Source organism: Argentina silus (assembly GCF_951799395.1).
Source record: "Argentina silus genome assembly, chromosome: 7".
NCBI lineage: Eukaryota > Metazoa > Chordata > Actinopteri > Argentiniformes > Argentinidae > Argentina > Argentina silus.
This window is the reverse complement of record NC_139661.1, coordinates 6,333,598-6,397,275: the sequence shown is the minus strand read 5'-3', so window position 1 is coordinate 6,397,275 and position 63,678 is coordinate 6,333,598. Positions and strand designations below refer to the sequence as shown.

Sequence of the window (63,678 nt, the reverse complement as noted above, 5' to 3'; positions counted from 1 at the left end):
TGCTTGGGACATATTTCTTTTTGGTGCTAATTCTTGCTAATTCTTGTTGCCTATGCTAATGTTTGCTAATGCCTTCCCCTGACAACTGACCCTAAACTTCACCACTCAAAGTTAATGCCTAATACTGCATAACCACCACGCAAGTCGTAATTCACGTAACTCTCAGTAACGTATCTTGCAATTCACGTAACTCTCACGCAACGTATCTTTAGTTTTTGACGTATCTTACAGCAACGCAGATATAGCCAGATAATACGTTCACACAGAATGTATTCTTTGGTCTGCAGAAACGATCCCCCAGAACATATTAATTTGGAGACTATGTCGCTATTTCCCTCTGTGTTTCCTACTGTCTGAATAAATGCACAAAATATGCCTCCCAAAAAGTTCAGTGTAGCACTCTCCTTAGAAAATAAATAAATTTAAATAAAGATGATATGGTGTGATAGAGACACATTGAAGTCTTTGTCTGAATGCCTTCTACTTCTACCTGGGATATGTTCAACAGCAGTTTGTATTCCGCTTTGTGTCCGCCAGCATATCCCCGGGAATCATTCAAATTGTCCGCCCTGCTGGCTTACAAAAGCCTCCCGGCGTTATTTATACATAACCAGGGAGACTTCCCAGACAGCTAACCTTTGCAAACAACCACTTCTAGGAGGGATGCCCACTTTCCACCCATAGCAGTGTTTCCAGAGACCAGGAACATTCAGATATAACCGACAGAGCTCAGTGTATTTAGACAAATGTTTATGCATACATTAAGCATTTGAAGACACACAGCATTATTCAGTCCTGCACAGGAAGACAGTGGAACTTCAAATTGGAGCCTATAAATAGGCTAACCAGCAAACTGGTGAGGTTGATGAGCTTTGCAGAGGAAGTTTAGTAGCTGGTAAAGTAGACAGTAGATTTCTCACTATTAATTATTGTTAATCTGCCTCAAATTTTAGAAAATGTTTCTTCAATTCTTAATTTTGTATCATTTTGTATCTAGCCTTATGTTGTGTATATGTTATGTCTGTATTGTCAGTCTAACTTTTCCAACCTAGAGTGACATTTTGCGTTTCATCCTGTAAATAGTGAGCTTATTGCTTTTTGCTATATTTGAGTTTAATTTTAACCTATTTTTGTTGTTGTAAAGTTTGTTATGACAATCTTGTAAAATGCATGTTTAAAATAAACTTTGAATTCATTTGTTGGCATGGTTTGTTATGTCTTGCCTGGATCTCCAAGATGTCCGCTGCCATTCCCACTGAGCCAACACACAATTACACCATCCTTTCAAGTGCTGCACAGTAAACAACTGAGCCTACCCATGCGTTGACCCTTACTTGAAGCATATCCAACTGTAAATTAATTACCACTTTTAAGGCTTAACAGATACATAACCCTTTATAAGGCCAACACAAATGCTTCACAGATCATTCACTATGCCAAATAACTTTGTGAAGGGTGTTATAACAGGTCCTTACATTGGCACTTTGCCAATCGTGCCAAACCTTGCCATCCTTATATCATTACGTTTGTGTTTAAATGATGTATGATTTGTCAATTTGGCATCATACAGCTTTAAAAGTAGTCATTTGTTTTAAGTGGGACAACATATGACAATAGTTATAGCACTTTATACTGCAGATCCAGGCATAGAGCATTGTGAATGTTCAATAAAGTGGGTAAGTGAAGCAACTGAATTTTTATGAGACAGAAGTCTCTACGAGATAAGAAGTCATGTGTTACCAACCCTGCTAGTCTTGGGTTGGATCCTGAATGAGGAAAGGATAGGAGAGGATAGGACTAGATTATGAGGTCTAATCAGGACACCAGTAGGGGGCATCCCACCATTCCCTGAGCTGACAGCCTGACAGCAGGAGGCATGGTATGTTGGCAGGAGGGAGAGGATAAAAGAGAAAGAGTGATTCTGACTCATTGAATGCCCTGAATCCTGGCAATGAGCATGGTGTATTAACCCCCGGCATCAGTTCCAAATCCCCAATATGACCCTCCCAATCTAGTCTCCACCTGTCCCTACTAATTGACTCCAAAAGATCTGGTCTTCCCAAACCGTTGTGACCCAAATAAGCACATTTCTCTGGTATTGTCAGTGCCTACCCATCATATTTCATGACTGTTCCCATACGCATGAAGAATAAAATAGCCTTAATGTAAGATTAAGATCAGACCCGGCTTTCCAAAGACGCAAAATTACCATCGATTTATACTACTGCCTATACTTTGCCTATATTGTCTTCGTGAGAGTCCATTGCCATGCCAGTAAACTGTAGATTCAATGTATTAGGTGGAAACTGAACATATAACGAATGATACATGGACAGTATGTAGAGCAGGACCATAGAGATAGAACACTGTTCCATTATTCCATCACGTCTGGAGGAATCCAGGCACCACTCATCACCTGAACAATACTATCCCTACGGTGAAGCATGATGGTGGCAGCATCAGACTGGGGCGAAGGTTCACCTTCCAACAGGACAACGACCCTAAGCACACAGTCAAGGCAATGCAGGAGAGGCTTCGGGACAAGTCTCTCAATGTCCTTGAGTGGCTCAGCCAGAGCCCAGACTTGAACCTGATCGAACATCTCTGGAGAGACCTGAAAATAGCTGTGCACCGACGCTCCCCATCCAACCTGACAGAGCTTGAGAGGATCTGTAGAGAAGAATGGGAGAAACTCCCCAAATACGGGTGTGCCAAGTTTGTAGCATCATACCCAAGAAAACTTGAGGCTGTAATTGCTGCCAAAGGTGCTTCAACAGTACTGAGGAAAGGGTCTGAATACTTTGTAAATGTGATATTTCAGTTTTTTATTTTTTATAAACTAGCAAACATTTCTAAAAATCTGTATTGGCTTTGTCATTATGGGGTATTGTGTGTAGATTGATGAGAGAAAAAAATAATTTAATCCACCTTAGAATAAGGCTGTAACATAACAAAATGTGGAAAAAGTGAAGGGGTCTGAATACTTTCCGAATGCACTGTATAGAGTGGATGAGGAGTGAATCAAAGAACCCACTGATGCTACCTTTATGAGATATCCTCAAAAAGAGCAAGAAACACAAGAACAACATACTGGCAGGCAAGATTGCATGCATTTGTAACAGTAATATGACGATTGTGTAAGCCCCAATTTGAGGTGGTACACAATGAATGTACAGTTGCTGAATCCTGTGAACAGCCCAATAGACAATGGTGCGCTTTAATGAGATTTAATGAGTCCCAAGATATCCCCCAGAAATACTTTAAGCCAAGGTCAATATACTTGCATTGGCATCTTATGGGATGGATGGATGGTCATTATGTAATACAGGGATTTAGTATGTATTAGTTTTCCTGCTATAGTGTAATACTGTGCTGCCACATTGTCAACTGCTTAGCAGGGCACTAGGCACTAGTAAAGATATCACAAAGGCCGCTCGCTTTTTAGTTTTCATAGTCATAACATACTGTATCGCCACTTAAATAACATGATAACATGACTATACAGTGGGCCAATGTTTAATACAAGGACACCAACATTGCAGCGGTTGTCAATTGTTGAGGTATGAGACTAGAAAGGCTTCATTACTTCCATTTTAAAATCCATTTTACCTAATGCTGGAAATGAAATGCCATGATGGCGCCAAATTCAATCGCTGAGTCTCCAAGTAATGTAGAACGGTTTAATTGTAACCTGTCACAACATTTCTTGTGTTTTTTTCATTTGCATCAACTAAATAAATATTCTCTTTTATCACAGAATTTGCCCTATGAATGTCACATTTGCTGCAACTTCCAGCCTGGTCTGTTTCAAGCGCAGAGAGGTGAACTTATTTTTATAAAATACTAAGCTAATAGTTAAGCCACCTGCCAAGCGACCTAATGTTAGTTAAAGTTGGCTAGCTTGCTGCTGTAAAGTGTATTGACAATTATATGGTTTCTTCAAATGTCTAGCCTAAGTTTATTAATGGTATTCTCAGGTAAATTTCTGATAAACTTTAGATAGTTTACTTAAAATGCACACTGTTGTACAGTGATGATGTCACAAATGCAGCTGATGGTGGTGTTGATCCTAGTACAACAAAAAAAATTATAACCCTTGGGCACTTTTTCAGAAATGATTGAATAACTATAATTTATTTGAAAATGATCAATTTGAATTTTTTCAAATTGCCTACAGACACTTAGTTTGTAGTCACCTCCATCTTAGTTTGCTTAAGCATGCGCCCATATGGAAACAGCTTTTTCCAAGGGTGATTATTGACTTGACACTCTCCTTTGTTCAGAGTATTAGCTCATGCCAGTCGAGAGCTAAAAATACCCAATTAGAACAAACCAGTGGTGGAAATGGTCACATACCCAAAAGTCAGCATCCTGTGATGGGTTGCAGCCATGATGGCGTGTGTACAGTTGGATTCGCTAAGGCATAAAACCGTTGCGCAAGAAGACTGGGCACTGGGAGATGTCCTCTTTCCCTAAGGAGTATGGGAAGGGGGCACTTTCACATCTCAAACATACGCCATCTCAGCAGCTCGCCACAGACTAGACAGAGCTGCTCACCCGCCACCATCCCCTATGTTGATGTTGGCACAGGGCGGTTGTCACGAAACCAGCTCCACAGGAAAGTCCAATATTTGAACTTTTCACTCTTACTTCACTGCAATGTGTTTTGCCTGAAAAGGGTCAGCTTTGTACAGGAGCTGACAACCAGACTGAGAAAATACTGGGATGAGCCTGTTGCTGCACAGCCCTGCCTTGCTGAGAGTGTGTGTGTAAAGTCCTATAAAATAAGTACTGAAAGAGTATTGCCCCACAAAGTTATGCAATACTCAGGTTCTTTCATTAAGTCAAGTTGAGTCAAGTTATTTAATGAATTCACAATTACATTGAAGTGTATAGGGTCTACTTTGGAGGCACAAGGACCTATGGAGTGACTAAAAGGTTCAGATTTTCTTGTTAAATTAACTAAAGTCATCAATACTGTGAAATAGACCTTACAATTATAATTATAATTTGAGTTTAATTTAGTCTTGGATCAATTCCTGTGGTGTGTCCAGATATTTCAAACTCAGATATATTTTGAGCTATGAGTCAAAGAAAGAGTAGAAATGCTTTGTGATTGCAAATCGTGTAAGTTCGTTTCATCATTCTGGGACTACCAGACATCTGATGCAACTGGTGTCGTTTTGGGTTGAAAGTAAGAATAATAGCAATGTCAGACAAGGGAAAGAGCTCTAACTTTACGGGAACATGAGTAAGAGCTATAGAATAGCTTCATCTTACACCATTAAACTAATAAATACAAGATTGTAATTCTATGTGGTTTCTCCGGCTTAGTGAGAAACTGAAAAATAAATAATAGAGAGAACCAGTTGTAACGCATCAGGGATGCTGTGTACTGGTATTTCATTCAAATTGTAAGTAATTCTCACTTACTGTAAGAGCCTCAGGGGAGAAGGCTAAATCAATTAGAAGAATAATTACAGTGCCATTACAGCTCATGTCAACACTCACACTGACATGGTATATGACTGACATGACATATGACACATTAAATGATCAGACAACAAAAAATGTACAGGCTTCATGCTCAATACAGTACATGTGTTATGTCCCTTGTCATACATTATAAGTGCATGTTTTGATCATCATGCCATTCTTATGAAATGATTATAGCAATACATTCAGCGTGCAAAGCTGTCAAGGGTAACATGACACAGCATAACCACATGACATTATAGCACTATGTTGTATGTTATAAACTTCAAGAGATGTATTTTAACTGCACAGTCTTAGTGCAAACGCAGGCACTGGCAGTGGCGCTGGCAAAGGCACTAGGGGGTGTGTCTGAAAAATATGTGGTATTTTCAAGGCCACAATTCTCAGCCTGATGGCACTTGACCTGCTCAATATTATCGCTTCTCCACCCACCTGAGCATGAGACAGCACTCCAGCATTGTGGTAATTTCACCCGTTACTGCTGACACAAATTGCCAATACACCTGCATTTGGTCATGCATCTGTTTTGTGCTGGCTGAGCCCTAAGACTGTTAGCATACTCTCTTGCGCCATAAAGACAGCTGTCAACTCTGAAATCCTTACAGAATAACAATGTAGGCATAATGCATGTTCTATGACCACTGGTGAACAAATTACCAGAGAGGATGAGAAATTCATATTTTCTGCTGCTAGGGAAGTGCTGTAGCAGAAAGTAAGTAATCAATGAATAATTGTGCGTTCACTCAGAGAAAGATATTCCCATCTGAGCATTTTCTTTTGTCATACAGCTGCTGCAGAAATGGCAGCAGGCTTTGTCACTTGATTGAGCATTTGACAATCTATGCCTTTTGATGGCAATCACAGACCTTCAATAGGATTGATAGATCCTTTGTTTCACATTCATACTGTATTGCAGCGCTTTCCTTCTCTGGGTCTATCGTAACAATATCATTAAATTGATGACTTAGACACGAAAGTTAACATGTTTGCAATAATGTTGAATAGATTTTCTTAAATGGTCTTGAGGCCAGCAAGCAATGCAAGCAATTGATTTGATTGTTTGGGACGTTGCCTGAGGATGGAGACACAGAAGTTAGAGGTGTCTCAGTTAACATGTGGATTCTGTTGTGCTAAGCTTCAGACGAGGAGCTGGGAGAAGAAATGAGGCCACATCTTCTGCACTGAATGAAATACCAAGTTATGTTCAACAAACATTTCCTGGGTTTGTATTGTTGGCCATTTGTTTCAAAGCGGGTAATTTTCAAGAAAATTAAAATAAAGAGAAAGTTAGTAACAAATTGTACTATTTCATTGAAGGACTGGTGTAGAGTACAAGACAACTCTGCATCTTTTCTCCACTGCTTATGACAAGGTGAACACAACCCATTTCCCATAGTGCCACAGCAACCAGCACCAGTCAATAGAAATAGTGTCAGCCTTTTCTTAACCTTGATGCCCCAGCTGAAGTCACCCTGACGTCATGGCCTTTCCTCCTCTGCAGCAGTAGATATTAGCTTGAGAAAGAAAAACAAACTGCCCCTTGAAAGGTAACCCTAATCCAAGGTTAAAAAATTAGACAACATAAAACAGTTTCCTCAATACTCTGGGTTCCATCCACAAGACATACCTTTCAGTGGCTGCCAGAGTAAATTTCCCCCCTTTTGAGTGTGCCGGCTCAAACCCAAACACCCCTGGAAGACAAGGAGCTCTCGCCCAGTGTGAGCATAATGTTGGCCATGCCCTACAGTACATATCCAGCAACTGCCCAAATGGCTAGCTAAAGCTAACCAGTGTGCTTGCTCGTCTGTTTTTAGCATTTGCTAGCTCTGTTGTCTCCGTAGGAGATTCATCTTAAACTGAAACAAACAAGCTAGAACGTAGTCATACTGGGTGTATTTCCACTCTGTTGAAGCATACTAAATGCTAACTCCACACTGTCCTAAAATGGATCTAGCCACTGATGATACAGCTGGAGTGTCATCCTTGCTGGGCTAAAACCATGTTATCTGGAGATCTACAGTACTGAAAGTGAATAATTTGTTTAAATTGCTGCGAGCAGAGGAGAGAGTCCTGAACAGGTCATCAACTTAAAGCTTCAGATTCTCCTCACAATATGACAAAGTTGAAATACAAGAGAATGTTTGTTCCCAATGCTTCTCCCAACCCCAAGTAACAGTCAGGAACTTATTACAGAGATCAGTATTTCCAGAACAATCTGGTCTTACCATATTGTTGAGACAAAACAAGGGGGGGAAGATATACAGTCATTCAACCATTGTAGCATAAATGGGCATGGAGCCAATCTCTAATTTCATGAGAGATGGTCACAAAGTGAACAAAACCACTTAATTTACTATTGTCTTGCTATTGTTACCATGATAATACTTCATCAATGGTGAGTATGAGATTTGTTTCCTGGAAAAAACATGTATGATTTGCATAGATTATTTGGAAGCATATGTATGCAAGAGAAGCTCTCATTGAGTATTCCCACATCTCATCTTTGATGACAAAATTAAAAGGGGCACATGTGTGGCACTGATCTCTGTTTATTGTTTTGTTGCCACAGCATAGAGCTCTCATTAGGCAAATAATTGCATCACTTCAAAGAGATTTGGTGCCAAATGAGCCCATGACAGTATCCTGGCAAATGCAAAACAATTCATTAGCTTTGCTGCACATTTTGCTTAAGGAATATTATTTGAATAGTTCACCTAACCCTAATTAAAAACAAACACATACGAGGGGGTGACATGTGTATCCTTTGACCTCTAATAGTGTGCACTATATCAGGGTTGTGCTAGCTGTTGAATCAGAATTGCCATATAGGGCAAATTCACTCTAAATATAGATCTAAAACACCTTACAAACAAGCCAATCAAATTCCTATCACAGTAGTATGCCTCTCTGACAGTTTTATTGTGCTGTAATCCACTTTTGAATTTGTATGTTCTGCTGTCAAAATCACTGAATGAAAAAAAGTTTCCCCCGATGACATACAGTATGTAGATACTGGTATGGTGCTGGAGATAATGAATATGAGGTTAAGAAGTGGTGAAGTGCCCCTTTAAGTTTTATTTTGAGAGTGCTTAGCCTAATTGTGAGATTGTGAACAAGTAATAGACAGTGATTCACAAAGCGAAAGCAATTTGTCATCTATGGGAATGAGACAGAGCAGCGTTATCAATTTCTGCTAGAGATGAACAATTATTGGGCATGCAGTTATAGTTACCTCGGCCTGAAGGGATATTCATAAATCAATTTGGATTTAATGTGAGTCTGGGCACAGCAGTCTCCATTTTTACACACTTTCACGGCTTCATAAAGAACGTTCAACAATCATTCCTTTGAGATTCTTGACTCAGGTGAGTCAAGGGAGATTGGCTGGGCAGTTCACTCATACTGGCAATACCTCTAGATCTTTATTTTACCATAAATACTGCAATATATGGCTCTTGAATATATCAAAGACAGTTATAGCTACTCCCTCACATTATTTAAGAATATGTTGTGTAACTTCATAAGTGTCAAAATGTACGTTTTTAAAGAGACAATCTGGGATTCAAACAACAACAAAGCGGTCTCCCCGCCACTTTTTTGGTAAACAGCTGATGGATGGGGCCAGAGAAATGTAACCACTTTCAATTTCATAGACAGAGCTACAGTATACACTCACTGAACACTTTATTAGGAACACCCGTACAGCTTCTCATGGTGGAGGTGGTATAATGGTGTGGGGAATGTTTTCTTGGCACACTTTGGGCCCGTTAATACCAATCAATCATCGCTTGAATGCCACAGCCTATTTGAGTATTGTTACTGACCATGTGCATCCCTTCATGGCCACAATTTATCCATCTTCTAATGGCTACTTCCAGCATGATAATGCACCATGTCACAAAGCAAAAGTCATCTCAAACTGGTTTCATGAACATGACAATAGTTCAGTGTTCTTCAGTGGCCTTCCCAGTCACCGGATCTGAATCCAATAGAACACCTTTGGGATGTGGTAGAATGAGAGATTCACAGCTTGAAAGTGCACCTGAAAAATCTGCAGGAATTGCTTGACGCAATCATGTCATCATGGACCAGAATCTCAAAGGAATGTTTCCAACATCTTGTGGAATCAATGGCACATAGAATTGAGGCTGTTTTGAGAGCAAAGGGAGGCCCTACCCAGTATTAGTATAGTGTTCCTAATAAAGTGTTCAGTGAGTATAGATGCAAGGACTGACCATCCATGAGATCAAAATTCGAGTTCTAACCAATATTTTGAAGCTATATAGTGTTTTGTTTACAGTTGCATTTTTTACAAACAATGGAGTAAAACAAGCTTATATTTTGGGTTGAACTAAAGCTCATGGGCATTTATAAGTTATATTATTCAGTAATCAATGACTATATATCATTAATTTATGATGGTACCTAATATTGGGCTTTTTGAAATTAGTTAAATGGTGTAGCCTGTAGGGTTTGTGTCCATATGAAAAGATGTAGACCTAATATTTTCTTTGCCATTCTCTCTGAGATGAGATTGGACACCTATGGCAGAGATTTTGGTAATGGGTACTGGGTACAACCCTTATTACCTGTTAATTGCATATGAATTATACTAGCTGTTTTTTTTTTATTCACAGACTCACCTCTATGCGCCATTTAGTAGCAGGTAGTTCCCAACTGTTTTTATTAAAATTGTCTTTAACCTTTATTTATGCAGGGGAGACTCTGAGACCAGGGTCTCTTTTTCAGGAGAGCCCTGCTTATAAAGGTGCAAGAAAAGCAAAACAAGAAACAAAACAAGTAACACATTTCAAACAATTTTCAAACAAAATTAAAGAAGAAATAAAAACTATACAATTTAAGCCATACAATGAACTAGGTAAAACACATGCAGCCCTCTTTGACAGCCCACTACCAGTTTTAATGATACTGTAGGCTACTTTTCTATCCAGTCTCAATCCCACTGAAACCCAAAATCCTTACTGTAATCAATACGTTGCATTATTAAAGCCAACTCGCGCTTATTCACGTCAGACTGCGCTACAAAATTTCCCTTTCTCTGCGCTGTGATAGAATGCGTGATGACAGTATGAAAGTAGATAGGATTTGGCCCCATTGCTTGGTCCTGGTTAAAATAACCTGATATTTAAACCATTTCCACTCTTCATTTCTGCAATCCATGAGCTGCTATAACAAACTTGATTTTGCCAATCGATCTGATAAGGCAAGATGATAAGGCAAACCATTCTCTTTTCAAACATCCTTCACAGCTCTTGTCACCACCATACACCTACACTGTATATCATAGAATGAGATTCTGACTCTGTATCGGATGTGTTATGTGTTTTCGAACCGGAAAACACCTGTCAAGCCAATTGTCCAATCACTTTGGGTATCCTGAAATTGGAGGACTATGCATAAAAAGTGTTGTAATTTCTGAATGTTGAAAACCATATGTACACAAATACCATGAAATAAAAGCTCAGTAATTGTAGTCATAGTTTGATTTAAAATCCAAAACCTTTGGAGTGTAGCCAAAGCAGACAAAATAGGGCTGATAGAAAGGTAGATGTTTTTTTTTACTTTTAACAACTGTGCTGAATTCAAAGGTGGAGAGGTAAGAACCAGAAAGCCTACCCCTTGTTACTATATAGTTTCTTAGTAAATACTGTCTAACTACCATCTGAAACAGGGCTGTAGAATAAATGGTTACTGAGATTTCTGTGAAACACTTTGAAAAGGAAATTCTGTCACTTACTGTAGATCTGTTAGCGCTCATTAGTTTCAGATCAAGAGGTTCTGTCATCAGTGGTTCTCTGGGCCATGTTTCTCAGAAACCCTGCTAGCTCATTAAGATACCATGAGTTTTTTCCTTTGAGAAAATAAACTTTTATGTAACTTTCCTGCGAGTGTACTTTCATTATGCCCCTAAATTAACCAATACACTCCTATGGTGACATGCCGGTACAGTATTCAAATGTTTTGTGTGTCATCAATCAGGACTGTGCACTGTTGTCTGAATAACCAAATTTGTACCCAACCTTTTAATGACACCATGTATCTTTCAAATACATGTGTAACAGTCAGGCTATTGAACCCAAATGCAGAACACAGAGAAGTAGGCAGACCCAAATGATGGGTGTGTTTATTGTCGAAGCAAGGTAGAGCTAGGGAGAGGATGAGGAGGCCAAGGCGGAGAGGGGCTGAGCAGAGTTCTGATACAGCAGTATAGAGTTGACGGGGTCTGGGCGAGGAAACCAACCGAGGGCTCCAGGACAAGCAGAGGGGGTTCCAGGACAAGAGACCAGGAGGGCGAAGGGCAAAGCAGGCAGGAAACTGGAGGCTGGAGTCAGAGGCAGGAGTCAGGCTGGAGTAGTGCAGGCAAAAGTAGTAAACAGGAATTAATTCACAAGGAGATACTGACGGGACAGTATCATGCAAAGGCTGGAAGCGCAACTTAACAGTAAAACTGAAGCTATGATCTGGCAGAGTGGTGGAGTCTGGACCGGGTCTTTATGGCAGGGCTAATGATGAGATGATGACAAACAGCTAGTTAGCCTGACTCCTGCACACCTGACTCCACTCCTGTAATCAGAGAGAGAGAGACAGAGCGAGAGCAGGAGAAAGAGAGAGCCAGAGAGAGAAGGGGAGGAAGGGTACTGCAGGCTAGATGGAAGTGGAGGCCATGACAACATGCAGTAATGTGAGATGAATAACAATTATGCTCAGGTCCCTGCAACACTTTCTGAAAAGCTAAATCTAATCTTGCTGTTGAGGATGGATATAATCCATTATATAGAATAATATTCTTTCAACAAGCTAAACCAAGCATAAAAAGAAGAAGTATAAACCTTCACACATTCTGATTGCTGCTTTTCTTTTTTTGATGTTTTGAATTGGCAGGCTGTCCTGGGCAAGGTTTTTGTCTTCAAACACTTCAGTCTAGCTGTCATTCCTGATTTGAGCCAACAGCTAAATAAAACATGACAGTTCACCTTCAATAACAGCCAAATCAATGCCCAGAGATGTTTTGAAGGGTGAACATTTAAAGATGACATACACATCGATTTCCCTGTGGCTAATGCCCCTTCCTTAAAAGGGGCAATTTGGGATTCAAACTATAGTTCTCCTCGGCACTTTTTTGGTAAACAGCTGAGGGATGCGGCTGGAGAAATGTAACCACTCTCAGATTCGTAGATGGATTCAAGGACTGACCATCCATGAGATAATAAATACAGTTTTAACCATGTTTTGAAGCTATAGAGTGTTTGTTCATTAAAACAAGCTTATACTGTATTTTGGCTTTTGATGGAGTAGGACAGTTGAACTAAGCTCCTGAAGTATTTTAATTTTTGATAATCAATGGCTATATATAATTGATTTAAAAGTCAAACAATGGATGTACCAATCCCAAATTGCCCCTTTAAAATTAATAGTGAATGAATGTTTCTTTTGGCTGTCAAATTCAATTCTCATATTCGCTTCCTGTCTGCAAAGGGACAAATTCACTTTCTGATAGTAACTTTTGCAGTCAACACTGTTAAAACTCCAACTCATTTCCCCTGTGGGTTTCAAGAATGTAAAAAAAGTAGTTGCAGACACACGTCTGACAAATGCACACCGTTTACATTCAGGGTTCAGGAGAGCAGGAGTAGGCATCCTACAAAAATACATCTGTAAGCAGTTACTTAATCTGTTGTAAAACCATTAAATGGCCCACTTAGCAATTGTACTTGTTGGAATTCACTTTAAACATCTTACCCTACAGGTAAGATAGAATGTGGATGTTTAAATGACATACAAATTCTTCTTGGTAAGTCAAATGGGTGTAAAACAAATAGTTCAGTGAGCACAGACAGAGTGTTTTCCAATCTTAACAGGTGTATCCAGTGAAAGAGGCGAACACATGACCTGACCCAGAAAACTCTGGGCCATCTAGTGTGATTGCGTATTGATCCATTTCACTGCCACATGTGCAGACTCGGGGCAGAAGGGAGAGTCATACATGTAGGTGCATGGGGAAGTAATGAACTTCAGAGACAAACAGCTAAATATAGAAAATGCATTTCCAACCGCTTGTTGTCTATGATCAAAGTATCAGTTCTGAAGAATTAATTTGGACATGGTTGCTTAATTCAATTAGTAATAATGAATTCAAATGAGTTGTATTGATCATCAACATGTCACTTGTCCCATGTACAACGCAGATGTTGACAAAATCAAAGTAATCGATCAGAGTTTGAAAATTTGTTTTATATTCATGTTTGTTTTGCCGCTATTGAATTGTTCTCAAAAACGCTTGTGTTGCTTTTTTTGCCCTGAGACTGTGTGCACATTGCACTTGTTTACCAACATCAAAGGATTCTTTTCCTGTCTGGGTCACGTGGTATATAAAAATTGCTGACATACCTATAATAGGCTACAACTAGTGTGTGTGTGTGTGTGTGTTGCTGTGTGTCGCACACATGTGGCATGCAAGGTTAACGGCCCATCATTTTGGAACATAAAGAATGTCTATGAGGCAGCTGTCAACAAAATGTTGTCAGAGGAGTCCTCGGTTCACAGAGGCCCACGGGGCTCAGATGGGCCTTTTCACAATACAGGCACCTGCTGGGCCCCGCGCCGCGCGCACTTTAATCCCAGTCCTCTTTCAGACTTAAATTCCTCCTGAGCACATCAGGCACAGAGAGGCAGCATGGATACAGACACAGGAGATGGGTGCTCTCCGCACGCCATGCCTTCTCGCCCCTTGCTCCCCCCTCCCCACTCCCCCCCTCCCCACACACACCTCCTTCCGACCTGCCAGTCAAACCGAACAGCCCCAGACACCCTCCCTCAACCACGACCCCTTCTCCCGTCTCTCAGATTGTGCCCTATTGTGCCCTGATCAACTATCAGGTGCTGATTTCTACTGAAATATGAGGAATCTGAGAGAGACAGGGGGCAATCCTAAATTCCATGTACGTAACTGTGACTTTCGCTTAGATCATGCATTCGTGTCAAAGGGAGATGTTCGGGAAACTTTATTTTACACACGCAAATTTCAAGTTAGGATCAGATAACCAACAGACTGTAGCCATGGCTAAGCGGTCCCACTTAGAATAGGTGTCCTAACACTTGGCAGTTATAGATACAGCAGACCTAATTAGAGTTTAGTCGGTAAAAACTGTTACATGGTACAATTGGCCGAAGTTTAGAATTGGGCCACCGGTGTGACGATGTTGCAGGAGTTCCACGACGGCTTCTGAGAGTTTTATTTCAGGTCATTCACCTCAGCAAAACAACCACCAGGAGGCATTTTTGAGCATAATGCATATGCTTACAGTGTGTTATAGTGTGTTTACAAACATTGCCGCCTGATTAATTATGTTGAGAGTAGCTTAAGAGTTGTTGTTTCAATTTGGAAAAGGACATGTTTGAACGAAAATCGAGATTTAGCCTACTGGTGACAGTTGTTCTCAACTGTAGCAAACAGACCTGTGTCAACAAATCTCACTTTTGGCGCGTCTCTATTCACAGACTTCAGTCAAATGGCTGATGTACTGTACAGTAGGAGGCTTTATGCATTGCAGCATGGTCCCTGCACGCCTCCTTTTCCCTCTACATATTTTGGAAAAAAATACATGGCTGTAGTTGGATGCACCATGTAGCCTATATTGGCTAGTAAGATACAGAGCAGCAGGAGTGTTGTTTAAGGTGGCAAAGGACTGGACATGAGGGTTGAGGACAATTGCAAGTTGTTGTCTTATTTTTCTACAGGGAGAGGCTATTTAAAGTGCCCAGAGTTCAACATTTTGAAAAATTACAAATAATAAATAAAGTATAAAAATGCTCAACTTCACTGAATGCTCAAAATAACAAAAGGGAAAACTGAACCCTTGCACTGAGATGGCTAGGTGGCAGCCCAGCCTGCTCTGAAGGCAGCCCAGCCTGCTCTGAAGGCAGCCACGCACTGACTGGCCATCCCTGGTCCGTCAGGCTCTTATACCATTTTCAATTGGAAAGCTCCACAACAATGAATCTACTTTACCAGTCATCTTCCATCAAAATGATATTAATCAATAAATCAATAAACATGTATACAAACATAACATTTGAAATCGGATGTCATTACTATTATCTGCACTGCATTTGTGTGGACCTGAGATTGGATAGGTGTATCTGGTATCTTGTGAATTTGTTCAAATTCCAGAGCGCTAGATGAAATGACTGCCATATGACTTACACCTATCCATTCTTCTCAGATCTATGCAAGTGGCTAGAGGGTAGGGGCTTGAGGTTGTTATCAGATCTGTGTCTGTGAGCAAGATCTCAACCTGTTGCGTGGTGTCATATTGAGTCTACCAACAACATTGATGGAAAGATGGATAGCTATATTCCTTTACTTGCCTGACAACATATGTACCTGGAGATGCAGAAGCCCCCCCTCCAGTTCCATCATCTACTCTGCAGACCCAAGTCAAATACTACAATGATCATAAGTCATAAGGTGTGGAATCACCGTGACTTGTGATGTTAGTATGATGATAGTGTGAAATAAAACTGTTAGACCCCTAGAACTGTTGCATTAATATAATAATAATTCAGCAAATTAATTTTGCATTACATTTCTGCTTTTTTCCCTGTCTCTGTTCATGTGGCTGCTGCAGTCATGAATAAGGATCCACAGTCAATCAGCAATGAGATGTTAGGCACTCTGCAGGGAGATCCGTTAATGATGGATACAAAAAGGCTGATTTATCATTCTGAAAGACATTCCTGAGATGACTCATGACTCTGTACATGTCAGAAATTGTGGAGGATTAATGTGTGATTAGATGTTAAAATTGGGTTGCAATAGAACTGTTGAAACAGCCTCAAAATGACCTCTTTTCTACAAATATGCCACTGAAATGAACATGGCATCAACATCGGACATAGATGTCTTTTCAACGTTGAATCAACCACAAATGGGATGCCATGCTTCACATAGATTGAAATGGATCCTCATCTGTTCAGTAATGAAGGAGAGATGTTAGAAGTTAACACTTGTTGCATCTGTATAATGTACAGCAGTCTGTTTTGCTGGCTGTGTCTCAAAGTGAGCTTTTGTGTTTTGGTTTTGTTTCAGAATTATTATTTTTTTATCATGGCATGTTAAAAAATAAAAACTTTAAACTTGTTTATTGGTGGTATTTATTGACTCCTTTTATACCCTTTTTTTACCCTGCCTTTTATAATCTCACGTCACATTCCCCTCAGCTTTTGGAAGTACTCATAGGTTTGAATTGTAGTAAATATATAGTAAAAGTCACTTTACTATGCAGTATCCAAAAACCTCTATAGATATGCTATGAATCATTCATGAGTATTGCTTGGCACATCACTTTACTATAGGGGTGATACATGCTTCATATATTTGTTATGAACAATAAATTAATAAGTTGGTGTAAATATTTTTGCCCTACTGATGATTGACCCTTATACAAATGTATTGTAATGGCCCTTAGCCAACAATCATATTTATAACAATGATTGTTCATCCAGCCACAGATTTTTCACCATCCCTCCCCCAGGCACACAAAACAAAGCTGTGATAAATAGTACTATTAACACGCTCAAAGAATATTAAACACGTCCCCCAGGTTCAAGGTTTGCTTGAAAGGCGGTGCCAATGAATAACAAGATATGTTAAGGTAATGCATCATCAATAGTGGTACAGTGTGTTATACAGAATTCAAGACGAGCCAGGGGGGGTTTATTTATCTCCACTCCATTCCAAAGACTTTGGACAGAAACTCTGTCAACAGGAACAGCCTGTGTTCAATACGTACAGTAATACAGTCGTCCTGGAATTCAGTTGAAATTCTATGTGTGTTCCTGATTATTTATATTCCCAATGGCTATTCCAAGCCCATTAATGTCAAATTTAGATAAGACTAACATGTGAATTTTGCTAATAGGACAAAATGAAGTCTGTGTAACCAGGTTTAGATGGTAAACTTATATAGTTCAAATACCTCCACCCTGCACCATTGAATTGCTAGCTTTTCAGTGGTGTAACTGGTTTCCATCGGATATTTAGTTGACATGTGTGTTGGCAATACATAGGACACAGATTCAAGACTCATTTAAACTTGGAGTGTGAGGAAGCAATACTGTTTTCAGCAACTTGATCTGTTTCATCTGCACTCTTACTAGAATCAGGCATGTTAGCAATAACCTTTTACTTGTAAAGTCTGAAGGGCCCCAATGGGCTCTGTGGTACATTCAGAATGCATAATGTTCTCAATGTTTGAAATGTTCTGCTACTTACCTTGGAGCCGTAGGCGAATTTAGTGGTTGAAAAGTCACAAGTTAGCAGCGGTCCATTGTGAAAACCCAAATCAAGGCATCAATATCTGGAAATGCACCCGATTGGTTCAATTAATTGATTGACCATTAGTCCCATTAGAGTTGGGGTCAATTCTGTCTAGATTCCTGTCTGTTAAATTGGACTGTCTCCCTTGGGGGTCAATTACATTCCTTCCTTGAGAGGAATGTTAATGTAATTGACCCCAGCCCTGTAAGGCAGGTAAAGCTGTCCGAAACCTTTTGAGATCTTTTAATTGGTTTACTTGAGTGGTTTGCAAGGAACACCAGTTCTGATAAGAGAAAAGTTAAGTGGCACAGTGCTGCTGTCGAAACAATTGCCGCAGAGCAGATGTACTGTTACTATCCCATCTACGGGCATATTTTAGAAATTTATTTCGCATTGAACTGGTTCTTGTTAGGTGCTGCAGTGGTGTCACTCTTCTCTTTGTCAATATAACCCTTCTGCAATCGGAACTGTACATTTTCAAGCGATTGCTTTCATTAGAAGATAGCGAACGTGAACCATGTGTCACAGGTTTACAGTAAATCCAACACTGATTAATTCAAAAGGCAACAATGAAAACAGCAGAGCGCTCAATGACCATATTTATCATGGGAACAATAATTGTTGCAACTAATTACAATAATTGTAAGTACAACTAAGTACACATGTGTTATATCTAAAAATGGCATAAGATTTTATAAATGTATCATCATCATTATTTTATATATATATATATATGGTAAGTGGTACAATGGTAAGGAAAGGGTCCACTCAAAAAAAGAAGAGGCAAGCCATATATTGTAGTTAAACATTGCATCCATCAGCACTGTTATGGTTCTAACCATTGTCAATTACTGTGGTCATATTTATTGTACAGAGATTCAGTCAAAGTGAAGGTTGTCACACAAACATGCTACATCCAAAACACTTATCTAACCAAATTAAACATTGCAAAAGGTGGTCACTGCAACTAGAAACACCGGTTTAGATGAAGAATGTTATGGAAATGTGTTCCATATATGTCCCATACTGTACAAATCCATTCCAAAATGTCAGAAACAGATTGAAAATGGTCATGTTACTTAAGACAAGCATTGCTATGAACCATCAATGTGATATTTAAGGCAAACAGTTTCACAAGAAAGGACGAGTTTCACAAATCATAAATTCATGCTTTGAATGATTTCTTCATAAAAACGACTTGATAGTGAAACCTTTCCTCTGTCAGTAGTCTGTTCCACGTTGCCTCAATCCTCTCCTCTCTCAGAGCAGATGCAGCAGTAGCAGCATTTATCTGTATACTGCCCGTCACATACACTTAGGCTCAATTAGGTGGTGGATGCATTCGAAACAAGCGAAAAGTGCATGGCCACATGATAGCCACATTCCCACTACTGGCTGCTTTCCTGTCTGTTTTGGTTTGGGTGGCATATGCTGTCAAAGACAATAAAGGGACTGGCCAATAATTGTTATGGTCGCACACAAACATTATCATTATGCCTAACAGTGCATGAATACCCATCCCCAAGTGATGTATTGTACACAACGTTTGTTGGCTCTCTTACAAAAACTGTCTCTCAAATCTTGTCAGCAGTCTCTGTTCGCTCCAAAGGAGTGGTACTGAGGAGGCGTCAGCGTGACAACTCACATAATAAAACTGCTGTTTTAATGTGACAGTCTGCTTTGACCTATTTTAAGGTGACAGTCGAATGCGTGGTGAGAATCTCTGAAGTGTGGTTTGAATTTTAGGAACAAATTAGGAAAGAATTCTCATTGAATTCAGAAGAAGTTGAATTATGTTTGACTTCTCAGCCAGGATTGCTGTCAGCACTAAATGGGGTCATGCCATGGGAATGCTGTTTTCAAAATCAAGTGTCAATTCCCCGCTGCTGCTCTGCAAACACTTCTGATAGCGCAGTGCAGAAAAAGCATTATCTGTAGCAATTGAACACTTCGTCGTCAAAAGTCACACAAAACCATTCTCTCATGCTTTGGACCATTATTGTTTTTGGCATTGCTTGGGAGCATGAGAGGGCTCAGTACAGTACGGAAATGTGAGCCTTTCTCAATCATGCGTTAAACCGATAGCGAACCCGGGAATCCAAAGAGGGACAATGCCTCTTCCCGCAAGTCCTTTTAAGTGGTGCAAGAGTCAGTATTCATAGGGCCGGTTGGCCCCTACTAAAGTTAACGCGATACAACACTAGATCACTAGGCTCTCTAATAATAGAGAGCACCTGGCCCTTTCATTTCATCATACATGACTCATTTCAACTAGGGTTCTGAGAGGAATTCCTTGAATCGGTGCGGGGTTGTGAGGGCCCACGCTATCGCCGCTCGTAGAATGTGATGATGGTGGGGCCTGTTGACAAAAGCTACAGAGGAATAGCAGAAATTGCACTGGCACCTGACTATTTCCAGCTGACATCTCTGGCTCTCAGACAAGGATTAACGTCCAATTTATCTCTTTCTTCTCAGGCTTAGCTCTATCTAAACAGCTCCGAACATCAAAGAGCTATACAAACAGGGCCCAATGGATGTGTGCTCTTCAATGGAATCGGCTTAGTTTAGCTCCGTTTAAAATGGCTGGAATACAAAAATGAAAGATGTTTTGATCTCCCATTCCAGCTGTTTCAGGGCCCCTCTACTGCCCTCAAGTGTTAGGAGTCAGGGTACTGCAGTCAGAGGAGGGGTTCCTCTAGTCTACAACCCACCTGGAGCTGAGGAGGATGACAAGTTAGGATACTGTGCTGAAGAGGATACACTGGATCATACCTAAGCGAAAAAAGTATATTAAAAATATAATTTAAGAAAGTAAGAAAAGTATGTTTCAAGTGTATTCATAATTACCTGTACTTCAAAGGTATTGTGGCTCAGTTGGTAGAGCATGGTGCTAGCAATGCTTAGGTTGGGGGTTTGATTCCCACTGGGACCATATATACTGAAAAATGTATGCACTCACTGTAATGTAAGTTGCTTTGGATAAAGGTGTCAACTAAATGGCACACATTATGACGGTCACACATGTTATTATATTATTGACTATGCACTTAAATATATTATTTAAAAGTATACTTCAAATGTATATGCCATTAAGTTGTATTTTAGTATACTTTAAATAAATGTACTCAAGCTCAATATACTTACAGTTGTATTCTAGTATATATAAGAAATGTATTTATTTATGTCATTGAATTTGTATTTTAGTATAAGTTATCCCTACAAAAAGAACACTTTATTTTCATCCCTGGAAAGGATATTAGTAAAGTATAATTTTAATTTCTTATCTTTTGAAGTGTACATTTATATACTTTTAGAAAGTATAGTTTATCTCCATTTAACAAAAAATGTATTTCAGTATACTTAGTAAAAGTACACTTTATTTTCCTCTTTTGAAGTGTATTAATCATACTTCACAAAAACACACTAAAATTACGGTCTTAAATGTGAATTAAAATAGTTTCAGAAAGTAACTTTACTTTACTTTCATGTTGATATCATTGCACTATATGTGTACTTTATGTACACTATATGTATACTTATAAAAAGTATAGTTTATTATCATATTTTTAGGTACATACATACAGTACCCATACCAATATGGCATGGAACCCATGACTTCTCATAGCCAGTACGATCATGTCACACTGTTTAACCATGGTGGAGTGTTATAACTCGGCTGGATGTTTTTGCATATGTGTGAAATCAACTGTCCTGCGCTGTTCGACTTAAAGTGCCCTGTCTAAACTAACGCAAGCTTTATATATCTACTTCAATATACTTATAAAATAGTATGCTTCAATAGTTGTAGTAATATAATAGTATACTATTTCAAAGATTTGAAATCCCATACTGAATTTTTCATTTCGACAAATATTCCTGTGAAATGGTACACAATATTAGGTAACCTGGTCCTTCAATGCAGTTGCACCTCTGATAGGATCTAATAGATTAATTAAAAACAATTAGAAACTCAGTTTTGGCAAGTGGACATCTTGGTCATCGTGGGCAGTGAGTAATCCATCTCAGCAACAGCTTTGAACAATAACATTTGTAGCTTTCTTTATGTTAGTTAAGCCACATTTTACAGGATTTTATAAACTAGGTATATCGCAGGATGTTTATTATTAGTGGGCCACATTTGCCCGCAGCAGGATAGTTTAAACACCCTGCATATAGGCCTTGAGTGAGAAGTCATCTGTACTTAAAACTAGCGAACAACGAAGAAAAACAGGACTTTTGGTGATCAAATTCCCAATCCAAGCCTTTTAATCTTGCAGACACTATAAAGTATCAACCCAACATGTGTGGAGTGTATGAGGTAGGAAAATCATTTTAGTTTGATGAATGCAGTGTTCTACACCACTGGATGTCTGGATTATGTGGGATATACTGCGCTCATCATTTGCTGGCTATGAATCTCCACTGCTGGAGAGATATGTTTAGATGGCTAGCTACACGCACTCTGTTACACGTTATTACATAGTTATTCGTTTTTAGACTAGCCAGCAGTATCTGGCAAGCTAACATTAAGCTTGTGTTGTGAAAGACAGAGGGTTATGCAAGATACTGTTGAAATAGACCATTAAACAGCAGAACAAATCCCAGATTGTGCCTTTAAGTAGCATGTTTTACTCGTGAACACTATATCCTTTGAGTAACTAAGTTAAAGAAGGACACAGGTAAATCAAGTGATTAAAAACTGTGCCGATTTTATTTGCCCTGGGCTATGAGATACAACCACAAAGACTGTGCAAAGAAAGCAAAGATTAAGTCACACTCAGGGTGAGTTGACGAGCACAGATCACACATACAAAAATATATGTCTGTAAAATGTCAACATCGATGCCAGATAAGGATGTGCCAAAAATAACATACTGTAAGAGCTCACTACCGATATCAAGGATCTAATAGTAATACTCTACATTGAGGTATACTTTATAAAGGGTTTGTAGAGTTTATAATTAGTTCATAGACAGTTCCCTATCAGTTATAAACTGTTAGAACTCAATGGTTAAAATTATGTGATCAGTTTTCTTTTTTTTTCTGTCTATAAAGAAATTACAAACGATTTACAAACCCCTAAAAAGTATACTGTTAAGTTTTACTGATCTAATGACTAAAAGTGCAGAAATAAAGCACAACACTTCAATCCATAAGCATGAAATCAATATACTGCATGGTAATAGCAAATAATACATTTCTCTTTTCAAAACATTTAAACAATTTAAAACATTGCATCTTTAAAAATCTGTTTTAAAATGTCCATAGCTGCAAGGCAGACATACTGCAGATCTGATTGGCAACACATACTGTAAGATGGCTGATATTTCAACAGACATGCTCTGAGATGTCTGTTTTGGCTTTGAGAAGGATCTCTTCTCAGAATCACTGTTCCTCCTTAGCCTCTTAAAGGGGCATTCCGCCAAAGTCAACAATTAAATATGTTCTTCTTTATCAGAATTGTTTGATCAAAACAAAGCCTCATGCCTTGGCAGCTGTGGACTAAGAGTAAAAAAACATACCGGTGGGTATTGTTGTTTGTGAATTATACAATTGAAGTAGTATTCAGAAATCAAGATTTTGAATAGATAGACATTTCAGGAAAATGTTTTCTCATCTTCATAAGTGGCTACTGCTCCGATTACAGTTGCTACAAAGGGAGGCGTAGGCATGTCAAAACAAACAAAACTCTTAATAGTGAACAACACACTAAATGTTAAAATGTTTGTGGAATGCCCCTTTAATCCAAGATTTCATTCAGGACTGTCCTAATCATAGCAGGATGAACTGTAGAACCTGTGATATCCTTGAACATTTTGTAATAGTGGGATAAAACTTGATTTAGACAGTACCCTTAAAATAATCTATAGATCTTAAACTAACTACAATGGCTGGTGATAGTGAAATAAGTTGTTCACTTGCCTACAAAGCAGAAGTTGACAAAAATCTAATTAACTTGGTGATCTAAAATCTACCACTCATCTATAGCGGGCTAAACAAATACATACTGTAAGCTAAGACTACTAACGGACAGACGAAGTATACTGCTAGTAAGTTTCAAAATCAAAATGAAATATACACTGTATTGGCGTGAAAGGCCCCACTTTGATAAGTATGGTGGGACTGGGTAATGTGAAATACAAGGACTTACTATATATGATTTGCTGTCTCTACATTGCAATTATATTATATAAACACTTTAAAAAAAAGCAATTACAAACTAAGCATTTGCAAGGATACATTTTCTTTAAACATTTTTTTTCAGTTTCAAATTGGTTTCAAATCTCTTTTTTTAGCAAACAGTTATAAAATGTACAAGCATAAAATATAGGTTCTCACTAATGTTTAATCTTAAAAATATGCAGGTAAACAAAGTATATTGCCATAGAAAACCCCTTGTTGTCGTTCTATTGCACGGGTTTTGCAGTACTAACAGGTTAAAAAAATCACACTTGACAAAGCTGATGGGGAAAGCATTGGGAGAAAACACCAATACATACTGCAGAAAGAAAAGAAAGGATATGGTTTTCTATCCATCAGCTCTCCTCTTCCTCACTCATCATCACTTCTGCTCCCCTCAGACTGCTCCTGTGACAGACGAGACACAACGCTGTGATGTCATCAGCGGGGGACCCAGCTGGGCAGACTAGTCACTACAGCAATCAATACCCCAAATAACCAAAACTAGGGGGGAAGTTATATGAAAGCTACAGTAGACTGTAGAATAGCTTATTATGGTCTTAGAGAAGCCCCAAAGGGCCAAGAAGCGCTTCAACAAACCCTTTGAAAATAGTAACAAAATCCTCAGGTGGGAGAAGAAGATGACTGCCTCGAGCGTCCTCAGAGGAGCGTAAAAATAGCAGTACTTACTTTTTCCTCTTGAACTGCAGCAGAGCAGACAACAAAACAGAGATAGAGACCATCAAAGCTGAAGAACCAAGAGTGAGTGCAACTTCACCCTAGCTATTCAAGAACAACCTTCACCCCCATGGCATCTGATGACACTATCTTTACTTCGTTGTTCTTCAATAATGGTCCTGAGCAGTCATGGGGTGTGCAGGCTTTTGTTCCTGCCCGGCACTACCACACCTGATTCCATGAGGCTTAAAGGTCCACTAAAGTGAAAATTGTCATTTTGGTTTGCATTTTGGCTTCACCAGATCAAATCACCAAAAGACAAATGAAATGAAAAATAAGGATTCTGTCATTATCCAGTACTCTTTTTGTAAACATCTAGTGCTAATGCTCTGGGTAGTAAAACTCAAATCAAATAAATCAATGATATCATTTGCTTACATTTTACATCCCTCCCATTTTACATTGTCAGTTCGGCAGGTACAAATAACTGAGATTCGATAAAACTGGCCATTTAGAATGTTGTGGTAAACGCAGCAAGACTGTTCAGAATACAAGGTGAGAAAATGATGTAGCTAATGTTAGATCCTGTTATTTGAGCTAGCACAGTGCTGTATTCTGCAAGCTAGAAAAAAATGACCTGTTCGCTAACTTATCTTAGTAAAGTTGCTAACAATTTTAAAAAGCTAGCTTCAAAGTAACTCTCCAAAAATGTAATAGCATGCAACTGCAAACAGAAATGCTGCATAAATCCACATGAGATACTGTAGACTCATGGTCAACATTACAGCCAGCTAAAAAAACATTGAACCTCGGTACAAAAGGCTCACAAGACGAACTGTCAATCAGAAATTTGAACATGCAATCAAAAATGCGAGCGTCAATCCCCAGTCAGTGTCTGAGTCTGATATCTTGATAAATTGTGATGAGCAAAAAAGCTACTTCTTGCTTCTTTTTGAGCATTTTAATTCTAAACAATTACACTATGTAACATTTACCCAGAAAAGAGCTGACATGGAAATAAAAGTCACTTTAGTGGGCATTTAACGATAAGTTGATCATTAGCTCATCGGCCGTCTTAGTGCGGAAGAGGACCAAAAGCTTGCCCATTCTGTGGCTCTCCAGGACCAGTGAAGAGAAGTGAATCAATGAAGGTTTAGGGAGAGAAATAGAAGGGAAGGGATTGAGAGTCAATCAGTGTATCAGTGACAGAGCTGACAAATGTGCCAGCTGTGTCATTGATCACACCTCTAGCGGACCTACATTGTCATCCGGGTCATCGTTGCTGTCGTCATCGCTGACGATGGGCTTAGCCTTCCCACGGCTCTGTCTCTTCTTGCCTTTGTCGTGGTGACTGCCGCGCTCCACCATCTTACCCAGCTTGATCTTCACTCGCACCGACTTGGCTGCACAATGGAAAAAAGGAGAGAGAGATGAGTTTTTTTTATCCACCTAATTAATTATTAAGGTTAGGATATGGGGAGCTGATCCTAGAACAAGGGCAACTTCTACGATAGAAACGTGTATCTGAATTCTTATTGAAAATTTCCTATGAGAATTTCTTTCAATGTATGAAAATAAAATCAATTTGTTAAATGGGCTGAGAGTGATACTGGACTGACTGTATCTGGTTATACACAACATAAAAACACTCAACACACAAGTGAAGTAGACACTCATAGAGATGTATATCTCATCTTACTCTCCACCTCGGACTCCTCCTCATCGTCATCTTCATCATCTTCATCATCATCATCACTGTCTTCCTCACTCTCCTCCTCTTTGGAGATCCTCTGTCTGGCACTCTTAAACACTGACTGGAGCACGATGGAGTCCTCGTAGATCTATGACAAATAGAAGCGAGCAATACAGTTGTGTCACTGTAATCACCTTGATAAGTTGAACCAGATGTGTTTGTGCAGCAAGAGAGGAGTGGAGGGGAGGGGAGAGGAGAGATGGGGAGGAGTGGAAAGAAGGGAAAGAGAGGGGAGGGGAGAAAGCAGGAGAGGTGCGAAGAGAAGAGAGTGGGGGTGGGGAGGAGAGGTCAGCTGACTGACCTGAGAGCCTTCCAGGTTGAAGGCCTGGGCATTGTGACAGAGGAGCATGACGTCCTTCTCCAGGTCCCCCACACTTCTGTACTTGTGGCTACGGACACGTTCCTGGCAAACAACATGACACACTCTCCAGTCAAACTCAATTCCTGCACTGCTAAAGTATTACTGCTGTGAAATTACCCAACAGTCATGGGGAAACAAGAGATTACTTTTTGGAATTGGTCCATTGGTGAGAGAGACTTATATGGCCACATGATAAATAAAACTCATGTTGCACTATCCTTGAATACATTCAGTACAATGACAAATACATCGTTTTGTCCAGAGACAACACATTAAAGGTGGATTACACGGGACTATCAATTGCTAATTACTATTGGCAATTCATTTCTAAAATATATTGCTTGAATACAGGTGTTCCGTTAACTGACCGTCATTTACATATTTTTAGAAGTTTTTTTCCTTATTTTTCTTAGACCGAAACAAGATTCTCTGATCTGAACAAGGAGTACAGTTGGGGGCTAAGCACACAGCCCTGGGGGGCCCCCATGTTGAGAGTCAGAGTGAGTGAAGTGACGCTGCCTACTTTCACCCCCTGGGGACTACTTGTCAGGAAGTCCAGGATCCAATTAAACAAGTGTTGAGACCCAGGTCCCTGAGCTTGGTGACAAGCATGGAGGGGACAATGGTGTTGAATGCTGAGCTGTAGTCGATATCACAGCAATATCACGTTGGTGTCCCTCTTGTCCAGATGGGATAGGGAGGTGTGCAGGGCATAGGCAATGGCATCGTGGATCTATTGGGGCGGTATGCAAACTGAATAGAGTCAGAGTGTCAGGTGATTGAGTTGATGTGTGACCCGCTTGTCCAAGCACTTCATGATGATTGGGGTGAGTGCAACAGGGTGGTAGTCGTTGAGGGGACCGGGATGATAGTGGTTGCTTTGAAACAGGTGGGGATTACAGACTGGGACAGGGATAGATTGAATATGTCTGTGAAAACATCTGAGGACACGGCCAGGGATGCCATCTGGTCCGGCAGCTTTGCGGATGTTGATGTGCTTAAAAGCCTTCCTCACGTCGCCCGTGTTGATTGCTAGCACATTGTCCTCGCGAGCAGCAAGAGCCTTGACGGGGAGCTCCGTGTTGTTGCCGTCGAACCGAGCATAGAAATGATTGAGCTCGTCAGGTAGTGCAGCATCGATACCCAAGCTGTCAGCTTTCTGTTTGTAGTCTATAATCATCTGTAGTCCGCGACACATACCTCTTGCATCAGCGCCCTGGTATAGTGTTTCAACCTTGCCTCTGTAATTCTTTTAGCGGTCTTGATGGCCTTACGCAGTTAAATGCGTTGGGCCATGCTTTTAACAGAGCACGGATGTCACCATTAACCCAAGGCTTCTGGTTAGGGTATGTCTGAACAATGACAATGGGAACGCAGTCACCGACGTATTTGCTAACGTATCTAGTATCAGCGTCTGCATAATCACTGATGTTGTTGTTGTCCTTGAACACATCCCAGTTCGTGCAGTCGAAGCAATCCTGTAGCATAGGATCCGATTGGCTACTCCAGCGCTGGACTGACCGTGACACAGGTGACGTTTGCTTCAGTCACTGTTTGTACACTGGTAACAACAGGATGAAGGCGTGGTCAGATTTACAGAATGGCGCTCGTCGGAGGGATTTATAGCCATCTTTGGAAGTGGAGTATAGTGTGTTATCCCCTCGCGTGGAGCAGGAAATGTGTTGGTGCTACCTCAGTAGGACTTTAAAGACCTCTTCATCCCCACTACCCCCCTGTACAGTTTCTCTACCATATAAAAACAAAAAATAATAATAATTCTCTTCGAGCATTGTCACTGCCAATTGCCCTTGGTCCTAGCATAGATTTGTTTTTCTTATGATGACTGATGTATAGATGATTCACTTACTTTAGAGAAATGTACTTGTTGTAAATCACTTTGGATAAAGGTGTCTGCTAAATGTCTAAAATATAATTGTAAATTAATCTGACTCAGTTCCTAGCAAACTTGGGTTGAAATAGTATTTATATTTTTTCGAATACTTTGAGTGTTTGCTTGAGCCTGCTTGGAGTATTTTTATATGACTTCAAATACTATTTGAACCCAGGTTCTTATTGATACTGTAAATTGGTGAAGCTCTACTGTACCTTGATCTTCTTGAAGTCCACAGGCTTCCTTATCAGCTCGTAGTATTCTGGTAGTTCCTTCCGCGATGGCAACTGGACAAAGACCTCGCTGAGTTGTCTGCTTGACCTTAAGACCAACCAGGTAAAAAAAGACAATTTTAAGTCTCCACATCGGACCAATTAACACTGATGCAAAGTCTTTATTTCAACATGAAGATATATTGGTTATGACTAGTGGTTGTACCTGACCAGGATAACTTCTGGCCCCAATCATAGCCGATGGATTACCACATTTCGTAAGAGCAATCTTAAGCATGGGTCAACCTGAAAATAATGTGCTTACACTATAATCTGCATAAAGTGCACTGAAAGTGCTCTCCTCCTATGCCAGATTTGTAAGGCTACTTACATATCTAATGACTTTGATATTGAGCAATCAATCACAATGCTTTTCCAATCTTTCTGAACGTGCCAGATCCACAAAACTCTCACCGAGCCCAGATGACAGGGGTAGAGTGAAATAATGGTTCTACTATGGAACGGACCATTGTCATGGCAACAGGACTGTGGTCGCCCATTGGGAATAGCTAGGGGCTCCCACGATGAGCAAAAGTAGTCGTGTGGTCAAGACGTATGGAAGGATTTATTTACTTACTCAACTTTTATTTCCAAAAAAAATGAAAACAAATGGCAATTTCCAAACTATCAGGCTTGTGCACGGACATGATGTGGTATGTCAATCCCATTTGCAGTGTTTGGGGATTAGGGCCTGACAAAAAAACGTGCCCAAGCTCTGTTTTACCTCCCAGTGAGTCCAGAGCTTGACTCAACTGCACTTTGGAGATTCATTTTGAGGCGATAAAGACCCAACAAAGGTCCTTCTTTCTGGAATGGAATTCTTCTATCAATCTAATTTGGGTCTCTCAATAATATTCCACTGTGTGACGGGAAGTGTTTTGCTCCTGGGAGAATCATGCATTTGAGGAGTGGAAAAATCAGGCAAATGTCGAGAGTGGAAGAGAGAGTTGAGCTGTGATTAAGATGCTCTGTGAAGAATTACAATCAGCAGAGACAGGAAGGAATTTGACTCATGGAAAGCAGGTATTGGATTTTTGGAAGGGGTCTTACCTAAGGGAGACAGGCAGGGCACATTTAAGTCATAGAGATAGACACATGTACACACGCACGCACGCACACACGCACGCACACGCACACGCACACACACACACACACACACACACACACACACACACACACACACACACACACACACACACACACACACACACACACACCAGCTTTGGGGAGAGGAGAGGAATGACCAGTGCAACTCCCTGACTGTTGGATTTTTCCGGGCACCATAAATGGATGTTTACCACAGCCTTGTGTTCCTTGGAGATTACTTCATTCCATGAAATCAGCATTTTTCACTAGTATTTCAGGTCAGCTGGGTTGGGAGCAATGAAAGATTTCTGTTTTCCATTCCATGTCTCATTTTAGAGAGGAGAAAGCATGAGGCATATATGGGAATGAGGAACACTTGAACAATACTGGCATAATGTCAGGTGGCATATCATGACATAACATGACAAGTTAATGGCAATCACTTTTTTTTTACTAAAATTGACTGATAACACTAATGATGCATTAATCAAAAACAAAGGCAAGTATCTGAAGCGTTCCCTTTATGCCTTTTTTTTATTCACATTTAGAAAAAAGTGCTAGTCAGTACCAAAAAAAGGGTTCTTAATTTGTCCCTGTAGGGGAACCCTTATTGGTGTTTTTTTTAATCCTTTTATAATGGTTTTATGTAGAACCCTCTACAAGCAGTTCTATCTAGAAGCCCTTGTAGAAGCCTCTCCATGAGATGTTTGCTAGGGGATTGTGGGTAATTGTGAATTTCCGTTCTTTATGTTGTAATATCTCACTAACAAATGTACCTGTGATGTTGGTTCTTGTTTAATTCTAACTGTATTGCATCTGTGCTCATGTTCATGTAACATCCCAACTTCAAACAGCGCCCTGTGCCTTGCGTGGAATGAGGTTCCAAATAGCACCTCTTTCAGGAAAGGCTTCCATAAATTACTGCGTTGAACCTCAACAGTGCCATAAAGAACCTCTAAGAACCATCTCCCAGCAAGGATGGTTCTTCAGAACCTTCACAGTACAAAAGACCAATCTCGGATGTACCAATAACCAGAAATAGTTATTTGTATGGAAATGGATCTACGTAGAGAATGTTGACATGGAAAGTTTCCACTCCAGGGATTAGTCAGGCCCATATGAACAATCAGAAACTTGCTATTTGTGTGTTAAGAAGCAATAGATGGATTGGTGCTTCAACAGGAAACTGCATCAAAGCTAGGATTCATGGAAATTGATAGTTGGAAATCCTCATCAATAGTCAATTTGAGGAGAGAAGCATGACGTTTTTTGCAAAGTGCAGCTGCTATCTAGCTAGCTAAAGTTAGCTAGGTATAAAGCTAGCAAGCATTGTGTTCACATGGATCTAGAAGTTATACCTACTTTGTTTTGGGTGGTTATTATGCAGAAGTCTAGCAGCAGAAGTCTAGCAGCAGTTGTTACTGCGATAGCCTATAGTGTGTTCAGTAATGTTATGTTCATGCTGAACATTAATTGAATACATTAATTATATTACCACGCCCAGGCAGTCATGCTCTGTTTTCCGGATAAATGTAGGCATAAGATGAAGCTTGTTATGCATTGTGACAAGAAATAATATCACATAACGGTTTGTTGTTACCTTGGGATAGTGTGCAGCCGAAATAGTGTGAAACAGAGCAATTGTAACTGAATTTCCTGGCCTTGGTGGCAGATTTCCAATAGACACCTTTAATAATTAACAATTAATAATAACGTTTAAATGACACTTTTCCTGCATCAAAATACATTGCCTTTGCTGTTCATTCTCTGAAGCAGATCTGGGAATAATGCAGAGGAAAATCTTGCTGGGGAACATTTTGATATGTAAAAACAACTTAAAGCTGAATGGCCAATGGCTAATACTTCACATTAAATAGCCGCAATACTGGTGTCGTAACACTGTACTCTTGTAACAACATTAACATATTTTTGCATAGTCATCTTGTTAACAAATGGTAGCTTAAATTGAGTATAGTGGAATAAGAAATAGCCCTTATTCCACTTGTGTAATAGCACAAACCACTCAAAACTATTACTATGCTATTACAAAAGCAGCATGTTAATACAATATTGTTACTGGAGTAGTTACAGTGTTACTACACAGATGGGGGGGCAACTTGCTGCCAAATGGGCAGGGCAGGGTTCCCAATAAAATGTTAGATTTTCCTTGAATTTGTTTAGAAAATGTGAGGTCTCTTACTCTTCGTCCAACTTAATCAAATAAACCAATATTATTTGTTTGTGTTTACTTCCCTCCTTTTGAATTTGGCCCTGTCTGCTACGCTATGTTGTTTGAACTAGCAGCACAGTGACAGCCCGGTATGGTTACAACTGCCGAGACAAGGTGAAACTGGACAGTTTTAGAATGCTGTGGTAAAACCGAACATAATAGTTTGGTAATACTTAACTAAATAACAAGAGCATACAATTACAATGTGTTCATAGTGCATGATAAGACTTGTTATAAATGACTGCATTATAATATCTTATATCATATACATAACACATTATAGACTCACTCATTATAGGCATGTATGATACCTTATAATGTCTTCATCATATATCATATTATGCTATGTCTGTCCATAAGTGCTTTTTTTCAACTGACTTGAAATGGCTGATATTAGCTAAGGATAATTATGAGATGATATACAGTAGACAAAATAATGCAGTCATATATGCTTATAACATGTCTTATAATGTGCAATGCACACATTATAATGGTTTGCCCTAAGTAAATGGTTACCAAGAGGTCCAATGAAGACTGTTTTAGAACTGGGTTCTTCAGGACAAAGTTGCTTCCCCCGATCTAGATAAAGACTACACTTTTATTTATTTATTTTTTATATCTCTTCATCTTACCCGTCTCTGTAGTTGATGACTGTGTCCACGATGGCGTTCATCTGCTTGGTGAGTTTGGGGGGGTTGGGGGAGAGTTTCTCAGCGGGGGGACGTCCACGTTTTTTCTTGGCCTTCTCGCCCCCCTCCTCCCTCCCTGAGTCCTTGTCCACGCGTCTCTTGCGCTTGCGCTTCTTAAGCCTGATCTCTTCCTCCATCTCCTCCAGGTTACCGTCCTCAATCGCCTGCAGGGGGCGGTGAGACACGTTTAGGATAACATGGGATGCACAGCATATTGATCGATAGCGCTTGACATAATTTTGCCACTAGTAAAGTGGACCAGTGCCAAGTTTCTGACATGGATGAGATAATCAATTTGAAGCGCAGCAAACCTGATTATACGACAACTTCCTGTTTCATTTAGGGCAGAACAAGTAGCCATAAAAAAAGCCCATTGTGAAACAGCATCCACACCCGGATAATTAAATAAACTTGTTGAAATAGGTTAATGCCAAATAAATTGCTTAGAAAATAAAGAGATTGTGGATCATCATTGTGAATGAAAAGGATGGTAGTGATACACTATGGAAGTTTAGTTGCTAATAATTGACCTCAAATGTTTTCTTAAATGTTGACTGTATGGTTATCATACTCATGTGATACAATATCAATTAATTTCTTGCCTCATTAAACCACACATTCCTTAGTTTTAGAATAACAACTTTGGCAAAATAAGCTTTTGCTCATGGTCATGGCCAAAGAGATAATTTCTGTACATTATTTCTGACTATTAAGGGGACCCCTTTTGGCATGAGTGCACTCCAGAGGCAAATCTTCCAAAATGTAATGGAAGTGACAATGTAAGCCTTCAGCACACTATCAATATCAGCCAACAATGGCTTAGAAACATGTACTATATTGGCCAATGTAATAATAATTTACGAGATTCTGTGCAGACATTAAGATGCATCAATACCATAATTGCTTAGGCCTATTACGAGCACTTGATAAATATGAATACAACTAAAATCCCATCCCACCTGCACGCACACACACACACACACACACACACACACACACACGCACACACACACACACACACACACACACACACACACACGCACACACACGCACACACACACACACACACACACACACACACACACACACACACGCAAAGTGCTACAGTACATTGGATCGTGACTGAGCTAATAAACAGCGGAGGATAGAGACAGTTGGAAATAATCTGCAGATCGTCCAGCCACAACAGAACTGAATCTGAGAGCAAACAGGCTTCAACACACCCCTAAAAATGCACAATATGCTTCAGAATACAAACACGCACACATGATAAGTAAAAAGTGGACCTTTTTTTTGGTGAAATTCTCCCAAAGTTACAGACAGACCGTCAAAAGTAGAGACAGTATTGTTGCTCTCTGAAAGTATGCGGCAACAAAGTCTGTGAAAGATTAACATTTGTAAACCTTGGCTTTGCTATTCCCCCTCGTTTTGGTCCGTGCACATTCATTGCTGGCACTGCACTAACTATTTTAAGCAACCAAGTCTAAGATGTGTGGCAAACAGCACCACAGTGTGTTTGTAGACTTTTGACACAGAAACCACCTCTGCATGGTTTCTGCATGGATCGTATACCCCAAAGATCACAAACCCCGTCTTTTCTTAACACCACCCCAAAATGTTGCAGATTATCCAGGAACACACTGGGAGTTACGTCTCCATAGAAACTAGTACCCGCCCCCAAGCCTTCAAATGAGAATAGATTGTTATATTAACATATGAAGACAAGCGCTATAAACAAGGGCCATAATCTTTTCTGAAAAGTTGTGCAGAAGGAAGTCTCATTGTTTCATTGGTGAGGCATTTTGGGTGACTTGAGCGAATTGGAAGTGTGTGTGTGATTAACTCCACACACATGCATTGTTTCCATGGTCTGGGTTTTTTAGAAACCGCAGCAATATCCCACCTGCAGGTCTCTGCGCAATTTACAAGACTCTGGCTCCCTCTAATTGTCCCTCCTGTTTGCAGTCAGTCACACCTTGAGCCCATTGTGCAAAACGGCTTGCAAAGTTCCACCGCTGTTTCAGTCTCTCACTCATCAAAGCCTCCCGCCTAACACTTTGCAGCTTCTGGATTATTCTTAGTAAAAATCCTTCGAGGGGACAGTGTCAATCTATTTGGAGTTGGCGCCGCGTCAGCATGAATTGGGAAGATTGTAACTTTCGTGGAGTACGGTGGTGGTGGCAGGTTTGTGAGGTGTAACTCCTAGTGTGGCAGTTCTGTACCCACAGTTTTCAATGGTTTTGGTTTATAGTGTTAATAAAGGGATTATACTGAAAGAGAAAGAAAAGATGGCTAATGAGGCACTGTGGATTTGTTTGCTTGTCCTGAGAATGGACCTAGTACTGAACTGGTGATGATGTCTGTTCTTCAATGACAACTGCAAAATTGGGGTCTTGTTAGTTTCTCTCTACTAAGGCTGGCTTGCCCCACCACCCACCTACCCTTTTGTCAGTTTCCACCCTGTGTCATCATACAGATACCGTACATCTCATAACATGTCTTTTTACATGCTATGTTCCCATATAAACCAAGTGTAATCCGAGACTCTGACTGCAACGTACCCGCAGCCACTGTTTCTCCGTCAGGGCGTCGCTGTAGTCCACGTCGCGGCGGCTGCGAGAGCCGCGCCCGAAGATTTTGTCTTCCTCGTCCTCGAAGGTGAGCCGCTCTACCTCGGCGTCGTCCTTGATAATCCAGGAGGGCAGCTCGTCCTCCTCCATCAGACGTGGCTTCCGCTTGGGGTTCCGCGCGTCCTCACGCCGGCGGTCCAGGTCCATTCGCTGGGGGGGGGGGGGCAGGGAATAACTTTCTATTTCATTCGATCTTTTATTCATCCTTAATTTAAGTGGTTCCAAACCTTTTTCAACCAGAGTCCCCCTATTTCACATCTGATGAATGTTGCACGGCACTTTGTACAGAGGGTACTGTAGGATTTCGATTTTGCAGGAGAAGTTAGTTAAGTCTGAAGTCTTATAGAGTTGAACTACAGCAAATTGGTATTTAGTCTAAGGCTGGAACTGGAACAGAATCTCTTATTCTGAAAATGATAAGAAGCTCTGTGTGTGAGGATGGAGGTATTTTTAAAAGTTTGGAACATCAAACTGAATCTCAGCCAGAGATGGCAGATTTCCAATAGGCTAACGCCCTGCACCTTTATTGTTAATGTACAGACACAGCATGCTATACTTACATTTCTGGACTGTATAGGCAACATACAATGCTGATGTTTATGTTACAAACAGGCCTCTCTTACCATGAAGAGCTCAAACTCATCCTCGTTTCGGGCGATCATCTGATTGAGGGTTTCATCATCAGGCACTTCATCTTCTTCCTAAATATTAAAGAAGAAAATATACGTTAGTGACAAAACAAACAGTACGGCTAGTGTTATAATCAAAATATACTTTATCAGTATTATATAATTTTATTATATAATATTATATAATTATTATATTATATAATTTTAATCAGCATTAGACTAAATGAGTTCTTGCCATAATATATTAGAAATATGCAGCTGCATGAGGGACTGATATAGCCAACATTATGACATTGTGATTTGATGGTGGAAATATGTCAGGGGTATGCACTATACAGTATCAAAGCTCTCACTTAATATGAACACTGATCTGCTCTGATCATGACTCAAATACTGGTAGTTTAAGTGTAGTTAAAAAACATATATTGCGCCGATTATGGCTTGGTCATACCTACCATTGAAAATGCCAAATCGTCTTCGCTAACTTCTCAGCTGTTTGACCACTGATTTGTGTGCCGTTTTGTATGTATGCTCACCGTACTAATGTCTACACATCCCCTGAATGCTAATGTCATTTTCACCAGGTAGATTAAAAATTAAGACATTTCTCTAGTTAGACCTACAGCAATTTCTACACAACTGATGAAGATGCGGCATTTGGGTGCCATCAGGTTATGTCCCAGAGCATTGCATCGCGACCAAGATAAGTTCGTAGGTAATACAGTTTTCATTCAGTTTACAAAATATCACATTCATATGCCCATAGACAATGTATGGTGAAGACCAAAATGTTAAGTGCTTTGATGAATGCTAGTCTAACGTGAACGTTCTAAGATGTTAGATATTAGATATAATATGGGGCTGTTAGCTACAGCAGCAGCAACAACAACAAGCAAACAAGCAACAATGAATGTGCTGCCCCGCCGTTAGTTTCAACACGTGGATGGATGGATGGATGGCCAGAGCTTGGCTATCTCTTATGTATTAGGCTGTTTGAGGGAAGCTTTGAATCCTAAGAAACCTGCCCAGTGGTGAGTACATGTTGTTTGAAGTACAGTAGACCAACATACAGCACTATAGCAGGTATCAAAGCTGTGTGCTATAAAACCTTGTTAGTGCATAGGTGAAGTTATGGGTGGTAGTGCTCATTTTGAATTTCCTGTCTTTTGCGGCTTTTGACAAGCCATAACTTCTAACTTAAAACTTTGACTTCAAATCCAAACTGTTGGAGTATATAGCTAAGAAGTTACTAATTAAAACAATTAATTGCATTAGAAGCTTTGATCCAAAAGTCAAATAAAGAAGTAGATCTTTAAAGTCTTAATTAACCCATTTTAATTTATGTTTGAAGTCCTAATCAACCGATTCCAACTGACTGACACACTAATTAGGAAACTGGAAAAAGGCCCTCAATAAAGCTTTCCTGAGTGATACACTGTAGAATATATCTTACTTGTGCCTGTCAACGTTATGTTGCTAAATCGAAGATGAAAAATACAACCAGTCATAAGATCAGATCCACTAAGCATTTGCACCACCTAAATACAGGAGTGAAGACTCTCTCTTGTTTTAAGTAGGTGCAAATTCTGCACTGTATAACTTGACTATTCATCTAGGCTTCAATCAGCCATGCAGTAGCTAGCCTTATTGGATAAGAGTTGCCCGTAGACAACCGATTTCCTAGCCTTAACCATTGGGACAAACAATTTAAAACTGACCGTAGGTGAGTGTCTAGGGTCAAGTTTGTCCTACTCCTAGCCAGGCTTCCAGCCACTGCATAGCACTGGCATTGAGTAGTGAACAGAAAATGTCGATGACAAGATTATATTTTTGAGGTGATATATTTACCAGAGGCATCTGACTTTTTTCTTCATCCTTCAGTAACATGAGAATAACAAAAACAGGAGACAAGCATTTGTAATGACATTTCTTTGATGAAAGAATTAAATTAATCAATTTAACAATGATTCATAAGCAGCACTGTCAATTTGCATACAATATGCATTCTGTGTGATTTTAAATTTACTTGATTACTGGTCAAAACTGCATAAGTCATGATTTTATGTCATTATGTCGACATCGTTTTATGTTGTTTTCCAAAAACAGTTTTTGCAACTTTGATGTTGGAAATGGAATGGAAAACTGTTCTACTTCTATATTCTATGTACAGTATACTACTGTCTCATAACATAAAAACCTTAGGAGCTCAAAGGCAAACTCTGATGAGCAGGGGTGGCTAACCCTACTCCTGGAGTTACAGGGTGTGCAGGCGTTCTAGTCCTCCACAAACAAACCTAATTCAGCGAAACAAGGTCCTGCTGAGTCCAGTGTGTTAGAGCATGGCGGGAACAAAAGCCTGCACACCCTGTAGCTCTCCACCCCTGCCATAGACAACCTCAGCAACTATCCTCAAGGAGAATGATCAAATGCTGGGAGTGGCTCACCTCGTTTTGCTCCTCGTGCTCCAGGATGGCCTGCAGGAAGGCACGACGCTCATGGCTGGAGGACTTTTGGTCGAACATGCCCGCCTGGATGACCTTCTGGTCCACGTTGAGCTTGTACTTGGCAGCGGCCAAGATCTTCTCCTCCACACTGTTGACAGTGCAGAGGCGCAGCACACGCACCTCGTTCTTCTGCCCAATACGGTGGGCGCGGTCCTGGGCCTGCAGGTCCTGGGATCAGCCAATGGCGAGCGGGAGAAGGGAGTGGGTCAGCCAATAGGAAGGGGAGAAATTAATGAATCAGCAAGTGAGAGGAGAGTAGTGTGAGGACATTGCGCTTGTTTGACATGTAAGTGAAAGTATTTAATTCCCCTGTGGGACAATAAAGGTTGACTGAACTTCTCCTGACCTGGTGGGGGTTCCAGTCGCTGTCGAAGATGACAACAGTGTCTGCGGCCTGCAGGTTGAGGCCTAGGCCTCCGGCTCTAGTACTGAGCAGGAAAATGAAGTATTGAGAGTTCTTCTCGTTGAACTTCTTCAACAGGAGCGCACGGTCCTCTGACTTGGTGGTCCCTGAAGCACAGCATGATTAGCATAAAATATTATGTCAGAGAAATATTTCGAAATTATTCTTTTTGATGTTTACATTGATTGAGGTACAGAATGTCTTATTGCCTTTAGAAAAACAAAGTTACTCTGCAAAGTGCAAAGTTACTCTGCCATAAGCGGTTTGTTTAATAGCTTGCACTTTTCATAACCTTTTTTGCTACTTATTTAATCCCGTACTGAGCACAAGATTACATCTCTAAATCTCTGCCTGAAGCGACTTAACATGCTTTTAGTGGGAGTTGAGCTGACACACTGCTGATCCAAAGTCAGTTTTAATCTATTTCCTCAGAGAGGTTGGGGTTATTAAAGATTATGAATGAATAAAGCCTGTACACTCAAATGCTTCACCACATATCTTTATTAAATCTTCAGTTCTCTCTTCGTTTTGAAGTCTTTTTGCCTAAAATATCATCAGGAAATTAAATGCATTTTCAATTGGATTTAAATCTGAAGATTGTCTTGGTCAGTCAAAACCTTTCCACTTTTTGGCTCTGAAAAACTCCCTAGTTGCTATATCAGTATGTTTCAGGGAATTGTTTTATAGTATGATTCCAATGAATTTGGAGGCATTTGCTTGCACTCGAGAAGACAAGATGTTTCTGTACACTTCAGAATACATTCTGCTGCTGCCGTCAGCAGTTACAATCATCAATTAAGACAAGTTAGTGGCAGCTATACATGCCCAAACCTAACACCCCCTGCACCATGTTTCACAGGTGAGGTGGTACGCTGTAAATCTTGGGCAGATCCTTTTTTCTCTAAACTTTCCTCTTGCAATCACTCTGATCTATGATAATATTAATATTATCTGTCCACAATAAATTTTTCCAGACATCTGCAGGCTTTTTAGGTACTTTTTAGCAAACTGTAACCTGACCATCCTTTTTGAGGATAACTACTGGTTTACACCTTGCAGTGAAGCGTTGTTTGGTTGGTGACGTATTCTGTGGATGGTAGTCTCTGACCCTGTCCCTATCACTCCCATCGGTTTTTTGTTAGGCGGGGATAAAGTTAGCTGAAGTTAGTAGTGACTAGTGTAATTCACAGGTGCATAATAAAGTATCAAGCAAATCTGGGTTAAAACAGTGTTTACATTTTTTTTAAATACTTTGACCATTTACTTGAGTCTGTCTGAGTATGTCTTGAGTATGGCCAGGGTTTGCAATTCTGAGACGATTCCATTTGCTTCTTTGCACTAGGCAAAATTCATCAAGCACAGAAAAATATCTGAAATGATTTGAACCCAGGTCTGGTATCAAGAGAGTTTTTAAAAGCAGTCAAATGACTAAATGACATGATATTTTCAATCAGGGCCCCCTTTGACAACATGTACCCCCTACTAGTATTACGTAGCTGTGTAACTGACAGATTTGGATTGGTTAGAAAGACCCCCTTCAGAAATATGTAGGCCTCTACTTGTGGTCCTTGCTCACCGTCCAGACGAAGGTAGAGGAAGTTGCGGTAGCCAAAGTAGTCCTCCAAGATGGTCATGAGTGAAGTCATCTGGCTGAAGAGCAGGACTCTGTGGTTGGTGGCGTGCAACTTGGGCAAAATGCGGTCAAGCAGCTCGAACTTCCCAGAGGCCCGGTACAGCTCGTGTCTGAGGAGGAAAAGGAGGTGAATGGAATTGTCTACCAATGTAGTGTGTCTCAAAGGTTCCAGAAGGAGTTCCACTGCAGTTTTACACCACATAACATTAGTAGGACTTACCGATGAGACACACTTTGAATAGCTTACCCACTGATGATGCCGTTGGGATAGCCTAAGTGCTCCGCAAATGATTCCTGAGAGAGAATATAAATTATTCTAAATGAGAAGTCAATATCAAAGCTGGAAGTTGGGTTAATTATTGAAATGTTTAAGTATTTTATAGAATGCTGTTAATTAAGAAAAACAAAGCAAAGACATTTGTATATATACTGGGACCAATTAAAATGTTGAAAACTTTTTGTAAACAATAGTTTGTTAAAAGGTTTTAGCACACACTGGAATTAACAGCCTGGGGATCATTCCCCGACACCCACGCACTCGGCAGTGCCCACCTCGATGTGCTGGAACATGTAGGGGTGGTTGCAGATCTTCTTCAGCTGCATGATTGTGTTCATCAGGGTCTTTGCCCCTCCTTTACCCTGGGGTGGCACAAAAGCAAAGCAAACTAAGGCTCAGGAGCACAAGTCATTTTGCATGCTCTTCAGCATGTTGACTCAATGTTTGCTTCCGCTAAAGAGCACTGCACAACACTAAAACCAGACTACACTAAAGTGGAAGGTAATTATGGTTATGACTAGTTGGTTGCCATGGTGCTGAAATGGCCCCGTGGTACACACCTGAGCTGTGTCAACTCAAATCTAGAGGACGTCAACTTGAGCGACTCTTCAAGAAAACCTGTCTCACTCTACATGCTGAGGCCGACAAACAACACCAGCAGCTGTACAGAGATGCTCTCCAACGTGCCCGCTCCTCCTACTACTCTGATGTCATTCAGTCAGGCTGTGGTAATCCCAGAATACTGTTCAGCACTATTAACAAACTCCTCAAACCAATGGACAATCTCTCTCACTCATTCACCACTGACAAATGCAACTTGTTTTTGTCATTCTTTCAAAATCAAGATCGACAAAATATATAACCAACTGGCCACCACCTCTGTTTCGTCTGAGCTAGACTCGGACAACTGTCTCACAAACAGCTCCTTCTCCAGTTTCTCTGAAATTACCACCTCAAAGATGGTTATAGAAGACCTCAACCTGTGCCCTGGACCCAATTCCATTCACCTTGGTAAAGGCCTGCCTCCCTACAATCAGTCCGCTCATCATCAAAGCTGTCAACTCCTCCCTCTCAACTGGTAATGTCCTAGCTTTTCTAAAGCTTGCTGCTGTCACCCCCATACTTAAAAAACTTGGATTGGACCCAGACAGCCCCAACAACTATAGACCCATCTCAGACCTCCCTTTCCTGTCCAAAATAAGGGAACGAGTTGTCACCTCCCAAATGAAAATCTACCTGGACTCCAACAACCTCTATGAGCCATTTCAGTCTGGCTTCAGATCCAAACACAGTACTGAAATAGCGCTCGTAAAGTCATTAATGATCTACTGCTCTCCGCTGAAGCCAGGTCCCTCAACATCCTCATCCTCCTTGACCTCAGTGCCGCTCTTGACACTATCGAGCACTCAATCCTCACCACTCACCTTGAGTCCTGCCTCGGCATTACCGGTACTGCTCTGAAGTGGTTTACCTCCTACTTCTCTGACAGAAGTCACTATAACTTCATCAACAACTGCAAGTCCAACATAGCCACTGTCACCCAAGGAGTGCCTCAAGGTATCCTCATCCTCCTTGACCTCAGTGGTCACTGGTCTTTTATAATATGCTGTAAGCTTCTTATATGTAGTCTGACTCGTGTTTTTTTTATTTTTACTTGACAATATTGTATGACATTACAATGTATATATGTTCCCACATACTGTATGAACAATGATTGAATAAACCTACATTTTGAGTCTGTCCCTGCCTCTTTACCTTTTTGTCTTTTTCTGATCCATCTGTAAGGAGGATGCCTTTCTGCATGTGGCGATACAGAACCTTCTGGATGGCAGACATATCACATTTGATGACATACTCCACCTGTGGAAAGAACAATGTGAAACTCAAACCTGTTATTAAAGTTACTGTGCTCTTAGCTGTATGCTATTGGCAAACTTTTGACACCCAGGTGAAATTCTGCAAATAATCAGTGAGCTTGGATTGGTTTAACATACAGTGCCCTGCGTAGTAATGGGACAGTGAAGCATTTTTTCTTCCTATGGCTCTACACTCCAAAAGTTGAAATCAAACAATTACTGTGAGGTTGAAGTAGAGCTTCTCTCGCTTTTATTTAATGGTGTTTGGTTTCACCACTCAAAAATGATTGCACTTTTTATGCATAGTCCCCCTATTTCAGGCTTGACAGGTGTTTCTGTTAAGTCAGGTGTTCACCAGCCGAACTACAGAGGCTTGACTGCAAGATGTAAACCACTAGTTATCCTCAAAAAGGATGGTCACTTACAGTCTGCTAAAAAGTACCCAAAAAGCCTGCAGAGGTCTGGAAAAAGATCTTGTGGACAGATAAGATGAATATTATGTCCCAGAGTGATTGCAAGTGGAAAAGTTTGGAGAAAAAAGGATCTGCCCAAGATTTACAGCATACCACCTCATCTGTGAAACATGGTGGAGGGGGTGTTAATGTTAGGGCATGTAAAGCTGCCACTAGAACTGGTAAACTTATCTTAATTTGATGAAGTAATTGCTGGCGGCAGCAGCAGAATGTATTTTGAAGTGTACAGAAACATTTTGTATGCTCAAGTACAAGCTAATGCCTCCAAATTCATTGAATGGTGCTTCATCATATAGTAAGACAATGAACCAAAACATACTGCCATCGCAACTAGTGAGTTTTTCAGGGCCAAAAAGTGGAAAGTTCTTGACTGGCAAAGTCAACCTTCAGATTTAAATCCAATTTAACAGACATTTCATTTCCTGATGATAACATTTCAGGCAAACAACTGAAGATGGCTGTAGTACAGGCCTGGCAGAGCATCACCAGAGAAGACACCCAGCATCTGTCGCAGACTTCATGGAGTTATTGCATGCAAAGGATTGTAGACCAATTATGAAACATGATTGCTTAATTTGGACATTTGATAAATCTACCCCATCACTTTTCGACACCCTGAAACAGGGGGACTATGCATAAAAAGTTTTAATTTATGAATGGTGAAACAAATATGTACACAATACCTCCAAATAAAAGCTGACAATTACGACTTTAACCTCATAGTAATTGTTTGATTTCAAATGCAAACATTTGGAGTATAGAGCCAAAAGAAGAAAAAACTGTTCACTGTCCCATTACTTACGCAGGGCACTGTATATACTGTAGTGTTAGGTGCAAGGGCGTATCGACAGATAATATGTAAATATGTAAAATACGAATATGTATATGAGGTGTGCTTGAGCAGAGCAAAAGTTTGTTGGAAATCTGCCACCTCTGGCCACTGCGGTGTAATTCAGTTTCCAAACAACAAATCCTCTCTAATAATAATACAACCCCCTAAAATAGACATAGCTGCTGTGTTTCTATATGCGCGCACGATTCGAAGAGGCAGCCACCAGAGACAGAAAGAGTCCACTCCCCTAGAACACTCCTGGCAGTAAGAACATGTTTATATGCAAACCGAGTGTGTGGGTAGGACACTGCACGTGGGTAGGACACTGCAGCGCTTTTTCCTCACCAAAACAGTGTTTGTAAATGAAATATTTAATTCCCTGATCGCTACAGAATAAACAGAGGCATTACAACCATTAGGAACCTTTTAGGAAGCTTGAATGTTACATACTGGACCTTTAAGCATGGGGTTTTTACAGTTTGGGACTATTGTATTGGTTACAGGCAAACCAAAGTATTTGAAAGTAGATTCTGACATATGTATTTGACCTGGGTCTGACAAGATGACCAATAATGGCAGAGAAACCCTGTCATGGCCCCACCCACCTTCTCTGGCAGCTGAGACTCCACTTCCTTCTTCAGTCGGCGCAGCAGGAAGGGGCGAAGCACCTTGTGCAAACGGCGAATGATCAGGATGGTCTCCTCTTCATTTAGGTCCACCTAGGGAGTCAACGAGGACACTTTGTATCATGTTCAGTATGTGCTATAACTATTGGTGCAATGCCTGGTGAGATTTCTGGAGCATGGCAAGAACATTGTGTATCGTCTCGTCCTGTTCCTTAGTTTATGTTCGTCTTTGTTTCGTGTTATTCATTTATTGTTCCCTGTTTATTTTTTGTGTCCCTCACCTTGTCTCTCGTTCCAGACACTTCACTACCTGCCCTTGTGTGTTTCCCGCCTGTGTGATCGTCTACCCCGCCCTGACTGGATTCACCTGTTCCTCATCATCATTCCCTGTGTATTTAGTCTGTGTGTTTCCCCTGTCTCGTTGCCAGTTTGTCTTTGTCCCTTGTGTCAAGCCTACCAGCGATTACTCCTAGTTTCTGTTTTCCCGTTTTTTTGATCTGCGCTTGTTTTTCTGACTTTCCCTGTTGCCATCTCCCTGACGGATTGTATGCCTACTATTCTGATTGATTACCTGTGTACCGAACCCTGCCTTGCTTACCCCTTACTGGATTATCTGTTTTACCTATTGACTGCCTACCCGTGTATCAAACCTTTTCTGGAAGTAAAGACTATTCTTTTGGATTTGAAGTTTTGGTCTCTGAGTTGTGCATTTGAGTCCTCTGCCTGCATACTATATGCACATTGGCTTTGGAAGAGCTTCATTAAAAAAACTAAGAAGAAAAACAATTTCAAGAATTTGTTTTGGATCTAAGTTAAAAATATCAATGTGGCATGTGTGCATGTATTATTTATCAAGTCTTGAGTAAATCATTATTAATGCAGTACCAGCACAATGATTTATGCTTTCAATAAGTGCAGTTCTATTTCAAAGTCTTTTGGGGGTATTAACATTCAAGTACAGGAATGTGGATAGGATATCTGCAAGATATTTAAAAAAGAAAAGGCTATGAAAGCCTACTTTGTGGCTGTTACCTTCTCTCCGGTCATGGCGAAGGGGGCGTTGAACCACTGCTCGAAGGTGTTGCAGCTCTTGAAGATGGTGGGCAGCAAGAAGTTGAGCAGGGCCCAGAGCTCAGGCAGCTTGTTCTGCAGTGGCGTACCCGTCAGGAGGAGGCGGCGTGGTGCCACATAGTGAGTGTTCAGCACCTGGGTCAGCTTACAATGGTGGTTCTTCATGCGGTGGCCCTCATCCACAATCATGTACTTCCAGCGGATCTGTGTGTGTTGGAGGGTAGGAGGGTTGAGTGTGTGTGGGGGGATGGTTGTGTGTATGTGTGTGTTGTGTTAAAAGGTGTATGTATGCATATGTGTGTATGTGTGTTTGTGTGTGTAAGTAGAATATATGAGAGAAAGTGTTTTGGCTTTAGTGGACCAGTGCCTGCCGGCTTAGCTCCTGACCCTCTCCCGTGGTGTCTAACACGTGCTGCTCTGGTTCCTCCCTCTTACCTTGGCGAGGATTTGCTTGTCCTTAATGATGTACTCGTAGGTGGTGAGAAGCACGTTGAACTTCCCACTGCGGAGCTGAGGCACTAGCGACCTTCGCATAGCAGGGGTGCCCTTTCAAGAAGAATGGACAGGACATGAAGAGGGACTGAGTGGGTTGGAAGAGAAAGTATTCTTCGAGAAATGAAAGGAAGTAAATTGATTGCTTCTCACCTTGTAGGCAATTCTCACAACAGATGGTGACCACTTATCAAGCTCATAGGCCCAGTTGGACAAGGTCCTAGAGGGAAAAACAGGACTTTTTTAATAATTATAATTTTCAATTTGATGCACAAAATTATGGGGGATTTTGTGCATCAGTGACAAACATATCGTTTAAATCTATTTCAAAGTCAGGATGTAACACAACAAAATGTGGAAAAATTTCAAGGGGGTGAATAGTTACTAAAGGCACTGTATGTGTAGGTTAAGGTTGAAAGTTTGCTAGATAGCTACCTAGCCAGCACCAATGTGCCCTTGACATCGCAGAATTGAACAATTTTGCCAAGCTAGCTACCTAAATAATATTTTTTCTAGCAAAAGTGTTAGCAAGCAAATTTAAACTATAGGTAGTTTGAGCTTGCTATCACTGTCTAGAATCACAAATCATAGGAAGAACATTTTTCAAATCTTTGCAACCTTTGTTTCAAACAATAAATATTGGCCTGAGTAACGAAAGCCTGTACACTCAGGGAACAATGTCCTAATACATCTAGAAATGAAGTTAATTTGCGCAAATGTTAGAGATACTGACGAGAGAGGGACAATGATTAGGTAGGGCCCGTTGAGCCTCTTGTGCTCCATCAGGTAGGTGATGAGGGCGATGGTCTGGATGGTCTTGCCCAAGCCCATCTCATCAGCAAGGATGCCGTTCAGGTTGTTGTTGTAGAGGGACACCATCCACTCCAGGCCTTGGACCTGACCACAGGAGAGAAACACACAGAAACAGCCCAAGTTGCAGACAATCGTCTCTGAAGTTCCTTGCTTTTCCCCATGCACTCCCCATGTCTCTCACTTTTGCCCCGAGTCTGCGCATGCAGCTCCTCTATGAAATGGATCAATATACAGTATATGGAGTCCGAGTTGGGGTATTCATTATTGTCTTATTCCCAGTTTCAATAAATCCACTGCAAAGTTACCATCAATATCTTCCTGCTTCCAACACTTTTGACTGTTAAAAAATGCTCTGTGCTTTTCAAAAACCTTGTGGCTCACCCTGCTGTGGTCAGGCAAATGCCTTCGCTGTCATGCAGCAAGAAAAGAGAGGCTAAGACTGAGTTTCTTCCCCCATGCCATCAGGATCATCAACGATGACCCCACCAGTGCCCCCCTCAAGTCACTCACACACTCACTGACATCATAACACATATGCACACACATAATAATCCATTGCAGACTCATCTTCCACTGTAATTATCTGTACTGTCAACCTGTCATTGCCATTGTATATAGCCATGCCATTGTGTACATTGCTTCACCGCTGTTTATACTGCTTATACTGCTTATACTGCTTATTCTGTTTATATTTTTTTTATTATTTCTATTTTATTTTATTTTATTTTAAAACTTATTGTTGCACTACTCTGTGGCACTGTCACTTTTGCATTTCACTGTATACTTGTATGTATGTGACAAATAAAGAATCTTGAATCTTGAATCTTGAATCTGATCTTTGTAGGGCCTAATCCCAAAAGTCTAATTTCATCCTTACGTCCTCTATCCTCACCTGCTTCTCATTGATAATCCTCAACATTTATTGGAAGAGCTGTGAGGATACAAAAGACTTGGGTTTAGGCCCTTGACTGAGTGGCTACAATGATCACGGGGGTAGGGTGATGTGAAGTGTCTCACAGAGCTCAAAAGGATTTTTTGACAGTCAAAGTGTTTGAAGCAGGAAGGTATTGATGATATCTTTATCAAAACCGGGACAACAATAACCTTAACAATAACCATTGTAACTAGAACTGTGTAAAAAAAAAAAAAAAAAACTTTATTTTCAAGTCGTATTTTAAGTAGTATTCAAGTAGTATTTAACCAATAGCAGTAAAGATACTGAACTGTTTTGCTATCTATCAAACTGTCTCCATCTCCTCCCTCTAACACTCTCCCTTAAAATGCACACCCTTCTGATCCTTCCTTAAATATAGATGTAAGCTCCAATTAAATGATTAATTGAACAAAGCGATTAATGTCTACAGGCAACTCATGGTCTTTGCTTCCCTCTTCTGGCCACTTGGTGATAGTACTGACATACCACCAGTAGTCAATACAGTTCTTCAGAGGAATGTCCTTTATGCCCATGACAACTTTCAGGTAAATTGGAGAAAGTGACTTGGATTTAGAACTGTTTTAATACAGCTATATGAAATGTGAATTTTGATTTGCTTCTATTTTGGTCATTTTTGGGTGGGATATGGCTTTGTGTGGGATGACGGAGATACAGCATTATTTATATTTGGACTATCAATGGGAATTTTTCACTGAAATATTTATACAAGCTCCATTCAATGGTGCCGGGGTGCTGCACACTACACGCCTGCTTTGTCGATCTATCATTGTCTTATCTTCAGGTGAATCTCGACAAAACAACTTTTGTTATATTGTGATAAATAAGACGTATGTTTTATTCGTATGTCCTCTCTGGACTTCCGTACTTTGCTGAGGTTTGATTTGTGCATTATTAATGTATTAATGTAATTAAATCACGCGCACACATTATTGTCAAGGTTTTCAAGACCCCTCCAGCTACAACGCATAAGTAAACAAACTGTTCCCAGTAGGTGAAACGTCAAGGTTAACAGTCTGTTAGATGGTTGCCATCTCTAAGCAATGTTGTATACCTTTTTGTATCATGAAACAGTTAATCACTGTTAACTGGATCTAATGTTTGTGCAAACATTATACAACTGGAAATGTCTGTTAGGGGAGGGGGGAGGGGTGGGGGGCACTGATGTACCTGGTAATGTTTGAGCATTCCGTTGATGAGCAGCGAGGACTGCTTCTCCACTCTCTCAATGACAGCATGAGCCACTCCGTAGTAGGACTGTGAGCTCGGCTCTCCGGCCGGAACGCTATACTCGTCATCCACGTCCTGCTTGGCCTCCCTTGGAGAGGTTGAATAAGTAGAGGGGTAAAGGGTAAGAAGAGGGTTGGAGGTGAGAGGAACAGGAGATTCGTTAGCAAACACTAGACATGTTTACCTCCTTTTAAGTTACCAGGATTTAACAATGGAGATGACCTGGACAGTGATCTCCTGTCCAGACTGACTGACAATCGATGGAGGCTAGGCTTCCCAAAAAATACAGAAACAGCCTCAAGGAGAACCACAATTTATTTAAATAATCAAGGATGACATGTAGCCCTATATTGATTGAAATATGTTTTTTTCTTTCCAATTTGAGAGACACAATCTAGCCATAGGGGTGAGACATACAGGATTAGCTGCTCGGTAGCCATCTCAGTCACTTTGCCAATGTTCAGGTCAATGATCTTCTTCTCCTCAGATTCCGCCCTGGAGACCACTTCTTCTTCATCCTTTAAAAGGCAGGGTGGTGATAACACATAATGAGGCTCGCTCATCTTGTCAGAGTGCATACTTAGGCTGAAGGAAAATCACAGGAAAGCTTTTTCGCCATAATGAAGATAACAGCAGACAAACGTCGAAGAGAGTCAATGGCCCAAAAAGCACAAGCCCCGTAGTGTAGGCTTAGAGCCTGGAGTGGTTCTGACTCATTTAAACTCACTGGGTTAACAGTTTTCATTTTAATGAGCAGTCAAGACGAGGGCACTCACCTCTTCCTCAAACTCTGAGCTGCTCTCTTCGCTGTCGGACCGTGGGGCAACTTCATATCTGTGTTTAATAAGGAAAACGCTTGGTAAGAGCCGAACAAAGAAATACCGAAATAGGATTTTCAATTAACTAGTCTAATCTAACAAAAGTAACCATGGGATGTAGGTGTCCCTACATAATGAAACACAGCATTAGTTCAGTCAGGGCACTCTAAGCCAACGTTGCAGATGTGAGTGAGGTGACAGGACAGCTGGTTCACACGTATGCAAAAACATTCACATGTTCATCACATGTTCAAGGGACAGAGGCTGAAAAGCAGACAGTTTACGTTTCCGTCATAGCATCCAACAGTTGTGACTTGATCGTCCCACCCACCACTCCCAGCCCCCACCCGCTTGGTCGCTCTGTATGTAGCCTACCTACAGAGGGTTTGATAAGTCATGGGCTCCCTGATATATTGTATATTTGTATGTTTTGGTCATTTTATTCCAGGCAGGGAGGTATACAGAGTAGAGCCATCCAATTACGCCAAGCTAAAATGTATTTTATGTAATGTATACCATTTTCATGCAATAACATATTCCTTTCAAAGTTCTTAATCAAATCTCATCCATCACTGCATCTATTCCAGACAAAATTAAATAGGGATAATAAAACCAAAACCTTCTGTTCCTTTCAAAAGTTAAACTGCAGTACAACTGCAATTTCTTTTTACTTCAGTTATTTTGCATTAGGGTATCATGCTGATTACATGAATACACTGTTATTCACTAAACATCCCTTTGAATTGACCAAATATATATATATATATATCAAGGTGTCGACTTTCACTTTGTATTCAAACAAATTGTCGTTCAAGAAGCACCACATTGAACCAAACTGCGTGATCTTCGATACTTGGTAACAGATTGCAGAAGGAGAATATGCACATGGACACAGACTTACCCAGGGTTCATCTCTAGCCAGGCCTCCAGTTGGCTGGATTTGGGAGCGTCTGTTCCTTGGAGAACTTTCCCAGTCTCCGTCTGAATGACTTTCACTGGGAGTTCACTCATTTGGCTGCTCTCATCCATAGGCTAGAGCACAAATGAAGGCTTTTAGAACAGACAGTTCATATGGAATGTGTCTCAGCCAGTGGCTGCAGAGTAAAGGTTTCAGACCAGCAATATTCAGACACAATTTTACACAATTTTCAATCTTGCTTCTAGAATGTGTTGTTCAGCCCACTTACCTCGCCATCAGGTCCAATGGCAGCCATTCCTTCAGCATCCCCATCTACCTTCTGTGGATCAAACAAAACAATGTGCATAGCTACAATAATGGGATACAGTACAACAATCTTCACAGCAATATCTTTAGAGATGCAAGGCCTAAGAACAAAGCCTGCAGCTCTGTTCAAATTGCCAGCGGTTTACAGGCTGTCCAAATCAACAGTGGACCATTGCCAAAACAATTCCACAATAGCAAACCCGGGAGGGTTGGCATTATCTCACCTTCTTCTTCTTTCTCTTCTTCTTCTTTTTCTCCTTGGCAGCCTGGGCAGCCTTATGTTCGTACACCAGATTAGTCAGATTGGCTACATACTCGTCTGTCTGCTGGAGCAGGTAGGCCAAACGCTTGTCTTTCTTCTGGTCGATCAGTTTACGGTAGCCCTCCTCATCTTCAGCCTGGAAGAGGCAACAATGAGTGAGTCAATGTCGAAAATTCTGTGGTTGAATATAGGTTTGATCCTTGGCTTTTATCTACATTCAAACAAATTAAACTATTTGTTTTAAGAATAGAATACAGAGTTGAGCACATACCACCCTAGTTCATCACACTCTGCAGAAAGCCTGACAAAGACGTTTACGTTTTTTATTTAAAACACTAAAGCTACAGAAGTATTTAATGTTTATGGAAGCTCTGCGCCGCTCTTCAAGCTGGATCGGACTAACAGGCACCTACCATGAGTCGTCTCATTCTCTCCTTCTCGATTCTCTCCGTCTCCTTCTTCTGCTCTCGCTCAGTGTTGGTGTGCCAGGTGACGATAGCTTTGGTGAGTTTCAGGATCTTGCCGGAAATGGACCTGTGGTATTCCTTGAAATCCTTGGCATGCTGGAGTATGCTGTTCAGGTACTCCTGAAGGATAAGGACAATAGGATGCATTTCCAACCAATGACCGGATTGGCGTATACTGTTGACTAACACGTCTCTAACCTAAATCTGAGATAGGGTTATGGGTTATGCTAGGCACCTAAGTTAGAAAAACTGTGTATTTTCAACTAAATTATTGAAAAGATTCCTCAAAAATTTCGCCAAAAGGGCAACGAGTCTGCATTCCTGGTCTACATGAGCCTACCTGGTGTTTCTGCCGGCGTTTCCTCTCCTGCTCGATCTTCTGCTGCTTCTCCAGTTTTTCCGTCATGCGGGCCTCTCTCAGGGTCTGCCGCTTGCTACGCTTGTAGGCCTTGGAGTTGAGCGCCGTCTCCAAGGTGGTATCTCTGCGCATGCAGGCCACCACGTCCTGCCTCAGCTGTAGGGGGAGACAACCACCTGGTTAACTGCTGGTTAAGGCTAATCGACAATGCATGGTCAACCAGACTGCTCCAGAAGACCTCTGGCCAAGATGGAGATCTGTAGATGTCTAGAAGAGGATAGTTCCTCCACTAGCATTGTTTATGAGTTCAAATAGGTAATTGATTGAAATGGAAATATAGTGCCCCACATAAGTAATTGGACAGTGAAGCATTTTTTTATTCTTTTGGCTCTACTTTACAAAAGTTTGGATTAGGTTTAAGAGAGATTCTCAACTTGTATTAGATGGTATTTGTGTACATATTGGTGTCACTATTCAGAAATTACAACACTTTTATGCATAATTCCCCCTATTTCAGGGAACACAAAAGTGATGGGACAATTGGCTTGACAGGTGTTTCTGGTAAGTCAGGTGTGTCATGCCTCCAAACTCATTGGCTGGCGCTTCATCATATAGCAGGACAATGCCCAAAACATACTGCCATAGCAACTGAGGGCCAAAAAGTGGAAAGTTGTTGACTGGCTAAATCAATCTCCAGATTTAAATCCTATTGAACATGTATTTAATTTGCTGAAGGGGAGACTTAAGGCAAAACGTTCTCGTACAGACAACAACGGAAGTACAGTCCTGACAGAGCATCAGCAGTGAAGATACCCCTCATCTGGTGGGGTCAATGGTTCACAGACTTCAGACAGTTATTGCATGCAAAGGATTGTTGACCAAAACTAAACATGAGTGCTTAATTTGGACATTTGATGAATCTATCCCATTACTTTTGGTGGCCTAAAATATGGGGACTATACCTAAAAAGTGTTGTAATTTCTGAATGGTGAAACCAATATGTACACAAATAGCACCAAATAAAAGATGAGAATCTCTACGTTAACCTCTACTAATTAACTGCTTGATTTCAAATCCACACTTTTGGAGTGTAGAGCCAAAAGAAGAAAAAATGCTTCACTGTCCCATTACTTACGCAGGTCACTGTATATAGTTTCCAATGACAAAAGTCCTATTAATAGAAGTAAGACATTAAGAGAAAGCTGATATGAAAAGGATGTTCTGCTGTCTTTAGATCGGGTGATGATGAATTAATTTGTGTCTGGGTAAATGCAGCCGCTTGTGGGGACATTGTTGTGTTTTTCTGTACCTGGCGCTGGAAGTTGAGCAGTCGCAAGGCCTTCAGTTCCACGGTGGCTTTAGTCCTCAGGTCAGGAGGAAGAGAGCCAGGCAGACTCTCAAGCTCTGTGATCCGATGGGCAATCCTAGCCTGCAACCTTTGGAGAAGGAACATTTTGAGTTCTCAATTAACAAAGTTGCATATAAAGGCAAACCGCATTCAAGTTTACAAAGAATGTTAACTATGTAGGGCTGCAACAATTAGTCGATGTAATCGATGACATTGATTATGTAAATCAGTAGATTTGCATATTCTTGACCAACCCGTTGCTTTGTTTTGAAGATGGCGGAGACAAACCCTGTTGTCTGTGCTGAGGAATGTTCCTCCAAAAAGTGTGGGAATACTTTAAGCAGATACCAAATAATATAGTGCTTTGTTCACTGTGCAAAGCCCAAAGGCAATACCAGCTATGCAGCTAGGCAGCTATTGCTATGTTTTAAAAATGGCAAATTGCTCTGACATGTTGAAAGGGCTGAATTCAATGACAGTGTATGCTTGCGTGACTAGTGAAGTTATCCTATAAAACGATAGCTGTTTATTCCCCCCATGCATTTCTGAAATCTAGCTACGTAACGTAGCTATGTCGGGAGGTCTCATACTGTGTATAGTAAACAGTAAACAATAGCCATGTGCAGTACAGTTCATCCTACACACATCCTTGTAATCTGCATTTTTCAATGCTATCTGAAAGTGCAGCACCTCCAACTAATCATCAATTTGATTCTTTCAGCATTTCGTTGGGCATAGATAAAATTCATGTCATAATAAACGCTTTGTTATATCAAAAAACGCAAAAGCTGCCAACTGATGTGGTGTTGTATTCTTATAAGACAATACAGTACAATAAGTAAGGGTGCATGTACTCACCCTTACCTGTATAGGAGGCATCCACACTTCACATAATTTACAGGCATTAATCAAATGAATGTGTCATGCTGAACTGTCATTATCAATGATACAAGGTACAATTTCAATATAAAATAAAGTATGTGACCACTGAATGATGGCATTCATATAAAATAATATACAGATTAATCGCTAAAAGAATTATTGTTAGTTGCAGCCCTATAACTACGTGTACCGCATTCAAACTAACACATCCTACAATCAGTTTCTATTGAGGGCATTTTCATTCTGAGTGAATCTGCATTGGATTTGAAACCAAAAAATTACTACAGTATGAGATTAAAGTAGAGATTCTGAGCTTTTATTTTCAGGGTATTTGTGTCCATATTAGTGTCACCATTTAGAAATGAAACTGTTACACGCTAATGGAATCTGTACCCAATGTGCAGTTATAATGCTTCAAGAAGTTACTTCAAACTAACTTTTGTCTGGTACAGAGGGCAGATGGAGTGGGAGAATTACCTGTACTCTCTTTCCTGCAGAATCTCTACTGGGTCCAGCCCCTGGGGCTTCTGAATAGGCGTGACACGGTTCTGTTTTTGCTGCAGCTGGATGATAGGCGACGGCTGCCCTGGAGGCTGCTGGGTAATGGAGGGACCAGGCATGGGTCCTGGTGGCACAGCCGGGGCCTGGGGGGGTGCCGGGGACGGTCGCCCACTGTTGAGTGGAGCCAGGTGCTTCTGGGGGTTGCTGGGAGCTTCCCCACTCTGGCCTGGAAATGACATAATGAAGATGTCTGTTTTTTTATTACATTTTCAAACAGACAAGGTCAGATGAAGATGTCTGTTTTGACTACACTGGAGGAATTATACTAATAATACTGGAATATTCCAAGGCTGACAACTGCTTTATACAGGAGGTGTCACATCAAACACCCACACTATACTGAACAGTACCAAGTAATAGGTAGACTAATACAAGGAGGAGAGAATAGAAGTGTTTTCTTAAAAAGTTAACGTAATAACACACACACACGCACACGCACACGCACACACACACACACACACACACACACACACACACACACACACACACACACACACACACACACTGACCATCAGGCCAAGGTTTGGGTCCAGTACTCTGAACTTGTCCTTGCATAGCTGGGGAAGGACAAGGGCCTGATTGAGGACCACCCAGGGGAGGCATGGGCATACCTGCAAACACATCAAAATGTTTTTTGATCAACATTTTAGATGTATCCATTCTGATGAAGCATCATGCTTTTCATAATCAAACAGCCTGTAATTAACTGAATGCCAACAAACTCGTCTTTACATTGCCCCAACTCCCCAATTACGCAGTCGGGTGTCTCCCATATTCAAGCCATGATTTGGCTCCGTTCTGTCTATCCGCTCAATACATACACTGCCCGTACACACCCGCTAAGTGCAATTTAACTTAACCACAAAAACTGACAATATTATCATATATTGTGATATTGTAATATCGTGAATAAGTTATGTTTATATCACCCAACCCTACTGATCTGTACCTTTGCTTTGGCTAAGCTCTTGTACTCATTGTTGTACAGTCAAATGAGGGTTAGGGTCTAGACCTCAGAAACAAGTTCCTCAGAAACAAGCCTTTGCTTTGCCTTTATCTTGACAAAGGTGTATGTGGCCAACACGTTGCACCTTTTAATATCATTTGTATTATTTGGATATAAATGGTGACGATCTGCAGAAAGTCCTGTTCACTTTCCTACTTCAGTTTGTGTTTCTCCTACGCACCACTGACCCAAGATCGTACCTCAGATGTGCCATCTTGGGTACATTTTTTGTTCACCTCAGTAACTTACCCGGAGGCCTGTTGAAGGGACTACCGCTGACCGACTGCTGTTGCTGATGTTGTTGCATGGTGGGCAGGCTCCTCTTGCCCTGCACAGCCAGCTGGAGGTTCTCTGGTAGAGGTTGCCCACGACCCAGGATCTTATAGGCCAGGATCTGGGCCCGAAGCTGCTGTAGCTGGACCGGACTGAAGGAGGAAGGGCCACGCTGCTGACCCATGGGGATGGACGTCTGAGGGTCCATGGGCATCATGGGGCCCGACTGGGCAGGGGGCATCTGGGGTGGCGTCGGACCACCCCCAGACATCGGGCTGGAGGCATGTTCAGGGACGCCCATGGGGGAAGGGTGGGGGGACATATATCCTACAGGAGAAAGAATATATTCTTAGAATGTGTGCTATATACACACCAGAAAATCTAGCAGTGATATCAATGTGTTGAAACCAGTACCAGAAATGTGCATGCATGACAAATAATAGTGTGGTACCACATTTCAATTCAATTAATTTGTAAAATGAAAAGATGCAAAAGGTCGGAAACCAACCGTCAAGACGCATCCACATAATAAACTTCTTATTGCATAAACTGTGTATGCCATGATGTGATAGGTATCAAATGCATTCTTATGCATTTTACTCTGTCAGCTTCCATGTATTAACGATAATTTGGACAATGTTTTAGCGCATGATAATATAAGAGGGGGTATGATTTTGGCCACACGACATAGGGCATAAATTGCGGATAATCTACAGTTAGCCTGCCCCAGAGCAGGTAAGAGCTTCAGGATATGTTGCTATAGTAATTTACTTGGCTAAAGGATGAGCCACCTTCGTGACATGGGTAATCCTGAGTTGGAGCTAAATATCGTCAAAGTTAGCTCACTTAGCTCACTTCGTAGTATAGCCCTCAGATGTGCATTCTTTAGTAACATTCTACTGAAAATGTAAAAAGCTTGGTTATTGTCAATTGAATTTAAAAACATCAGGAATTGATGGAATTTAAATTAAATTGACCCCAGCCCCTAATCAAACAAAGTGGCCATAGAGCCCTGTGTGTTGGTGGTGCCAGGCTGAGATGGGTGGGATTTGAAAAGACCCTTTCTACCTTGACTGTGCTGGTCCATAGGACTCTGTGGAGGACCCATGCCACTGTGGAGAGATCTCATCCCAACGCCAACACCCTTCATCTGACCATAGTGCATGTCTTCACCCATGGCCTTCTCATGCATCCCTTCCATGGGCTGAAAACAGAGTTCAAAATGTACAACAAATGTTTCGTAATTCGTAATGCAGTTTTATAAACTATAAATCCTCAAATAATCTCATATAACTAAACCAAGGCCTAAACAGTCATCTGATATTTAACCTCTTCATGCTTGTGTACTGTGCAACAACAGTACCTAATGTATCTCATGGACCTAATTAGACTACTCCTTGTAGAGGCGATATTAGGCCTACAGTACATAGCTCAATAAATTAAATATGTTAATTATTGACAACATTTTGTAGCCTAAACAGCTAACATACAGTAGCAGTGCATGATAAGGTGGGTGTGCTGGTACCTTGTGCATGGGATGCATGTTGTCCTGGGGGTAATCTCCTCCCCCCTGGCCCTGCATACTGTGGGACCCGCTCGGAGGGCCAGGGCTGGGGCCCATCATACTGTGCACGGAGCCTGGGGATGGGCCTGGGCCAGGACTGGGCCCGAGGATGGGGCCTGGAGATAGCCCGGGCCCCGGAGAAGGACCAGAATGGGACATACCACCTGTCGGGTCTGTAGGGTTGGACATCTAGCCTGCTAGTTGATTTCAGTGAGCTGGAAAGCTTTAGAGAATGAGGAGATGATGACATTAATCAGTCATACTTATATTTGACAATTGGGCTACACTGCTGTTACTGACAACAAATGTAATCATTTTCATCCAGCTCACATTTTTAATTAAAGGAGCAAGGTGTAAGTTTGTTGGAAATCTGCCACCTCTGGCCACCACAGCAAAATTCTGTTTGAAGTTTTAAACAACAACATCATCCCTAACTAGACAAGGAAGCTCCTGGAGAAACTTTGTGGGCTTGCAAAGTCTTATTTTGGTAGTTGATAAAGTTCAAATATGGCTATAGATAGTCCAATAGATGGATGATAGAGAGAGAGTGTAGAGAGTTTTGTCAAATTTGGGCCAATCGGTCATTTTGTAAATACCACATCTGTATGGCAAGATGCATAATTCACCCGAGTTTCGTCAAAATTATCCCAGTGGTGTCGGAGATAAAGGGTGTGACATACGAACTTAGAGCCAAAAGAAGAAAAAATGCTTCACTGTCCCATTACTTATGCAGGGCACTGTATCTGTATCGCCACATACTGTATTCCTCCGATAATGCACCTATACAGCACCAAAGATGTGAGTCAGCCTCATTCAACAGTTTATTGGTGTTGGCTATTACCGGAGTGCCTACTGAAAAGGCTGAATTTAGCTCTTTGGACTGCAGTCAATTAGCATCGTTTCTAACAAAAAGGATGTTGATTGAACAAGGGACGGGGAGGGATAGAATAAACCATTAGTGGAAATGACAGAATGTGCAGAGGGTATTCTAACAGTATATTTTAAGAATGCTTTTTTACAGTGCGTTTTTATGTTTTGTAATTGAAATATAACTGAGTATAACAGCAAGTTAGATTGAACAGCAAATCACTGATATCAATATGCAGTGCACTGAACATTTGACATTCTTATTTGGCATAGTACAAGTAACATGCACATCAAATAAATAAATGTTGCTCTATTATCAATGGAGATCATTTCAGGTCATTATTGAGATATGGATCAATTTTGCCTAACCAGCATTAAAAGCATCTTGTTGCCATTGTTTTCTTATGAAAACTGTGCTAAAAAATAATTCAGTGGAAACAAAATATAGATCTAATCGGCAGATATATCGTTTACTGGTATCAGACCCAAAAATCCAGTATTGGTCAGACTCTAGTCATTACAACCATTAGGAAGCTTTTAGAACGATTGAATGTTACCTACTGGACCTTTAAGAGTTAGAACCAGTTTCTGTGGCCCACATTCAGCCTATTCCTGGACTAAAAACTAGGCCTGTGTTCAAAGGAAGATCTAGGATTGGGAAACCAGCCGAGCCCTAAGTGTTTAGTCAGTCCAAATATACAGGGTACTAAATGAAAACGTTTTAATGTTTGAAAAACGAATAGCTTCTGACCACTTGCTGAAATATCTTAAGATATTCCAATCCAACCACATTCCTTAAAGATAAAACAGGAAGGAAAGGTACATTACATGTTACAATACTTTCTAACGCTACCATAAAACAAAAGCAAAAACTTGAAGGGCTTTTCAACAACCTACAAAGCAGAGTGAAGCGTGTCAACTTTGCATAACAAAAGGTGTGTGCGACACGCCTCCCAGCTGACCATTCTGTATCAACACATGCATGACTGAGACCAGCATCCATGCTGATGTGTCACATGCATAAGAAATTGCACATGTGCAATGACATAATTCAGTTTCAGCAGCGCAAAATATCAAACTGAACAGCACTTGAGCATGTGACTTAACATGGCATGTTTTCGTAGGCCTACTAGGCTGAATATTTTGGGAACGGTTATTTCCTGAGCAAAAATAAATAGCTACCAGCGGGCCTATTGCAGTCTCTCAACACTGATTTGTTACAACATGTCCAATAACTAACTCCAGTAACTTAAAATGTATCTGCAGTACGGGGAAGCTTCACACAATTATGAAAATAATTAGCATTCTAGCTACAATGTGTCAGATCACAAAGATGTAGGGCATCATTTTGGGAAGAGCAACACTGATTTGGCTTCCCTAACTGTTGTCTTGCGAGCTTACTGCTAACCAGCTACTCACTGAACTTGTCTCAACATGGTGACAAAGGTGTTATATTCGGGAAATCGAAGTTAACCTGTGAAATGTGATCACCTAAATACATTTGCATTTATTAAAATTCAAGAAAATGATATTCTTAAACCACTAGAGAGTCTGGAAACTGGCAATCAACATTCACCAACTTCTATGCAGGCAGCTAGTTAGCTTAACATGCAACCTTACAGTTACAGTACAGCACAGCTAATGTTAGCCAGCTAGCGGTAGCTAACTGTCCACCTTATGACAATGACACCAAAGCCAAAGCGATCTTTTAGATGTCCATAATCACTATATGTCAAAAGCAATTAATTTAAACTCAGTTTACCTTTATGGTACAGTTTAAACGGAATTTATGGTCTAGAAATCATATTACTGCTTCAAAATATGACTGCCATCTGCACTCCCTCCCCTTCTGTTTCGTTGACATCCTCAAGTTCATTATTTTTTTGTGTTAGAAAATCTCTGATTTGTCGAGACACAGGAAACACGGGCAATTTGACGAAATGATTGGTTTAACAACACGTCCGTTTTCACTTTCTCCGTTCTAGGGCGGGTCTCTTAGCCTAGAGACAACTGGAAAAAGTGAAAGGGATTTCAAGTGCGTGGGCAATATTCGACATTGCAACAGATTTCTTCATATTTACCATGTATTGAATGTTACGTGTGTCATTATGGTGATTTAACATATGTTATGTTAAAGGAAATTTGTTCCAGCGGTAGCGATGTGTTAGGCAACTTTCCCCCTGGCCCCATCTGTGACCAGACGTATTACTTTTTTACATGTGGATGTTGTAGACGTTTAGTTACACATTGGTAGGCACAGGGGATGCGGTGACTTAGCTTCAAGGTAGCAGAAGGCTAAACAACGGCTAACATCGCGGATTGGAAGACACATCTACGAGTAAAATCGCCTCGCATTAGCGTATGCTCTTCTTTTTTTTTGGATTGGGGTACAGTAAACTGGAAAGAATGATCTTGTTTCTTCCCAATTTCAGTCAGCATCCGAAAGTTGGCCACCGGGGGGAAAAACACTCGCATCCACGTGACCCGCACATAATGTACCTACCTGTGCTGTGGTTGTGACATTTCTGACATTTATTAAATTGTATTTTTGAAAGGGTAAATAAATAAGGATAAAGGATAAATCATTTGAGTTTGAGAAAATAATGCTAATGACAGCGAAGCTGGTGTGAATGCGGGATCACTTGAATGCTAGTGGGGTTTTTTCGGTGGGCATCTTTCAGAATGCTGACTGAAACCGGGAAATGCCTGAGGCAAGGTCATTCTTTCCTTCCAGTTGACTGTATCTATATAAAAACAAAAGGAGCAGATGCTTGTAGACATGTTTTCAAATCTGCCATGTGAGTTATCATTTAGCCGTCTGCTGCCTTTGAAGCTAAGTCACTGCATCCCCTGTGCCTACCAATGTGTTACAAGACTTCTACAACATCCAAATGTAACAAGTAGTAAGTCTAGTCACAAATGGGGCTACTTCTCTTATTTTGGAACAATCAAAGCAAAGAGAATAGCCACCTCTCTGACCAAAATAGCCCAACTTCAATGGGAGAGCCTGCATAGCTACATCTAAAATGGTAGGCCTATGCAGGTACACTAGCTTTATTACATTAAATACATATTACATACAGTTGACTGATCTAAGCTACACTGGGCCCAAATGTAATTACAAATGTTTTGACACAGGGACACTTCAATGTTGCACAATCAGCACAATATGCATTTTTTGTGTCATTAATTAAACATATTATATAACATATGCTTCTGCCACCTTGGATCCAGTCTCTCTTGTAAAATAGATGTTATGATAGCCAGATAAATAGAGGTTAGATAAAGATAAAATAGAATCTTGGCTGCTTAGAGGAGCAATGAAGACATTATAGGGAAATGCTAAAAAGACTGAAGGCTTTTTACTTACAGTCTTTTCACTTATTTCTCTAGACAACTGTTATATCTTAAAGGGAAAATCGAAATGAAATTCATGAAATTCTTGATGCAATAGCATACCGCTGGCTCAGCTATGAACCATTATCTGAAACAAAAATGGAAAGCCTTGGCGCTTGCTGGAAACATACAACTTACAACCACAGGGGGGCAGCAGTGACTAACATAATCATGGTTGATACTGCTAGCCTCATTCAAGGGAATTCCCCAATGTTGCCACCATTGACTGTAGCACCTGCCAAAGACCTGCGAGCTCAAAACAAACATGTCATGTTTCGAGTGATCGAGCCAACCGCGATTGACATTGCGCTAGCCCTAATAATAATCTAATAATGTTTTAGGCCGGACATATATATACACAGGTTCAGTTACATTTGCATTCCCTGATAACAAAACTTGTTTATGTCATACAAAGACACAGCTGTTTTCACAGGTTATTTATTTGTTTAAACTTGAATGCATAAAAGCAGTTTAAACTGGATTTACTGCAATTGCATTTCTCATACATGGTTTAAAATAGTCTCAGACTTTCCTTAGTATATATTTAAAAAGTCTGATTTCCAGAAGTTAGATTAGAGTTAATCTAGTGAAGTCTTAAATTAGACCTAGCCAGAAGCAGGTTTAACAGATTAGTGCAGTTTATCAATGACAATGTTGGAAAATGACCCTTGACCACAACAGAGGATAACCATTTTAAACATGCAATCTAGTCAGGATTAAAAGGCTTCATCTGCTTATTCATTTGTGTTGAATTCATACAAACTGTAGTTCAGTTTTTTTTACTTGGCTTCTGTTGCAGGATTATGCAGATTTTTCTCAATAATGGAATTTGTATACACAGTTAGCTTTAATGTTTGTTTATTTCAAATTAATTTTGCATTTTTAGTTTTATTTTCATCTCCCTCCATTGTTTGGCCTAGTCCTGATTTAATTTAAGATCTGCTTGTGAGACCGTCCCAATGTGTCGTATGACAGGTTGTTCCGGTGCTCTCCATGACAAACAATTGTAATTTGTGTTCCATTCAATGTTTTTGAAGAAACCTCACAGACCATTTGAATAATCTTTAGATATTTTAGTCAGCAACTCCATAGTCCAGCAGTAAGTAATCAGAAGTGTTTCAGGAAAATATTTCTGGGTATCTTTCCAGGAAACCACCCCTTAGTGTACCACACTCAAATAAAAGTGTACTAGTCTATTTGCCACTGAATTAATTGTAAATACATAGAGGGGCAGTTTCAAGGACTGAAGTTAAA

At 40.6% G+C, this 63,678-nt stretch overlaps 1 protein-coding gene across 2 annotated transcripts; it reads right to left on the bottom strand.

Annotated features, from left to right (window-relative positions):
* Positions 1 to 22,525: 22,525 nt before the first annotated feature.
* smarca2 (SWI/SNF related BAF chromatin remodeling complex subunit ATPase 2) lies at positions 22,526 to 60,891 on the bottom strand. Of its 2 annotated transcripts, XM_083672984.1 has the most exons (36): positions 60,791 to 60,891; positions 58,123 to 58,384; positions 57,666 to 57,801; positions 56,574 to 56,924; positions 55,828 to 55,929; positions 55,235 to 55,484; positions 53,837 to 53,963; positions 52,510 to 52,683; positions 52,116 to 52,289; positions 51,665 to 51,838; positions 51,403 to 51,453; positions 51,117 to 51,247; positions 50,174 to 50,231; positions 49,815 to 49,915; positions 49,338 to 49,485; positions 47,136 to 47,299; positions 46,556 to 46,622; positions 46,346 to 46,456; positions 45,872 to 46,114; positions 44,819 to 44,932; positions 42,808 to 42,912; positions 41,328 to 41,414; positions 41,023 to 41,069; positions 40,719 to 40,885; positions 39,086 to 39,249; positions 38,680 to 38,907; positions 38,084 to 38,110; positions 36,230 to 36,307; positions 35,538 to 35,756; positions 32,920 to 33,140; positions 28,915 to 29,020; positions 26,749 to 26,850; positions 26,394 to 26,535; positions 25,955 to 26,097; positions 24,707 to 24,720; positions 22,526 to 24,424 (listed from the first exon to the last, which is right to left on the bottom strand). In XM_083672984.1, the coding sequence occupies exons 2-36, from the start codon at positions 58,348 to 58,350 to the stop codon at positions 24,373 to 24,375; spliced, it is 4,806 nt and encodes a 1,601-aa protein (XP_083529110.1). In that variant the 5' UTR covers positions 58,351 to 58,384; positions 60,791 to 60,891; the 3' UTR covers positions 22,526 to 24,372. The 2 variants fall into 2 exon arrangements, with proteins under 2 accessions (XP_083529110.1, XP_083529109.1); XM_083672983.1 differs by lacking the exon at positions 24,707 to 24,720.
* Between the last annotated feature and the right edge of the window lie 2,787 nt (positions 60,892 to 63,678).

Excerpts from the sequence above, each read along its gene's own strand:
- smarca2 (XM_083672984.1), bottom strand. The coding sequence starts at position 58,350 with ATGTCCAACCCTACAGACCCGACAGGTGGTATGTCCCATTCTGGTCCT. Across the intron at positions 55,485-55,827 it reads ACCCAAACCTTGGCCTGATG|GCCAGAGTGGGGAAGCTCCC; the intron begins GTCAGTGTGTGT and ends TGTCATTTCCAG. Across the intron at positions 41,070-41,327 it reads ACATGTTCCAGCACATCGAG|GAATCATTTGCGGAGCACTT; the intron begins GTGGGCACTGCC and ends ATTCTCTCTCAG.